Consider the following 72,089-nt stretch of genomic DNA (forward strand, 5'->3'; position numbering starts at 1 on the left):
CCCTCGTCATAAATCCAATAGCTATCTCAACATCTCATCTTTTTTGTATTTAATGAAAAACTCCCTGATTGAAGCACCAGAGCCCCTTATTATTCCTTTTTCTGAGGCAATGAGCTCAAGTGGAGGGTTCTCTACCTAACAAGAAACTTATTAAAATTCACTACATTAAGGCCATTCGTTGGTGGTCAGTCTGGCAGAGCTTTCTCCTCTCCTCTCTCTCTCTCTCTCTCTCTCTCTCTCTCTCTCTCTCTCTCTCTCTCTCTCTCTCTCTCTCTCTCTTCTAATAAAATACAGCATATTTCCTTTCACTTCATTTAGAATTCCACCTGTTCGCATGTCAAGTTGTGTATAGTTGCGTGTGCGCGCGCGCGTGTTTGTTTGAGAGCTATTACAAACTTGCAAAGTCGTTGGGCAGTATTTTAATTTATTCTGCACTTGAGAAAAAAAAAAAGTTTCACAAACCCTCACTTCATAAATAAGATTAACGACGGAGAAATTCTCATGGTATTTTAATGGAACCAATTGGAAGCTCTTAAAGCCCCTTCAAATGTCCGTTTGTTGACACTATTGTCTGGCTGGTTTCTTTATACTTGGCATCAGGAATGTTGTTGTTGTTGTTGTTGTTGTGAATTTGCTTCGTTTCTCTGTAGCGTTTCAACAGAGGTTGTTTTCTTGGAATTTATAGTCTTAGCTAGATGTATTGAATGGCAATTTACGTGTTTCATTCCCTCACCTGGGAAACTGTTCTGGTTTTTTATATCTTACAATTTATCATTCTAAAATGCTTTAGTTTTTCACGGAGTAAGGGGACGTCTATATATTTACAGTACCTACTTGATGGAAATACGGAGAAAAATCATATCCAACTCCTACAACAAAGTGCAAAGAATATTTTCGGGAATACTTGAAATAAAGAAGCCCGATCAAAGTGCCCCAAGTTACTCAAAGAGAAGTCAGCAGTTAATTAAGTGTAACAAAGCCAAGAATAAGCAATTGTTTTTATCTACTGACAATATACAATGAAATATACGGCTATAATAATGTCAAATCACAATCATTTACCAGTCATGCAAAGATGTAAAATAAACCTTCTTGACAATGAACTCGAATAACGAAATTATGTAGTTTTCACCAAGTGACTTTTCGAAAATACCAGTTATTTTGTTTCCCCTAAGGAAATTTTTATAAAGAGCTTAATCACAACTGTTCTTTGAGCAATGATAACATCAAGTCTCATGAAGACATACTGAGGCATGAAAGCTGAAAATGTTTCGTTAATAACTGTTAGAAAAAATGGAGAGCAATTCAAACGAAAACGAAATGAATCGCCTTTCTAATGTACACGCTTATGTGGACCACACGGACACATCAGATAACCCAGTTTAGGCTGACGATCCTCGGGAGGCCATCTCGTAAGTAACGGGAATTAATAGACTAATGCCGAAAGGCTAAAAAATAAACATTGGGCAAACATCTCAAAGAAACTATTTTGTTTGTTTTGGTCAACGTGTTTTTATAGAAGGCTCTCGCTGATAAGAGGCCCCATGCGAAACACCATATAACAGTACCTACTGGACTTAGAGAAAATTACGAAACAAGAAACATCCAGTAGTCAACATCTGGCCAGACATGGGCTTTCAGCGGCTAAGAACAGTCAGAGATTTCAGAGAAAATTACGAAATTACGAAACAAGAAACATCCAGTAGTCAACATCTGGCCAGACATGGGCTTTCAGCTGCTAAGAACAGTCAGAGATTTCAGAAAAATTACGAAACAAGAAACATCCAGTAGTCAACATCTGGCCAGACATGGGCTTTCAGCTGCTAAGAACAGTCAGAGATTTCAGAGAAAATTACGAAACAAGAAACATCCAGTAGTCAACATCTGGCCAGACATGGGCTTTCAGCTGCTAAGAACAGTCAGAGATTTCAGAGAAAATTACGAAACAAGAAACATCCAGTAGTCAACATCTGGCCAGACACGGGCTTTCAGCTGCTAAGAACAGTCAGATTTCAGAGAAAATTACGAAACAAGAAACATCCAGTAGTCAACATCTGGCCAGACATGGGCTTTCAGCGCCAGACACGGGCTTTCAGCTGCTAAGAACAGTCAGAGATTTCAGAGGAAGGACGTCTGAACTGATGCAAGAAGAATATAAGAAGAAAAAAACAAGAACGAATGTTTCCTGTAACATACCGAATGCCCCCCAAGGGATTACAACCCCCACCAGCCTCCGGCCATAAGTTACTCGCGGCGCGATCCCGAAGCATTAGGAAGATTATCCAATGATCTGGTTCTACAGCTACACACAACAAATTAAATAGGCGTTCAAGTGACTTAGAGAGAGAGAGAGAGAGAGAGAGAGAGAGAGAGAGAGATTTTTTATCCTTTTTACTGGTTTCATTAGTGTAGAATAGTTCACCGTAACTTAATGAATAAACTGAAGAAAATGCACATTAGTCTTGTGCGATACAAAATTCTAGTGTGGAAGAGAATGCAAACCTGCAACACACACATATATATATATATATATATATATATATACATATACATACATATATGTAATTACAGCTTATCGTTGAAACACAATCACTAGATGATTTTTACTCCTGTTCGTTCCTTCTTTTTGCCCATATCACGACTTGGGGACTTTCCCATTGATATCGAAAGTTCCTTTTCATAAATAATACAACCAATGAGACTGCACTTTACTATTTATTATCATGTCATTTTTATTAATTTTCTTTTTACAAAAGAACTGTACAAGGATGAAGCTGCTGTAAAAAAGAGACATGAACAAAAAGGAATGGCTTCATATGTAAGGTGATTAAACTGGCTACCCTGATCATTAAATATCGAGGCTCTTCGTATCCTTTAGTCTCTTCCTTTCTTACTGAAACTGTGACCACTTTGGGGAAATCAGTTGCAAGAAAGTAATGAGAAGTTGAGAAGTGGTTTTGAAACAATTAGACATTCTTTGAATGATTTGTCAGTTACAGTAGAAGGTTTGAAAGAAGATCTTGATGTGACAATAGCACTTCTTACGATCCAACATACTTTTCTTAATATTGAGAAAGAAACTGATTCCTTAAGGATAGAAGTGCAAATGCAAATAAAAGCAATTATTGCTGCAGCAGATGGTCGTGTGTATGGTGATGTATTACCTTTAGGATATCTAGAAAGTGTTCTAAGGAATTCCGCTTATCTACATGGGGCGAAAGTATTATTCACGGGAGGAGATTTGTATTTATATTATAAAGTTTTAAGGGTGAGATTGTCTGATCGGGGATTAATAGTATATATACGTTCCTGTCAGTACCATGAAACCGTTTCTTAGTTTTGTTATTAGACCTTTTCCGAGTGCTTTTGGAGACTTAATAGTGACATGGGATGGATTAGAGACCATGTTCATTTTAGGAGATCAATATCAAGGTTTGGGAGTTGATTATAAGAAGACAGGTTGTACCTTAGTTAGGGAGAAGTATGTGTGTGACAGTAATGTTTTCCAGTTGCGAGTTGTATCTGTGGGTGGTTGTGAGTTGTCGTTAGTTCACAGACAGACACCGACAGAATGTGACTTTATACAGTTTCCACTTGAATACCACATAATCTCCACCAGAACTTTTACTGCCGTATACTGCAAAGAATGTCCTGTTACGACGATGTGCCAGGGTAACAAGTCGACGTCATTCATTCTTCAAGGATCTAAGCTGTTTGATGCTTCATGCCGTGTGGTATCAACAGACTTCCTCGTAATTAGCCGTGCTGTGTTCAACAGTTCCGAGAAGATTTTCATGCGTCATATGCGTAACGATCATGATGTAGTTCCAGTGCCTACAACAGGGGTACCGATAACTGTTCCGCCGTTAGAAGAAGACGATGATCCATTGATGATCGAGTATCAGCAATATATTATGCCAGCTATTTTGATAGTCTTAGTGGCTATTCTACTGATAATTCTTATTGTGGGAGTAGTAAAGCTTATTTGTGCTTGTAAGACTACATGCAAGGGCTCTAAGAAAACGACCCCAGTGACTTTGCAAGTACTTCAAGAGAGCAGTACTTAAAACTGCAGTGCAGTAGATATTGCTAATTGAGCATAGCTCTATTTGTTATGTTTTATACATATGCTTTTATTTTAGTTCTCCATTAAGAGAGAGAGACGCTCTTATGGGGTGGCCGAGCACTATATAAGGAAATATGTCTAATTTACAATTACCATGTTATAAGGTGTGATGAAAGAAAGATCGCTTCAAGAGTGAACTGGGTCGAGCGCTCAGTCGCAAAATCATTGCATTCAGCAAATAGTTTGGTTACTTCAGCTGTTTGGCTTGATGAACACACAATATTGGCTCTGATTTGGGAGGCAGACGACCGAGCTGGTATGCGAGTGCGTAAGTTCGTGCGTTAGAAAATATGGATTGTGTCTAATTCTGCCCAAAAGTAAGTCTGATCGATTATTAGTGAAGCAAGAGCGATATCGTCCAGACGTAGCTTTGAGTGTTCCAATCTCTTAGAAACTGGCAGATAAGGTAAAGTTCAGACCACTTTTTATTCTTTTCATGAGGACACAGGTAAGATGAGCAGAGAACTTCTCACTTGTTTCAACACCTTATAGGTAGCTAGACAGAGGACCCAAGCATAAGCTGTTAATGGAATCTCCCTACCTACGCTATAAATGGCCAGAAAGTTGAGGGAAAATATTTGACTTCAGGTTATCTCCAGAGACACATAGACTTCATCATTATGATAGCAAGATTCAGTCAGCTACATTTTATAGATATGACTCAGGCATTCATGTTAGTTCCAGCTCACATGAAAAGAAACGAGGCAGGAAATACCATGCCTGAGCTAAAAAATCTCTTGCAAGGACAAGGATTGCTAGTACAGGGCAGTTCTGCAGAGCACACTGCCAGAGAGAGCCCTGTATTGCTTGATCGTACCACCATCTTATCTGTCAGAAGACTTAAGAAAATTGCCTAAACCTTGTTACATCCCACCATTAATGAAGTTGCTAATACTTTTCCCGTTCACTGGGAAACATCAGCAAAAATTTTGTTACAGTGGGACATAAGAAGGAGGCTCGACTTGGAAATGTGACTGGCTGAGCAGTTAGATGCCCAAAAAATCTGCCCTTTTGTCTAGCTTTGATCACGCTGGAAGAATCTGCTTATGATAAAATCTCATATTCATCCAAGTGGTTCCTGTTAACAGTGACTCAGGTGACTTTTTAATATACCAAGGTTTTGGAGGTTGAATAATGATGTTACTGGTTGGAATACTTCCTTAAAAAACATTTAAGATCTCATTTCATAATTCTTACCTTCATCATCATCATACTGATTTGATATCAAAATAACTGCTTGTCTTATCAATTAATTCGGCCACTATTCCTGCCACTGTGTTTTTCAGTTCTTATCATTTATCTGCATAATAATTCATGATTTTTGAGACGATTAGTTGTGATAAGAACTGCATTTTTCATCATGTACTTACTGGTGATGCATCGCTTATTCCAGGTAAGGAATAGGTGATGCCGTTTGCTTGCAACACTAGACAGGGTGCTGCTATAAACCGTGTGTCATTTTCTAGTACTACTGTACTTCGTTTGCTAGGAGAGTTTTATCTTGATTACAACTAATATGTGGAATAATTTGTCCAGTGCAGCGGTGCAATCTTCTGGTCTCCAAATATTTAAGCGAAGGGCAAATTCATATCTGGTTTCTGCTGACGTCTCCTGGATTTCAAGTACATCGTTTTTTTTTTTGTTTTTACTATTCCACCATATTTAATTGTTTAACATCCTTTCCAATAACTCTTCTCTCTCTGCACGCTGATTTCCCATAGGAGCTCTCTTGGGTTTGTAGTCTGTTGACTCTGTCCAAATGGGTTTATGATATATACAGTATACATACATACATACATATATATATTCATATAATATATATATATACATATATATATGGACGTCACTGTAGTTCTTGTCTTCCGTCGTTCGAGACCACGAGGCGACGAACTTATCATAACTAATCAATTCCCCTTCGGGTAACATATATGAAAATATATTACTTCCGAGGTAGAACGAATTGGATTTTAAAGGGCACTTGAAGCTTAATGTTTGTATATGAATCGCGGGTGTACGTGAACTATAATGAAATTTACTCTGATAAATGATATACGATGACTGACCTTTGACTACCCTTTATTCTAATAAAATAAATGTGTTAGCTGTTAATATGTTGGGTTTTAATATTATCATAAATGTGTTAGCTGTTAATATGTTGGGTTTTAATATCATTATAACACGGCATAGCAATTAAAATGACTTTAAGCGTGTCCTGCAATTTCCTATCTTATGCCATCCCCTTCTCTCGTGCAAACTTATTTAAACGCTTGCTCTTACTTTTTTATAAACAGGTATGTCATAGGAAGGAGAGAGAGAGAGAGAGAGAGAGAGAGAGAGAGAGAGAGAGAGAGAGAGAGAGAGAGAGAGAGAGTCTCTGATATATAATATGATCAGAAATTATTACTAGTAATATTTCTCTATTCTGTTGCTTTTCTCTCTCTCTCTCTCTCTCTCTCTCTCTCTCTCTCTCTCTCTCTCTCTCTCACACACACACACGCACATACAAGCACTCACAGAAGCACACATACACATACATGCATCTCCACAAACACACATACACGCACTCCCACAAACACACATACACCGACACAAACACACGCGCTCAAACAGAAATAACAACAGCCTCTTTGTGCCTAATTCAATTTCCCTGTCGCTTAACGGATCAGAATGTCATTAAGCCTAATATATCTCGAGTAATCTATTACAGCGTTTGCCAAAAATAGGATTTTTCTTCAATGCATAACGTAATTACAAGCTGTAGATGAAACCTGTTACACGTTTTTGTCAGTGCTTTGAATTGATTTGCATCCAAAGCTTTCATTGCAATTGCATAAAGGCCGTGGCTGAAATTGATAAAAAAAAATGGCACACGAGTTTTATTTATGTATTCACTGACTGATTGATTTACCTGTCGAACAATTATAGGATTTTTCTTTTATTTGATGAATTCATCAATTTTCCGAGTAATCTATTTAAGTATGGATTTATGAACATCTCCAAATCGAGGCCAAACTTCGAGGCCTAAGCGAGAGTTAGGAACATATTCTGAGTGCAAGATCTTCAGCATAGCGTTAAAGATTACAGCTCAAACCTTTTACAGTAAATGAGCCGCAGTTACTACCTAACATGTTAAAATTGATAACATAGGCCAGCGCCCTACAGTAACTGTTATCAGGGTTAAATAGAACGTTTAACTACTGTATTCATCGTTAAGGTCTGGTGCATGCATTGTAATTGGTATCTAATGAAAACCAAGACAAAAAAATATATAAATAAATAAAAAAACACGAAAACCCCTAAATCAGCCATTTCAAACTGATAACAACCCTTCAATTACTCCTCTCTAACAGGTACTGTTAATGGTCGCAAAAACCTGGTTAAGCTCTGGAACTACAATAATTTTATGTATATATATGTATGTATGTATATATATGTATATATGTTATAGCAGATATTTATACCAACAAGTATGTTAAATCCTCGTCTATCAATAAACAAGTAAAAATGCCGGCGCTATCAAGTTTTCTGTACAACCGCTACTGGGTATAATCAAGGCCACCGAAAATAAATCTGTCTTTCGGTGGTCTCGGTATAATACTGCAAGAGTCGCGGCCCATGGAACTTTAACCATGGCCCGGTGGTGGCCTATCCTATATCGTTGCCAGAAGCACGATTACGGCTAACTTTAACCTTAAATAAAATAAAAACTACTGAGGCTAGAGGACTGTAATTTGGTATGTTTGATGATTGGGGAGGTGGATGATCAACATACCAATTTGCAGCCCTCTAGCCTCAGTAGTTTTTAAGTTCTGAGGACGGAGAGAAAAGTGCCGACAAAAAAAGTGCGGGTAGAATAAAGAGCAGACAGACAGACAAAGCCGGCACAATAGTTTTCTTTTATAGAAAACAAAAAGGAAAACAACCACATTCACACGGTCCCGTGTCATAGGATGTATTTGAGTCTTACAAAAAGTCGCGTGATCTCAAATTCTTTAATATATCAAGATGACAGGAAGTATTTGTGGATTCTCACGAGGTACCAGATGGGCAAGCAAGTCTTGTCTGTGGGTTCAAAATAATTCTATTCAATTTTGTTGCTTTTTGTAAGCCAAGAAGTTTCTTACTTCGTCATGTTGGCGATTTTATGTTTATTTTTGTAGAGTACAGCATATAAAGATCACGAATACTATGCATTATTATTTGAGGTACGCACTTGAGGTTAATAGACATTAAAAAAAAAAAGCAACGCAAAAATTCAAGCATTCAGTTCACTATTACTCGTTGGTTATGTGTTGTGTAAGCGAATGGTTGTTACATATTTACATCCGCTCCCATAACCATTAAACATGTGTATTAAGATGTATAACATTACTATTACATAAAAAGTTAAGTATTTTTCTCGCTTCCCCACGATATTTATCTCTTTACACACTTAATGTAGATACAAGCACACACATCCGTTCACTCACACACACACATATATATATGTATATATATACCTGTACATATATATGTGTATATATATAGTATATATAATTATATATATATATATATATATATATATATATATATAACGCATAAGTATTTTTAGTTGAGACCGCGGTGAAAAAACAACGAGAATAATCCATGACAATCGCTGGAACTAAAGCATGTTCACATATTCTGGTTTCTCCAACACACAAAGAAGGTAAGTGACATGAATTTAAATCATAAGCTTAGCAAGCCTCACCTTTTTTTTATATAAAGAAGTAGATTTTTATGAAGCATTCCGACCAGATAACCTCCCCAGGAAGAAAGTGAACCACGGTCAATAACGTCGGGGGATTAGGGAGGTTACATGCGTTATCACGAAAGAAAGTGGCCGTGCCGCAATTGTCCTTTGTTAGGGCTCCGAGAAGAATAGGCCTATAGATCTTTCAGAGTCAGTTGACGGTTGATTATTATAGATGATAAGCATCTCTCCGTTTTCTCTCCAATAATATTAAGAAAAAAAAAAAGGAAAGCAACTTTCTAAAGTTCATAAAGTCGCCTCATCATAACAGGCTCCTCCTGCCTTGGAAGGCAGAATGAGGAAGTGCAGGAAGAAATAGGAGAAATGAAACATTTGGAATTTAAACTTCATAACATCGGGAAAGAGGGTGCACAGCATTTCCTGCCATTGTTGTTTCCTGGAATTTTGGACGATTTTTTTTTATTCAACCACATGTTTAAATTGCTTAATGCAGTATAATACATACAAGAAATTATCACTTTTTTTGTAAAACGCAGATTTAATTTTAACATTAATTTACAAGTAAATGTGATCACACAAAACAAATGCACGGAGGTAAGGTTTGAATTACGTATATTTTTCTCTCTTGAGTAAGCTGTTACTCCTCTGACTTTTAATATAGTGAAGAAAGTTGTCAGTGATGTACATGTGCATCTATGCAGTCTATCTGGCAGCCTAATTCCTTTATATATATATATATATATATATATATATATATATATGATTATTATCACTTTTGTACGTGATTCATTTATCACACATTACCACAGGTGAAAAATAAGAAACGGGGTGTAGGTCCTGACCGGTTTCGACTTTATTTCCAAGCCATTGACGAAGGACTGATCAGTCCTTCGTCAATGGCTTGGAAATAAAGTCGAAAACCGGTCAGACCCACCATTCTTATTTTTCACCTGTGGTAATGTGTGATATATATATATATATATTATATGTGTGTAGGGGATATCTTGCACTGCAGTTTATTCATCATGAAGTGGGTCCAGCTCGTGAATGCTGCTATGCATAAACAGCCAAATACGGATGAGCACACGCACGCTCGCTCCCCCCGCCTCTCTCTCTCTCTCTCTCTCTCTCTCTCTCTCTCTCTCTCTCTATCTATCTATCTCTATATATATATATATACTGTATATTTATGTGTGTGTATGTTTGTGCGTAAAAACGAAATTCTCCAGGTAGTGACGATAATGATATTAATGAGAGTGATAATGATAGCCTAATAGTATTATTTAGCGCTTACCCGCCGTTGAACAGTATACCGCAGTCAAATGTCGAACCTTACTGCAGGCGTTAGTAATTATATTAATCTTCACATTATATACAAAAAATTAGGAGGGGAATCCATCATTTAAACGCCTGCCCTAGGTGGGTAGCCCGGCTTTGTGGGTACTCCCCCACCGGACACACACACACACACTATATATACAGTAGTATATATATATATATAATATATATATATATATATATATATATATATATATATATATATATATATATATATATATATATATATATGAATAGGCACATTGTTAATGGAAGATGGCTCTAAATATCTCCAAGTCCCAGAATGAGTAGCCTTGAAATAAAATTAATATCTCTATTTGGTTACGTTAAATTATTTTTTCTTTCCATATTAAGATTAGAGTACATGATGTCCTTCATTCTGTAATGAAACGTAAGAGTTTAATTTTTCGTTACATCCTGTGATTGGCCTTTCTCTTTATGTACGCGATGTTTTAGATATCCTTCCCCACAGTATTTTTTTTTCTAAAGACCGAGAAAATAGGGAAACAGGCATTTTTAGTTTTCTTTTACAGAAAACTATTGTACCGGCTTTGTCTGTCTGTCCGCACTTTTTCTGTCCGCCCTCATATCTTAAAAACTACCAAGGCTAGAGGGCTGCAAACTGGTATGTTGATCATCCTCCCCCCAAATATCAACACTCCGAATTGTAGCCTTCTAGCCTTAGTAGCTTTTATTTGATTTAAGGTTAAAGGTGGCTGTCATCGAGCGTCTGGCAACGATATAGAACAGGCCACCGCCAGGCAGTGGTTATAGTTTCATAGGACGCGGCTCATACAGCATTATACCGAGACCACCGAAAGGTAGATCAATTTTCGGTGGCCTTGATTATACGCTACACAGAAAACTCGACTGCGCCGAAGAAACTTCGGCGCATTTTTTATTTGTTCACTATCGATTTTTCTCCATATCCCATGTCTGTTAACCTATCATCTCGTTCCTTGAGTTCCTAGACCTTCTCGAGATGTGTACTGATTTTTTTAAAGAAACAGGACAAGAATACTTGCATTAGTATGATGGAAAACAAAAAGCAGTAACTTGCAGTAAGTTACTGAAATGTCTGCCTGTGGCCATTTATTATCATTCTGGCTGAGTGATTAATGAGCCACCAATCCCCTTCCGCCCTCCACAAAAAAACTAGTTATTTAATTCCTACATCTCCATTTAATTAATTTGAATAATAAAACTATAACTATATGGAACTACGATCCAGTTTCTCTCTCTCTCTCTCTCTCTCTCTCTCTCTCTGTGCTACTTTGTCCTGTTTAAAGTCCCCGTAAGATGTATTGTTAGATTATACATACTCTACTAAACGAAATAATAATTTCATAGTACGGAAGACCGCATATATTATTTTTCTTATTTCACTTCATTTAAAAAGTATTGCAATTTTAAACATGTATCCACGAAGATGAATAAGTAATGTGTGGGTATATTCATAAAGAGAAACATGTCCTCAAGAGATGAATTAATATGACAACAGTGAACAGATGTTAGTAAGATTATTTTTATTATATTTATAAATAAAACGTTTCTTTAACTAAAAAAAAAAAAAATCCCCCCACCCTCGTATTTTTTTTCCTCGTCCTACATGTCGGCAAAAAGAAATACGGCTCACGGACAAAGTATCCGGCCCACTCCGACACGACCAAAGGGGAGGATATTATAAGAAAACTCTTAACGAGCTCCGAGCCTCATTCTCTGATCCGACCGGATGGGAGAAAAGCCTATTATCCTCGAACCAGAGGCTTAGTCTACAACAAATATTTCAACCTTTCGCGTGCCTGGTGGCTTTCTTGGTATCTCACGTGTCTCTGAACTCTTGCCCCGAGGGCCATTTAAGAATTTCGACTGCGTTTGTCTGTCGGGAAATGACAGAGCTTGTGACCGCAAGGACAGAGTGAACAGATAACGGCAATTCTAATTTAAGCAAAATACACGAACGCATATCATTTAGTAGGAACAGATAATTGCCAAGAGCAACATTAATTTAAAATTTTTAATTATGTTAACGGCCGCGATGACAGCAATTTAACGAGAGCTACAATAAAATTACTAGCATCGGCTTTATTAACATATCAACAACTGAAACATTAATATAACAAAAATGACTTTTTTGTTAACGACGTCTTGTAAAATGTAGTCCAAACAGAAAAGTTTTATTTTTTATTTTTATCCCGGAATTTGAAACTGTAAATTTACTTGCGTCTGCCACTACTTCAAAAGTGTATCCATATCCATTCAAGACAATTCATTTATATGTTTCCCTAAAATTTCTAGAGGTTAAACTTCGAAAAAATATAAAAATTTTTGAAAATCATTTTGAGTAAAACTTTCTTCTGTCGTAAGATAATCATCAAAGAAATTTTACCTCTTAAAACGACGAAGTACAATTTATGTTATTTTTCATTAATAAGTAAAAAATATTAAATGCAATGTAGCAAGTTACACGTATTTTGGGAATATTAGGGTTCTTGAGGCTTGTCATTTGGTATTCGCTCAGTGGTTCAGCACTCTACTCCCGAGAGTAAATGGTAATTACTAGGGTTGTTTTCTTGTTTCATGGCAAGAGACACATCGTGTCTGCATGAAACTCTCAATACTTATTTAGTCTTAGCTTTTCAATGAAGTAATTATCCGGAACCGTCCTGCATTTAATGTGTTAATACGTAACCGTGCCACATACTGGACAGGACTCGTGGTCACACCGATTAAAGTGGGCAGCTAATTGTTCTGAAACTGTTCCGATGAGACTTCCACGAAATGGGACGTGAAGCAACTTGTGCATATATAGACTAAAAGACCTTGAAAACAGTTTTCATCAAAGACACACACACACATATATATATATATAGCCTATTGCAGATATGTGTGTGTTTGTGTGCATATTCTTTGATGAAATCTGTTTTTAAGTGTTTTAGTAAAAATATGCACAAGTGGTGTATATATATATATATATATATATATATATATATATATATATATATATATATATATATATATATATATATATATATATGTGTGTGTGTGTGTGTGTGTGTGTGTGTGTGTGTGTGTGGACAGAGTTAATAGACTATAAACTCAAGAGGGCTCCAAAGGCAATTCAGCCTGCAGCGAAAGACAAATAATAGAAAAAGGTGATAAATAAATAAATATGATGAACTAAAAAATAAAACCAGTAAACATGAAATTCAAGAGACGTCAGCAAACAACATTAATGAATTTGCTCCACGCTTAAATATTTGGAGACCAGAAGACTCCACAACTGCACTGCATAAACTATTCCACATTTAAGCTGGAGCCAAGATAAAACTCCTGGCAAATTAAACAATGATAAACCTATTTCTAGGAAAACGGCATACATTTTGCACAGCAGCTCTCCTAGAGCTGCGAGCAAAAACTGCGATGTCAGTTAAGGAAAGGAGCAGAGGATGTTTGTCCCTGTGGTACAATGAACTCACTTTACGTGTATGCCACAAGTCAACATTAAGAGTTGGCAAATAAACTTCACTGCTGACATAACGAAATCCAAGAGCTGGAGATGCGAGTCTGCACCAGAGGACCACATTGGAAAACAGTACTCCAAAGAGGGAACAAGAAAAAGAGTTAAAACGCTTGTATATAAGAGCATCCTGAAGCATTCTAAAACATTTCTTTAAGATACGAACTTTTTGAGAACCAGACACATCACCATTATGTATATGCTTCTCAAAAGTCAGTTAGTTATTGATAGTTACACCTAAAATCTTAAAAGAGTTACTGGCATATAAAACTGTAATTCAAATGTAAATCAGGATGCTAAGGCAAATTTGTCCTGGATCGACTATCACACATTGAGTTTTAGAAAGGTTATGTTTCATGCCCTGAAGCCTATTCCACACATAATTATGTGCCAGATCTTCATTCAAGGATTCTGCAGCCACAAAACCACAAAAGGGCAGCATCATCAGCATATGTAATCAGTTTGTTCTCCAGACCTTGCCACATGTAGCTAGTATAGATAATAAATTCCAAAGGGCCAAGAACACTACCTTGAGGAACACCTGAAATGGCATGACTAAAGCTGCTATACTGCCCATCAATGCAGACCCTTTAGGTTCTACCTATTGATAATTCATTTAGAATATCAATAAAAGATCCACCAATTCCAATAATCTTTGCTTGTACATAAGTGCTTCATGATTCGCACAGTCAAAGATGCACCCTCATCAAGAGCACTCTGCAAGGCAGTAGATATTGTCAGGGTGCATTGCAAGTACCAAGGCATTTGTGAAACCCAAACTGTAATGGTGATGTAGCAGGGTATTATCTTTAACAAAACCACAAGGGCATAGAGAGCAGCTTCTCAAAAACCTTAGATTAAACAGGGGTAATTGAAATTGACCTATATTCAGAAGAGCATGAGGACAGACTTAGTCCCTTCGGCAATGTAGCAATGTTTCCCCTCCTCCAAACACATAGAAAATTTGCAAGGCCAACTAATCTTCTGAAAATAGTAATAATCTTAGGGGCAATGGAGTCAGCAGTCATTTTAAAAAAGATGGGAAAGCTCCTAATATGGTCTATGATGCCAAAACTATCAAAGTCAGAAGCAAAGTTTTGACTTCTCCAGACCTGAAGGCCAATGAGCACAACTTAGGATCTGGAAAGCATGGCTGAGGCAACAGTAAGGACTCACCATACTGTTTGCTCACAAAGACTTGAGCAAAATGCAAAGACCACTACTTATGGTCACCACTGTGGGAGAGCAAGATCTCCCGTACACCCTCCTTACAAGCTCTCTCATAGCGAACCTCTGCTTGACTTATAAGCTCATTCAAAGTAAGCCACAAAAAGTCTGATTGATTGTTCATCTACAAATGATAAGCTTCTTGTTTTTCATGATAGGAAAGCTTACATGCAGCATTAAGCCATAGGTTATCTTGAAGATGAAAATTGAGGATTTTAGTTCTTCTATCGACTATAGAGTTAAGGTGATTATTTAAGCATTCAATAACACTCGGACTTCTATAGATGTCGCGCCACCTGAGCTCAATAAGATCACGGTGAACACCATCCCAGCTGGCCTGGGATTTCAGGTACACCTTTCTTGAAAGGCTAACATCAGGAACAGCCCGATACATCTCCACATTAACCTTAATTAAATAACGTTCAGATGAGCCCACTGGTGAACCTATTCCACAAGAATCCCTGTAACATCTGTATTTGCCATATTACCGTCAACAGACAGTCTTTCATGCTCGTTATTGGAAAATCGCATAACATTGCACCTTACAACGTGGTTCCCAAACTTCAATCTCTTTAGCGTTTACAACAAAAATGGTTCCATTGCTCTCGTCTGTGCTTCGTATTTGTGTATTGGGCGAAATTTACAAGTATATGTAATTATTACAACAGCAATGACACTTTACCCTTATGGTAAGAATTTGATGAGCTTTTACAGACATACTTATATGGCCAACTCATGGAAAATTACTGGCAGAGAGAATAATTTTCATACATTTTTGTTTTTGAAGAAACAGCAAATAATCAAGACAAAAAAAAATTTATTTCTCTTCATACAAAATTTTCTGTATGGTGTAAGTGCACGAGGTGTTACTCTGTCCGTACGTATGCAAACTGATCTACTGTCACCAGAATGAAAACGCTACTCAAGATTCTGCTTTAACCTTGATACACATTCAATAAGAATGACAGCATAAAGAATGCATAAGCAGAAGCTCTGTCCAGCCGTCTGTCAACTGAATAATGAAACGCATCCCCGTCTGAAGTCCTAATAATTCAAGGGGCATCTGCTTATTTTTCCTATACATCTTTCGCTGAGACAATAATGCATTCCCTTTCGGATGATTGTGATTCCCCGCGCATGGCGTTAAAAAATTTCGGCCATGTGTTATTATCCTTCACTGACGTTCAGAACACCAGTTACTCTTTTAGGGGGAGTCTGGGGTTGACAGTGATTGACGACGCATGACATAAGGTGACCAACAGGGGATGTGACAGGCGATGAGGTTTCTGTCTTATCTTCATAGACGGTAGCTAGTACGCGCACATCTTTTAATATACGAGGTAGGGCGCAGGGCAAGATGAATAGGTCTTACGTAGCTTAAGGTACTAAAGTTTTTTTTTTAGTTTAGTAAACGGATAGGAAAGAATTAGGCCTGTTATGGCACATTATGAAATATGACCGTAGGCATATTCTAAAGAAAATTTGTGAATTATCGACCAGATTCCGTAATGCAAATTTATATATATATATATATATATATATATATATATATATATATATATATATATATATATATATATATATATATATATATATATAGAGAGAGAGAGAGAGAGATAGGTCATATATTTTCAAGTTAAAACAAAGAGATGACTTTGAAATTTATGTAAATATGAGATTGTCCAGCTAGAACAGGTAAGTCAGAATCTATAGGTGCGGCTACGAATAATCCATGTTTGATGATTGGAGGGTGGATGATCAACATACCAATTTGCAGCCCTCTAGCCTCAGTAGTTTTTTAGATCTGAGGGTGAACAGAAAAAGTGCGGACGGGCAGACAAAGCCTTCTCGATAGTTTTCTTTTACAGAAAACTAAATAAGTACAGGTCATGGTTCCAAGAACCGCAATCTATAATTCATGGGTCTATGAATGCACTTTGGCAAGTTAGCCCTGTACGTGTGGATGGTATAAACCTGTGGTTCAATAATCATGTCTTATCTTCTTTTTACCTTGAATAGTTTGGATAACTTTTCCCAAAACCTAATTCTTGATTCCTTTGATCAGTATCTGATTGCATGACAAGTTTGTTATACAGACCATCGATAAATCGTTAATTTCTTCACTTCTTTCAAGATTCATGTTACTTTTTTCCTTTATATATACCCCTACCACGCTTACAGAAAACGGTACAAAGGAGGTACCAGTGGCTTTGGCTACTAATGAACTGTCTTCAGGGAGGGAAGCACCATATTAGAGGACGCGTCGCCTAAATGACAGACGAGTTTCTTCCTTAGAGACCAGTCATAAACGAATGCTTCTTCTTCCTGTAGGACACTGGGGAAAACGCAATAAGATTTTCGCTGCTCTGCATCGTTTGGGAACCTACCTATGGCCAGAATATGGTGGTTGAGCCCCAAACACCATCCAGTAAAGGTGGTTAGCAGGAGGTACTTAACCTTTTTTTCTCTGTAAATTGTATACCACGATCTCTTTATCTAAGATTTTATTTGCATATAGAGAATTGCAAATGAACATACGAAAGCAGGGAAGCATTCAGACTTTCTACTTTCCCATCCGTATAGATTAAAAAGGAGAGAGAGAGAGAGAGAGAGAGAGAGAGAGAGAGAGAGAGAGAGAGAGAGAGAGAGAGAATAGCAGGAAGAGTTTAATAACTGGAATGTTTCCATGTAACTTTATGGTCATTCGAACAAATTTGTTCTTCTCCAGAATATATTTTATAATAAAAGCGTATACAGGTACGGCATAAGATAAACTCTCAGGAACCGTTATCACCTAGTAATATTAACACGTTAATGAGAGAATTTATATCTATATGTATATATAGTATATATATATATATATATATATATATATATATATATATATATATATATATATATATATAATATATATATATATATATATATATATATATATATTTAAATTTTCACCTCTTCTCAAAAGCAACATAAAAATTATACAATTTTTTTATGGTATGGGTTATAAAAGTGACAGTGATCGAGGAGTAAACTTATTTTGGAGGCTGAGAAGTATGTGAAGTTCCATGGATTTCCACGAAGGCAGTATTAAAAATTTTATTCAGGAATTATACACACACACACACACACACACACACACACACATATATATATATATATATATATATATATATATATATATATATATATATATATATATATATATATATATATATTTTATCTTTATATCGAAAACCATATATATTTTCATCTTACAAAACCAGTACAACGAATAGAATTTTTCATGTCACGGGTTTTTTTAAGCGATAGTGATATAAGTGTAATATTGTTTTCGATATCTTTTTTTAAAGTTTAGCGTTATTTAATAAGATCGATAATTTACTGCGGATATTTTCTCTATTTTTGGCACTTTTACCTACGCCCAACCCATGACAAAAGGCAAGGTGCCTATTCTAGTTTTAATAAAAATAAATAATAGATCAACGCCTCATAAAACAACCTTTTCGACGTTGCTTCAGTGCTATCCAACCAATATCTGCCGCCGATATTCGATTAAATTATTTTCTGCACTAATATCCCTTGCTCCGTCATGCAATTATCCCTCTCGGCTTTCAAAATCCACAAAGCAAACTTGACGAAAATGGATCAAGATTATCGTCAGAATTTTGGCCAGGACTGCTTAGGGAATATTAAACTACTACAAAAAAAAAACCACAAGAACAAAATTATTTAATTAGCCGTGGTTTAGAATGAACAGCTTTTTATTTTGAGCATGGAAAAGAAAAATGAAAATGTTTCGGTTAGTAACACCAAAACCAATTAAATATATATAAAAAAATACTCATTAGGCGTTTCAACATTTGAAAATCAAGCAGAGGAGTCAGGGTGGTAAAGGACCTGGAAATTCACCGTAAGTTTTCTCCCCTTCCAGACATACACCTCAGATATATCTTAAAAGTTAAGTGTTGATGGTGTTTTTTACATTTTATACCAGAGGGACAGTGACCTGCAAATACCACAAGATATCGCATTTACTGATGAAAAGATTGAAGAGAACACATACTTATTAAAGAGTTCATAATCTCCGCCATGTTAGGGACGTGAAAAAATTCTGAATCCGTTCTAAGATCATTCTCAAAATCTATTAGTTTTATGTAGCCCGTAGTCCATCATCTAACAGAATTACATTCATTACCCTCCATATAATCATCTTTTCATCTAACAGAATCACATTCATTACCCTCCATATAATCATCTTTTCATCTAACAGAATTACATTCATTACCCTCCATATAATCATCTTTTCATCTAACAGAATTACATTCATTACCCTCCATATAATCATCTTTTCATCTACCAGAATTACATTCATTACCCTCCATATAATCATCTTTTCATCTAACAGAATTATATTCATTACCCTCCATACAATCATCTTTTCATCTAACAGACTTACATTCATTACCCTCCATATAATCATCTTAAAATAAGCAAAAATAGAAAAACAAATGGAATGAGGTACGGCCAAACCCAAATCAAAAATATATCTTCCGAGGTTCTTACCTTGTCACTGTAAACCATGGGGAAGAAATACTGAACCAGTCTATTTCCTATGGTATGAGTATTTAACGCTTATGCATCAGACCATAATTTTCTAGCGCAAAATACAAGTGTGATAGTTTTAACCCAGAACTTTACCAGATTATATCATCACTATCTCAGCTCAACAAGAAAAATATTGTTACAATGTCTTATCACCTGACCTGATGATTTATTAAAAGGGAACCTGTAGAATTCTTTGCCGATCATAAAAGAAAATCTAAAACAAAATAAAAATTCTAAAAGGGGCCAGTTCAAACAACACAGTCAATCTGCATTTAATTAAAGCTTTCAGTAAGGTTAATCACTTCATGGCATGCAATAAGATCTGGAAAAATTGGTAAGTGGTCTAATAAAATCTTTCATTAACTAACTACTCCTTTCAAATAAAATGGTCATGTCTGTTAGACATAAGGAACAGCAATTCTAAGTTTGGTTTCAATCAATGAGGAATTACAAAATGAACTAAATAATGCAGATTATCTCTGAACAAAGACCAAGGTATACCAGGAGTTATAGAGACAAAGATGAAACAAATACTTCAGCAAGAACTCATGAGATATCACCTAGCTTCTTTGTAAGGTAAGCATAATTATGGACAGGTCCAAAGTTAAAGACTCTGAGGTCATCACCCCTGAAAATCTAACATTATAACCAGCTGATACTGACATGGTTACAGCATCCCGTCGTCAATGGGTGCTTTAGAGTGAGACATTACATAAGGAAATATCTTTACCATGGACACATAAATGAGTTGCTAATTAGATAAATCAGAGACTATTCTAATTTGGTCTATTTAGCCTGAAACCCGTTTGCGAACAGGAGTGTCATGCAATTCCATCAAGGAATTACAGAAATTCCAAAAAGTCATTATCTTTAAAGTGCATAAGTGATGACTCAATTGCAGGCATGAGTACAATAAAACATTGTATACTTATAGATCAAGGATAACACCGTTCCAAATAAAATCAGGGAGCTTTCTATTTATTTACACTGCAGTCATTGTGTTAGGATTAGATGCTTTCTACCTCAACTAAACGATAATGAGATTACTTTTACTTCTTTATTTGTGTCCACAACTTCTCTCCTTCAGGAGGAACCACGATGTCATAATATGTCTGGCCACTCCACCATTCCTAACACTGGCGACAGTTCAAACTCAATCAGACACCTCATACCCCATTGGAAAGCCAAAACCAACGCAGGAAAGAACATAGATTACAGCCTTGAGTAAAAATGGAGACGGGAGTTGACGCTGTATCACTAGCAGCAAAAATGTTAGATACCAAGCCAGAAAGAATTACTGTAGAGGAGAAGAATAAAAAGGAAAATGTTTCTTAAAAGTCCATTATGTGAGATTTCAACGTCTGAGAGATATCAAGTAGGAGCCATAATAAACTGTTCTTCTGAGCAAATATCAGTAAAATATCAAATACAATCCCAGTTGTATCTGGCTTGGCTAAAGAAATTCTGAAGATATAAACCAAAGAGAATTTCATTGGAATTGACAAAGATTGAGATGAGTAAGATTTTGAATCTTTCAATGTCATGGAAGATAAATAAAAGATGGTTGTTCAAGGTTTTTTGAGAAAACACATATTTTTTCATTCTAAGAAGAAATATGTTAAAAAGACTTATCAAGTACTTAAGGGATTATGAAAGTATATAATCAAGAAAAATCCATTATTGCCACCAAGGGAGCAAGAATTTCTAAAGATCTCATAAGCAAATCATACACAGAGAAGACCTACCATGAAATCTGTTGGTGCTTTGGTATTTGTGCTGGGAGCCGGGTCAACATATTTATCAGTTTCTGTGGGATATTTATTTACCGATACTTTTAGTTTCCGTTCATTTCATTATAATCCTGAAGAATCTCAAGAAGGTACTATTTAAAAAAAAAAAAAAAAAAAAAAAAATATATATATATATATATATATATATATATATATATATATATATATATATATATATATATATATATATATATATATTCACTCTTTCCTATTGATGTGTAAGAACACATCAATAGGAAAGAGTGAACATATTTAATTTCTTACTTCATATGCATATATTTGATAGGTCATTTACACAAACGATTAAATTGCGTTATTCATTTTTATCACGTATCACGTGGATGATTATTTAATTTCGTAACGGATCCAGTGGTGCTTTAAAAGACTCAGTGTGTCTTAATTAAAAAAAAAAAAATTATGTCACATTCATGGCTACTTCCAGTGGCTACTTCCAGCTTGGGCAACGAGAATAGTTTTCAAATGTAGTTTATATACATTTTCCACACGGGTGAAACTATATAAAATATCTTGAATTAGGGCGATGGCGATCCTGCACGAAGAGTTATTCCATCGACAGGAAACATCTTAGCCAACGCGAAAAGAAAATCATGTAATTTTTCAAGCTTTAGAGAGTCTTTCCCAGACATAAATAAAATCCAGGCTGTGGAATATTTCAGAGAGATTAATGGGATGGTTAGTCAAGCAAGCATCTAACCACAGAGAAAGAACACAGGGATTTATCATCATCTATCTCCTGGAAGCCTTAAGCAATGCACCCACCGCGGTAATTTTCCTTCAGAAAACCTAGAAGCCCAAAAACAGCGAAGTTTCTCTGGCATATTCAAACAGAGCAGTCAAGAACGTGCCTGCGAAAACTACAGGGAAATCTCTTGCAAAATCTGGTTTGATTTCAGCTGAAAGGTTATTTTGATCAAGTTTCTTCTGAAAATATATCTCTCACTTTATTTCCGTAACATTTGCTTGGCTCATCGGAAACTAAAAGTTATTTCTTAATTTTGGAGTATTTTAGTTTGGAAGATTTGGACAATTCAGAGAAAAGGAAATATCCCATCTAACGTAAACAACCATTTTAATTAGAGCTTTGACAATATTTTATGGTAATGAAGTGGAAATCGATAACTTAGTTTTAAGGAAAAACCTATATATTCAGCGACCTTTCTTTCTCTCTCTCACACTTATATATATATATATATATATATATATATATATATATATATATATATATATATATATATATATATATATATATATATATATATATATATATATATATATATATATATATATATATATATATATATATATATATATATATATATATATATATATATATATATATATATATATATATATATATATATATATATCTTGGTGGTTTTTGATAACGGATACTAAGGCACAATTTGGATATGTAAACTTACTTGTCTTTGGCATTCTTAGGTATTCTCTGTTGAAGATTTTCCAGTAGAATGTCCCGAGGTTCGCTTCAAGTAAATTTTCTTTGCCTTTCCTCTAAAATGTAACGGTAATTCAGTCAGAGAAATACGAATATAAGCTCTCTGCTGCAGTTAAACTATTCATCAGTGTTCCTTTCGATGTTTTGTGATATACCTTTTGTGAAGATGTAATGCAACGTCCTTGAGAACATGACTCTCGCTCTTATAACGTCGTATCTCCGATACTCAAAGCTATTTTCCTAAATATAGAACGCGCCTATGACTTGGCCAGTTGTTTGGGTATCTTTATCCCTCGATATCAGTTACCTGCATTATTGGTAGTTTTGATAAATGCATTCAGATTTTATCATAATAGCGTTTGTGGATGCCGGTAACATTTCTTGTTATTATGCCAACATAGCATGAACTAAACGACCAAGCCTACTTGAGAGATTCCTTTACAGTACAATTCGTCTTATGTAACTGACTTTCGAAATCCACGAAAGTTTCATGAACCAAGAAGTCTCATGCCCCTTTGTATTTAAATACTGAACATTAGTTTTTGTACAGTTATGTCTGTATCTGGATAAGAGCAAGGTCGCCTACCGTCAGCAGACAATAATTCTTCAGTCGGTGCACTTTAATCTTTGTCTTCAAATATGTCCAAATCAAATGCACGTTCTAAGATAGCAGAAACACCTTAAATGTTTACAGAGGAACCGTTTTTAAAGGGGGTGGCAGATTTACAGGTGACGTGCACCTGGTATTTCTCAAGATTTGAGCCGTAGAGAAGATAAGTTCATCCTTATTTACAGCATGATACGTAATAATGATTCTCATTCGTTTTACAAACGCGTCGACGTTAGGTAATGAATTTTTTTTAACAGTTAGATAAAACCCATAAGTCGAAAGTAATGAAATGATGAAATCATTTACATCACTACCTGGTCTCGAGGTACGCAATACACCATCTATATCATCCGGCAAGTGGCAAAACCAGGCTACGATGTTACTTCGCTTAATATATTTGTCACTAATCGCTATTTGTGCAGGTAAGAAAGTATTTTTTTTTTCATTGACAATAGCTATCAAAACTCGTTTTATCTTTAACATGCTGATAGATAGTTGTATCTTAGCTGGCAATGGTGACCCCTATTTTGATGTAAGACCCATAACTAGAATGAAAATACCCTGATATAATACATACAGCCCTGCCCCACTTAAAATTTTTTTGACTTGAACAAAATTGCCTATGTTATCAACAGACGTTACTCGGAATATTCAACCCGTTCTTTAATCGACTGAAATTCTTTTATCTATAAAGCTTGCATTATTTTATCACTACTCTTCTGTTATTTCGGGCTTGATGATCAGATTTCTTGATGTGAAATTCCGAAACTTTTCCTTCCCCGGTGTTCCTTCGGCTCAAATAACCGTATTCCTTGCCAGACCAGATATAGTATGCTCCAGTAACTGAATCAATAGACTTTCTCAAATCCAAAAAGAGTAAAAAAACTAATGTCATGAAATAGAAATGCTGTCACGTGACTGCTTCATCCTCTCTCCAATCGAATGCAGGTACACTGTTATTACTTTTGCTTTTCCATTTTCTGGTCTTTTTCTCGTTAGCTTTTATTTCTATCTTATTCGCTCAGAAGGGATAATTCGAACGAAATGCTGTCAATTGGGTCATTGCTGAGTCGGGAAGTTGGGGAAAACTCGCTGGTATGCAAGCAGTTAGCTTGCCCACGTAATTCCTTGGGTGCAGTTGCTCTCAGGTTCCAACTTCTTTGAGACTTGTATGGCCTAGTGGGCAGCGCCCCTGCCTTGCCTTTTCATTTGAAAGACCTGGGTTCGATCCTGATGTGAGTAAGAAATATATATAAATATATATATGTGTGTGTATATGTGTGTGTGTGCGTGTGTGTACGTACATGTAAATAAAGTTTCATGCCGGTTCCTCAATTAGCGACTGTGCTATTGTTCATTTTCCTCAGCTCAGTGTCCCGATCCGTATGTTCCACTAGATGAATCTCGATGCATTTTGCTGGATACTTTTGTCACTCACACTTACCGAGACGCCATTGACTACTGCAAGACTCACGGAGGAGACATTCTCATGATGGACGACTGTGAGACAGTGGGATTGGTGTATGACTTCATTTACAGTGGAGGTAGGGTGATGTTTAAGATTTTCCTGGTAAATGCTACCGTGCACACGCATACATACACACACACATGCAGTATATATATATATATATATATATATATATATATATATATATATATATATATATATATATATATATATATATATATATATATATATATATATATATATATATATATATAAATATAAGTATATATATATATATATATATATATATATATATATATATATATATATATATATATATATATATATATATACGAGGGTAAGTCAAAAGTTCCAGGAAAAATTCAATATACTCTTTATTTAAGGAAATTCAAACATCATTTTTCTACATATCTACCATCTAACTCTATACACTTTTCAAGGCGCTGTTTCCACCTTTGCAACCCTTCTTTGTAGAAATTTGGGGCCTTTCTATTAAACCATGTTGAAACTGCATGTTTAGCAGCATCCAAAGATTCAAACCGGACTCCTCTTAAGTGTTCCTTGAGTTTTGGGAACAGGAAAAAATCTGAAGGAGCAAGATCAGGACTATAAGGAGGATGTGGAAGAGTTTCCCACCTAAATTTCCGTAGGACTTCTCTTGCAACCCTTGATGAATGTGCTTGAGCGTTATCATGATGGAACAAAATTCTGCGGTGCAACTTTCCACGACGTTTTTTAGCCAATGCAGTCTTCAGTTTTTGCAAAACACCTTTGTAGTAGTTCCCGGTGATTGTTTTTTGTCCTTCAAGGAAATCAATCAAAATCACTCCTTTGGAGTCCCAAAACACTGTTGCCATAACCTTCTGGGCAGATCTCGCCACTTTGAACTTCACTGGTGCAGCTGAACCTTTTGGTAACCATTGCTTTGATTGAATTTTACTTTCTGGGTCATATTGATGGATCAAGTTTCATCTCCAGTAACAATCCGGTCAAAAAACTCTGATTCATTTGATTCAATCTTCGTTAAAACTGCAAGAGAAAGTTCAGCTCTTTGATGCAGTTGGTCTTCGCGCAACGCTTTTGGGACCCAACGTGCTGAAAGTTTACTCAAACCAAGATTTTCATTTAAAATTGAAAATGCGGAACCATGGGAGATCCCAGTTTCATTAGCTATCATATCGATAGTAATCCGACGACCTTCATCCACTAGATTCTGCACCAAAGCCACAATTCTTTCATTTTTGCAGTCGATGGTCTTCCCTCTCTTGGGTTGTCTTTGAGGTCCTCCCGACCATCCTTAAATCGCTTTATCCAATCATAAACAACTGATTTAGATGGAGAAGAATCTCCATAAACTTGTTGCAAAAGCTTCAATAATTTTTCCTGGTTTCCAATCAAGCTTGGTCAGGAACTTGATGTTAGCTCTCATCTCAAAATTTTTATTTTCCATGGGTTCAAGAAGTTACTTTTCTGAAGCAGATGTTAACACCACGGTAGCAAGAGGATGACTGAGGTAACAAGTCTATATGGATCACTACATCACAGATAATTGTTTACTAAGTATTTGGGTTGTTTTTCATTCCTGTGTAAATACATCATTCAACAATTTTTCCTGGAACTTTTTGACTTACCCTCGTATATATATATATATAAATATATATATATATATATATATATATACATATACACAGTATATATATATAAATATAAGTATATATATATATATATATATATATATATATATATATATATATATATATATATATAATTATATATAAAAAAGCATACATGTGAGCTGGTTCTTCCACTTTTTTGTAAACTAGAAGTTAAAAATTTAAAAAAAATTCCCATATAAGAAACAAAGAACACTGAATAAGCCACTATATTTCCACCAATGTACAATATAGCTTGAAGTTGTCGAAAGGACGTTGGTAGGCAGACATTCGGGTAAGAAATAGCAGAGTCTGACCTACAGCACGATATCCCTCAGCTAAATTAGTCTAATAAAGCGTCATCCTTTAATCCATCTCCTTAAAAGACCAAGAAACAAGAGCCCACTTGGAATAATCAAATCCTGACGGATTACCTTCACTGAAAGAATCATCTTTCCAAGCATATCACACTTCACAATCGAAACCATTTCAGTACAATTCGTATTTTTACCCTCATGTAAATGTTACCTTAGTAATGCCTTCTTTGTCCCAGTTAGTTATGGGACCCTGTGTACAGTATATTGATCGAAATATAGTGGATTATTCAGTTTCCTTGGCTTCTTTGGAAAACAGTTTTATTTTTCAGATTTATTCGCAAGCACAAATACGCCCACCCACACACACACACACACACACACACACACACACACACACACACACACACACACACACATATATATATATATATATATATATATATTTACGTAAATTATGAAAGCTAGAGATCCCGAAATGTCTGCTGTGAATGATCAATGAAACCAGTGTTGAGCAGAAATTTTGGCACTGTATCATGCACGCCAAAAAGAAACCATAAAAATACTCATTTAAGGATTCCGCAGTTCCTAGATTATAATGCAAAAGACCACATTCATGTAGGAAATAGCGCGTGCTAAGAATTCTTTCATATCGTTCTGAGAACACGGTGAATTCGGAAAACTTCTTTTGAAATGCTAGAAAAAGCATTTCATATTTGTCAGGATTCACGGGTGTGGGAATTTAAGTTATCTTCAAAAGACACCACCTGCATATTAAGTTACATTTACTTATAGATACAGTATATGCAGTAGGTTTAATCCTCTTGGGTCAAGTAAAAAGAAAACGGTGAAGAAAATAACAAAATAACCCCTTGCTATTTCCTTTCAGAGTATGAACCAAAGATATGCGGACAAAGAACAATAAAAAGACTGGAGAGTTATAAATCAATTTTGAATATCAAATTAAACAAAGCCATTTTCTTAAATCAACTATACTTTTTCTTCAGCGCATCAAAAAGGATCCGAAGGTAGCATCATGAAAACCGATTTTATTAGCAATACTTATTTTACCAGTACTATTATGGTTCATTGTTCTATCCAGCTCTCTTTCGTGTCTTCTCATTCAGCGGGGATGGCCGATAAACATTACTGGCTTGGTGCCAGCGACGAAGAAGAGGAGGGAACCTGGAAGTTTGTTGACAACAGGCCCGTACCCATGGGTACTCCATTTTGGGGTCCAAACCAACCCGACAATGGAGAGACGCATAACTGCGCCATTCTGCATCTCATTTATAATCAAAGGTGGTTTGACATCCCGTGCAGCAACTCCTACAACGTTATTTGTCTCAGGAAACTTTAGGCTCCTTTTTATTGTAGAACAAGATTCCATACATACATACATATATATATATATATATATATATATATATATATATATATATATATATATATATATATATATATATAATATATATATATAATATACAGTATATATATGTATAAATGAAAAGGGCTTGTTATATAAATTTTTTTAAAATTAAGATTCGGAAGAGGATATACTTATGAGACTCTCACAACTATTTTTGTTACGATCTCTTAATCAACGTCAGTGCAACAAGAAAACCAACTGAATATTATTGCGGTATTTGATATGAAATTGATTGCATTTGCATTACAATGCACCTTGCAACTTGCTCAGAGTGAATAAGTAAACACAATGGATTTTAAGATTAGTAATTTTCCTTAGAGGAATGGCTCCAATAACAAATATGACAAGAGTCACTGTAGCGTTCATTTGTGATTAATGAAACAGCAGAGCTATCGTAGTGTAAAACTGTAAATAACCGTAATTTTCCTGTCGAATTCTCTGCTAAACCGTCAAGCTTGGCAGCCAGTCACGTGAATTCCCTGTCATGAGACTTATGTCATGCGCTCGCTTTCGTCCGAATGTCTGGCCAACTACCTGTCACAAGTGTAAGGAGAAAGACAAATATAGAAGTCTCGGTTAAGGCTAACGTCCTTCAGTGAAATATGTCCCTTTTTGTTTCGGCTTGCGGGAGTAAAACCAGTGGTAGGTAGTTGACCCTGCATATGGATGGAGAGGGGATGCGTGACGTATAATTCACGTGACTGTTAGGTTGCATAGAGATTAGGTGCCGAATCTGGTAGCTCAGCTAGAATCTTTCATGTATTTCTGGAAACGATATTGATCTGCTAAAATTTCATTCCATGGAGAAGAGACCAATAAAATCTGAGATAAGCGAGTCTCAGAAATTCAAATAGATACTTGTTTGCACGGGAATTCCATACATGATCCCACGACGAAAAATTTCAAGGTTATATTTTTATCATCGAAGTTGTTCTGGAAGACTTAGTTCTACCTACTATTTAGTAAGACGAGGCACACCACAAACATCTGAACTCAGGGTTTGATTTAAGGTCACAAATCGACTCTGGAGCAGAGATCAGGGAAAGAGTTTACCCAGAAGGTGATACCGGTCTCATTCCAGAAAACATAGAGACATATTCTAAGGCTGTGTAAGAAAAGAATTTAAGTAGATCGGAACTCAGGTTATTGGCCAGGACCACAGGATTGCTTTTAATTGCTTAATCAAGATACACTTACATATTTTAAGGCACATTCATTGCAGTAAGTGAAATGAAAACCAGAAGCTCGCAGTGAAAACAGCCTTGACTATGGCAGAGACTTTGAGGCATTGCAAATATCTACAACTACGATCAGTCGACTAACAGTGATGAAACTCAATTTGTGACAAAAATTATGGTTATTAATATTAAGGTAGTTCTGGAGTCGGCTGGATTTGAACAACATTATCTGTCAAGGAGATCAAGAAGGTAGTTTCCACACTGAGTGGCTTCGCCTCTCACACTGTGAAGCAGATACAGTAATACATAACTTAAGAATACTCCAGTTATTATATTTCTGTACTTATCAGCTATGCCATTATGATTTGTACCTAGGCTATTATTTTAGATGCGATGCATTTTCAGATAAATCTCTAAAATTAAGTACTAAGTGTAAAGTGCAAGTTAGTTTAGGGTATCCCAAAGGGTACTTGTTACTTATAAGATATTGTTACTTATGAGAAGGCAAATACCTCAAAGTGTCTGATAACATGAAGTGCTGCTGCTCCTTTTCATTACAAATTCCCTTTCGTCAAATTAGTAGAATTATCCAAATACACGCTCTGGCATTAAATGATCTTTTTTGTCCCTAACGGCTTTCTAACCCCACAAACATCGTACAATGCTGGGGCTAAGAGGTCGGTACATTTTCCCCCAAATCAGGTGATATGGGGGTAGGCCTACATAAGTTCACATTCCCCCATAATGGCGTCTCCTCCAACCGCCATTAAATTTGATTTTCTAGCTAATGGGCTAAAGGGACGAATGGAATATATATGAAAATACATACACATACACACACACACACACACACACACACACACATATATATATATATATATATATATATATATATATATATATATATATATATATATATATATATATATTATTAAGAGTTTCCTTTCATATGCCATCTTACATGTAATAAGTCAAAGGAAAAAAGACTAAGCTATTAATTAATTCAATTTAGTATGATTCACTGTAAGCAAATTCGCCTCTAGAACCTCTCTCACCACTGCCTTTGGGGGGAAAACCACTTTGATCTCTTTCTTGTCCAAAGTGCTGTCGGAAATTCCTTAATTCCAGGTGAGGACTCGATCAGAGCTAATCGTCGCCCAAGGCAGTTCAGCTGGTGGGCTGAACACGTGCATTCTGCCCTTTTGAAATTGAACCACACTGCCTGCATTTCCATGTGGGCAGAGTGATCACAACGCCATCTAGGAAGAGAAAACGTAATTCTCGAAGCTATAAAGGGCCTTTGAGAGAGGCGCTCGTTCTTAGAATTGTTCGGAAGGCCACAGAGGACAGAACTCCATCCCTTGCTCCATTAAACTGCCTATTTCCAACACATGGCTGGCAGTATCGAAAGTAACTTTTTTTGTGACTTAATTCACTTGCCCTCCCTCTCGCTGGCCCCTCATAAGAAGAGAACTTAACTCCTAAGAATGGTAAAGTACCTGAATTTAAAGTTTTACGTCAGTCACATTCCCTATTTGCCTTCAACGAATTTCTTTCTTTTCATAGTGCGATATACCTACAGTGAAACCTATATTGCTTTTTATATTTTGTGCTGTTTGATTTGCAAAGCATTTACTAGAAGCATAACGTAATCGTATGATATTCGAGTCACTGGAATCGAGTTCAGTCTGGGTATCTTCTATGCAATTCCTTGATTCCTTCATTACAGTGCTAGTTTCGGTTGAGTAACCAAAAGTGTTTCAATTGCTGATTAGGGTTATTCAGCTGTGGGTCTGCGTATCATCCTGTGTGCGTAGTGGCACCCACTACTTCGTTTTCAACGCCCTTTGAAGCAGGCAACCCATTGTATTCCCTCCAGGAAATTCCCGGTCATTTGCTCTCGCCTTATTACCCCAGAATTACGATACCATTCTTCTGATGTGTTTTCTTTTGTAAATATAATGAACGAAGTTAAAACCCAGAGTTTATCTACTCACTCCCCTCTTGAAGTAGGCCTTCAGCCATATTTTGTTATTTGTAATTTTAGCTGTCCTCAAGGCCAGAGTCCAGATTTTTGTGGCAATTAAGGTAAGCTGCATATCGCCCTAGTATACCCCATTAATCTAGCAAGACCCCAGCTTTAAAATTACAACAATATATATATATATATATATATATATATATATATATATATATTATATATATATATTTATATATATATATATATATATATATATATATATATATATATATATATATATATATATATATATATATATATATATATATATATATGTGTGTGTGTGTGTGTGTGTGTGTGTGTTGTGCGTGTGTGTAAGTATATACTCGTACATATAATACGTACATAGTTAGCAATCTCTCTTCATTTTTATTTTCTTCATGAAAAATATACCGATTGCTAATAACGATAAAAGTACGAGAGCAAGGAGAAATGTCTATACAGTTACTCATTGTCCACACGTCACCAGTATAGAAGGCGTAGCGTTAGGTTAAATCGTCCGTAAGGTGCAAAAGAGTAATTCGTTTCACCTAAGTACCCGAAATGACTTATTATCACGCGCATCATTATAAAGCTACTTGCTGTACTTACGACGACCATGTCCTCCAGGCTTCTTTCATCAGAAACTTGGTCACGAAATGTGTATATACCCTAGATTGTAGTTGTTCACGAATGTTCATTTTAATCAAGTTCGCGAAATTGTTTTCTGTTCAGCATCCAGTTGTTCCTTTGTCCCGGAGTTTATTAATATTTTACTCTCTGAATATCATTTGAGTTACGGTTTTGTTCTAATAATTCTCTCTTTTTTTTTTTTACCCTGTCCTCTTTACTGTTCCTTAATCAATTGTACCTTTTCTTGCGCAAGGGTTTTTTTCTGGTTTAATTTCCCAAATTTCTATGAGTTCTGAAGCAATCCAGTTGTTCCTTTGTCCCGGAGTTTATTAATATTTTACTCTCTGAATATCATTTGAGTTACGGTTTTGTTCTAATAATTCTCTCTCTCTTTTTTTTTTACCCTGTCCTCTTTACTGTTCCTTAATCAATTGTACCTTTTCTTGCGCAAGGGTTTTTTTCTGGTTTAATTTCCCAAATTTCTATGAGTTCTGAAGCAATGATATTAAACCTGTCTTTGTGGAGTCTCCCCACCAAATAAGGCTTATCCTATATTTTATTGTTGTTTGCCGCTATAACAATATACCATTTGGTGTAGAGCTTGAACGCTGTCTAAAGCTATGTATTCCTTTATGCATATTGACTCGGTTAAGTAACGTCAACCCCCTTGAGTGATTTTATGTGACCGAAGACACGTTGTTAAACTACAAAAACTGTGGAATCTCCAAAATTGAGAAATTATGAAGCAGTAGTCTGCAAAGTTTACTGACAAGCAAAAAATTATAATGTTTGTTTGTCAAACTTCATTAAGTGGGAACCTAGTTATTTCGCAAGATTTCAAACCCTTTGTTATCTTGAGATGCGGAAAACATGAGAAATAGTAAACACAACCTCTTTAAAAGTGCTCGACCAGCTGGAGATCTCTCAGATTAATCAAAAGTATTGTAAGATAACTCTATAGGCTAAATAGACGAAAGAGGTTATCATCATAATTATAATCGTTTTAACGTTAACAGTTCGCTTCGTGGGATTAGACGTCTGAAAGAGGTTATACCCCATATTCAACAATATACACTAAAAAGGATCTAAATATTTGAACATCCGCCATGTCATATTAACGGAATGTTTCATTATCGTTTGTCTTCCAGTCCGAAGTTGTAGCGAAATTCTTCATATTCTTGTGTCTTATATAAACAAAGTAAAAAATGGGACTCCAGTCAAAAGGGGCTATTGCAAACTCTACAGTCTTTATGAAGTTATCGTTTGTCCATCCTACCGAAAATCATCACAAGGATATCACCTGAAGACGGTGAAATGACTGATTCAGTCAACACAAGTCAGGGTAGACAAATTTCATTTGTGATCAGATTGATTTTGCCTTTCACTGATGTAAGATTCTTCTGCAGTGGGCGAAATTAACCAGGTCCACAAAATAAGATCAAGTGGGCCGAGATTGTTCTAGTCTCTCTCTCTCTCTCTCTCTCTCTCTCTCTCTCTCTCTCTCTCTCTCTCTCTCTTTCCTTGTTGTTTACCAATCCGAACCAGTACAGTTATTAACATACCCAGGAATTCATGTCATCAAATCTGGATGACCAGGAGTTAACCTGCTAACGATTCTAGTGCGTTGAACATTTGAACACACGCTCTCTTAGTAGAATTCGATATCATAATCTCTCTGCATTGCATCAGTTACCTTGACTCTCTCATTATTAGTCAGAAACCCAGGTTTATATATTTGGACGAGTGGAATTTGTTACTCTTTAATTTTATAGTACATTTTGGAGAAGTTGATTCACTACTAAATTCATACCTATGGAATGTGGATACTACTAAAACTTCAATTTCACCTTTTCAGCATTTCTGCTTCGCAATTTTATGGTAGTCAGATTCGTTAACTATCACTTTTCATTTAGGATAACTTTATATTATTACGTTGACCATCCAACGAAATATACAACGCAAAAGCCATGAAAGAAAATATGACGTTGTGCTTATCACTGAATGACATGACCAAAAACTTTTGCCTCTATAAATAAATCTAAACGTTTCTGAGACAAATGGCGGAGAAAGTGCTGGTGCAACCTATATCGTACCATTTGTGCTGGAAACTAAAGTCCAGGATTGCGCAGTTGCTCGCTGTATTCAGCACGGGCCGGCCTGGAACCCAGAAAGGGGTACCCATTGGCACTGGTTGGTTGTCTACAAATTTCCAAGTTCCCTCCTCAGCTGCGTCACTGGCACCAAGCCAGTAATGATGTTCCAGCGCCCCGACTGAAGTAGGACATGGATAAAGCTCTTAGCATCAAACAAAATGACTGTCTTCAAAGTCTTGCCCACAAGAAATCACTTGATGTGTAAGTGAACAAATAAACACATTGGTTCTTTTCGAAAATTTAGTGGAACTCTGATACCAGACACGTTTATTATTATTATCATTATTAATATTATTATTCAGAAGGTAAACCCCTATTCATATAGAGGAAGCCTACAGAGAGGCCACTGACCTGAATTCAAGCCATCAAAGCATATTATGTACATCTGAAAGAAATTACAGAGGGTTATGGGAAATAATAAAGAGATCAGTTATCGGAGAAGATAAAAAATACAAACCAATAAATGACTAGAAAAATAAGAAAAAAAATATATATTATAAAAATACAAGGTGAACTGTTTTAGGGCAGTAATGCATCATACCTTCGGTGTGAATGAAATCGTACACCAAACCGAACGTCTCGCAGTCGTTGATAGTAAGGAGGGTTCCGCCATGACCCGTGCAGTAGCTAACAGCTTCATCAAATGTGTAAAGGACGAAATCATCCACTAGGATACACCTCGTTTCGTCTAATGGAACGTAAGGGTCTGGGCACTGACCTGAAGGAACAAAAAAGGAAATATTCTGTTAAACCAACTTAGGTTTTTTATTCATTCAAACTATATCATTCAAGACGGGGTAGAAACATAAATTCAAAAGAAAAGAAAGCAGAACCCAAATTATGGAAGTTAAGAGTAAAAGATTACTATTAAATTAGGAATAATTACAGTGAGTGAGGTACCTGGGTACAAAAGAGACAAATGGAAATGCGGTTATCCCTGTAAAATTCTTCATGTGGATTTACTATTTGAAACCGGTTGGCATACAGAACTATTATGCAACACATTCAACAGAAAAGAACGATGGCCCCCAAAATACAGAAGTTAAGAGAAAGTATACTATTGACCTAGAAATAAACGAAAATTTTCGTGGCTTCTACGGTAATAGTCAGTGCAGATAAACAGGTAATCCAAAGTATCTTTGTGGAATTCTAAATCTATGAAAGCTTGTTTATTTGTACTTCAAATATACATCAAATAAAGCAACATTATGGAATGTTAATCTAATGTTAAGCATATGATATGTAACATAGGACAATAAATAGGTTATCGTAAATGAAATATGTATAATTTATTAAGTAAAACAGGTGCATTTTTATTGATTTATAAGAGTTCTTCGTGCATCAAGTGAACCAGTAAAAAATTTCAGCACAGAAAAGGCAATCTATTAGCCTTGACCTAAGTGTAGTTTCTATTTTATTTTTTGTCCTTCTCCAGCCAGGAAACACCAGTGTCTATCAAGCAGATACTTAAACAAATTCATAAAGCTTAGGGATGTCAAAACAGCGTCAACAAATGTCGACGCTATTCGGCGAAAAACTCTCTCGCCGTAACCATAAGGGCAGCCTCGCCCTCAAAGATGCTTTATTGTTAATTGCATAAGCGTCCGTCAACCAGTGCACGGAACAAAGGGTGGTAACTTTACCTGCAACAATTGCGAGCGCTGACAGGAACGAGACCAAGCGGCGCAACATGGCTGACTGACTTTTATTGCCTGTCGGGGGAAACGATGCATTTCATTAGACCAGTCTTTTATTATCACTATTCCGTTATCTAAAATTATATACGTCAAAATACGACAGCGTGGACTGCATTGTGGTAATGCGCTCACAAAAATGTACGTCTCCGAGGTGCGTTAAATATTTTTTAACGTCACCCGCTCCTTACATAAGAGACAAGGGTATCGTTCCTATCAATGATCTGAAATGGACTGAGTTTAGCACATTGTTCCTTTGGCCATTTATAGGTGATGCGTAAATCTGTGTGTGCAGCGTTTATCTTGAGAACTGACAGGTGTCTACCAGCTGAAACCCTGCTCATTTTCATAGGAATGGTAGCGTTTTCGAGAAGAGGAGGAAGAGAGAGTATCGTAGCAGCAACGACGACAATAATAATAATAATAATAATAATAATAATAATAATAATAATAATAATAATAATAATAATAACATGGGAGGAGACCTTCTCCGAGGGTAGTTGCATTAAAAATTATAGCTGTTTCCACGGCATTCAATTTATACAGTCTTCTCTATTCTTCTTATTATCTTTTTTTCCTCAGCCTGTAGCTAGTATATCAGCTGGTATACCTAAGAAAACAGAAATCTTTGTATGTCCTTGGGAAACCTGATATACTAGCTACAGGCTGAGGGAAAAAAGATAACACGAAGAATAGAGAAGACTCTGTATAAATTGAATGTCGTGGAAACAGCTGTAATAATAATAATAATAATAATAATAATAATAATAATAATAATAATAATAATAATAATAATAATAATAATAATAATAATAAGGGGAAATTATAATTATAAAAAAAATCTTTATAACTATGCTGTATGCTTACAGCTCAATAAATCATCGAGACTGTCCCATGATACCACTTTACAGATAAAATTTCATGATCCCATCTAGAATTAGGAATTACAAATGAAATTTAAATAGAACGTTTTCTTTTATTCATAGAAAAATAAAGAAAAGTACTTAAAATCAAGTGTTTTGTAGAGGGCCATTCTCCATTTAATAAACTATTAGCAAAAATTACTTTCCCCGATGATTTACGAAGAAAACGGATGCTTACCGCATGGAATAAAATAGTATCAGCAAGGTCTTCTATGAAATTGCAAATCATGTGGCTACGTGACTAAAATTTCATTCCAATGATAAGAAGATATATATATATATATATATATATATATATATATATATATATATATATATATATATATATATATATATATATATATATATATATATATATATATATATATGTGTGTGTGTGTGTGTGTGTGTATTATATAATATATAATGTGTGTGTGACTTTTATTATAATTAACAAATATTAACCCACAAATATCGTTTAATATCCAGTTCACTATACGTCGGGAGTAAGTTATACCCCAAGCGAATCATAATTGATGACGACTTCACCACCGGCAGGATTCGAACCGCTGCCTGGTTTAGAAACAACGATAGTCAGTGACTTTGACCACTAAGCCTATCCTAGCGGTGACGAAGCAGTGATCAGTTATTATTCGCCTTTGGTGTAAGTTACTCCTCAGACACAGTGAAATGGATATGAATCGGTATCTAGCTTGGTATTCGTTGAATACATACATACATACATACATACATACATACATACACACATACATACATACATATACATACATACATATATATATATATATATATATATATATATATATATATATATATATTATAATTTCTATATGTAGGTATGTATGTATGTACGTATGTATGTATATGTATCAAATTTAACAGGAATGTGTTGAAAATCAACACATTTTGAATACACATTTTGGTCTCTGGGAATAATTTCCATGTAAAAAAAAATATACCACTTGTTTTGTGCAATTTGAAATTCAGAGCACAGCACTAGTATCTCTATTCATAATGCACAGAAAAATCTTATGATTCAAACCTTGATGTAGGCAAAATGTATTTGTTGTCCCTATCGTTACGGAAATAAGCAATATTATTCCAGTTTTGCGATAACTAAAAAGTGATGAAATTTGACTGCAAAACTTTGAGGATGTAAGAAATCAGTGCAACGCCTTTCGAACAAATAACAAGATTTTAGATTAATAATGCACGTAAAATGACATTCTCTAATAAATAAGTTACATGCTATATATAAAGTACACCAAAGTAAAAAATTCTTAATTACCAGAATAAAACCAAACTTTGACCAGAAGCAGAGTTTGCATATTTTTGAAAGATTTAGTTTATACCCATGTGTTAACCCATTTTGATTAATTAAATTCTTTTGCATCAATTTGATCTTCCGCCTTTTGTTCAAACTTTCATTCATCTAGCAGACATGCAGAACCCACCAATTAGCTTGATTATCGAAATTTACATACCTACCCACGTGTTCCTAGATGTGGTCTATTCTCTGGGAGTCAAACTCCCTGAACTCGCTAAACACGAATCCTTCCGGTGACGAAGTACTTTTCATTTATAATTTCCCTTGGGTGTAAGTTATTTCAGAGCCAAAGTGAACTGGATATTAAACGGTATTTGTGGCTTATTATTTGTGAACATGGACACCCGTGCAGAAGATACAAAAATTATATACATATATTGGCTGCTTGTCTGCAGCAACTTAAATACAATGAAGAACAGGTAACATGTTAAGTGCATTATTTGTAAATATGAATCACAGAAATCATATTATTAGCTGGACAGAATCTAAGGATATTATGTTTTATAGAGATCTGCACAGTACCTGAACCCTAATGAGGTGTGAAAATACATGAAAGTGCTCTGCTAGAATAATTTTCTTTTACTTTTTTCTAACTATAAATAAATAAATAAATAAATAAATATATATATATATATATATATATATATATATATATATATATATATATATATATATATATATAGAAATCATCAACACACAATCACGTGTGGAACAGAAATAAATTTCTGACTCACGTCGGGATCGAACCCAGGTCTCTCAGGTGGAAAGCAAGGGCGTTACCCACTGGGCCATACAAGTCTAAAGAAGTTGGAACCTGAGCAACTGCACCACTGGAATACCTGGGCAAGCTAACTGCTTGCATACCAGCGATTTTTCCCCAACTTCCCGACTCAGCAATGACCCAATAGACACCATTTCATTCGAATTATCCCTTCTGAGTGAATAAGATAGAAATCATCAACACACAATCACGTGTGGAACAGAAATAAATTTCTGACTCACGTCGGGATGATTTCTATCTTATTCACTCAGAAGGGATAATTCGAATGAAATGGTGTCTATTGGGTCATTGCTGAGTCGGGAAGTTGGGGAAAACTCGCTGGTATGCAAGCAGTTAGCTTGCCCAGGTAATTCCTTGGGTGCAGTTGCTCTCAGGTTCCAACTTCTTTTAGACTTGTATGGCCCAGTGGGTAACGCCCTTGCTTTCCACCTGAGAGACCTGGGGTCGATCCCGACGTGAGTCAGAAATTTATATATATATATATATATATATATATATATATATATATATATACACAAACACACACACACACACACACATATATATATATATATATATATATATATATATATATATATATATATATATATATATAGCCCATACAGTATATATATATATTTTATAATAACACGAGTTAGACAGAATAGTAAAAATTTGTAATCTGTTTATATATATATATATATATATATATATATATATATATATATATATATATATATATATATATATATATATATATATATATATGTATTGTGTATATATATATATATATATATATATATATATATATATATATATATATATATATATATATATATAAAATATATATATATATATTCAACTGTGTAGGCAGCTCAGTAACATCGCCAACTACTTCCTTATTTTATACCCCATTCAAGACAGATAGAGTACAGTGAAACAAGACACCGTCATTCCTGTAACTAGGAATACACATCGGTGCTTGACGGACGATTCCGCGGACTGGCTTTGATATCAATATTGTTATAAAATAGTTTTTTGTAGTAATTTTTTTATTTGATCTCCTCATCGTGCCTAGTTACTTTTTTAAAAACTTTTGCTTTGATCTCAAAAGTCTTGCTTCAGTAATGAGTTTTCCTTTTAATTGTTCTATGAATGGCGTATGTCACCTAAAAATGATTTCATTAGCTAAACTGCTGACACGTACGATCCTTACCATTTATGAGCTGTTCACAAAGTAATTGATCAAGTCTAAAGATATTAAAAATGTATCAACGTCATCATTACTAGTAGTACAGTACAACGCTTATGTCTTGATTTGCAACTGTGAAAAAAGATACATTCAATCTTTGCCAGTTTAAATGAAATCAGTCGGAACGATACTCATTCTTAAGCTGACCAAGAATTGATGACACATAAAAGAGACACTAGGATTAAAACAACTGTAATAATTTTACTGGTAAGATGTAGTTTCTTTGCTCTCAGGAAACGAAGGATGAGGCAGGAAAACGCTTGAAGGACAAAATAGTGCTCTGTATATCCTAGAAAACAACCAATCCCGTTTGGCCGAACTTGATAGTTACTGATCGTGATTACCTCTTTGTTTCGCAAGAGTGGATTCGGTCTAGTGCTAGCGGTAATTAATGTTAGACCCAATTAAGGCAAAAGGCAATTGCGAGAACGTGCGGTAAAAGACGAGTTGGTCCAAATGAACAGTTTAATGGCTCTCTTGCTAAGAACTGACAGTACTTTGTTGCTCAGTGTGTTTCTGATCAACAAAGGTCTCTCTCAATTACCTAAATATCGCTGAATTGAACGGACGTCCCAAGAAAATACCCAAAGTTGCTTTCGTGCCCGTTTCACTCCGAGATACATTTTCGATATTTTTTCGTTGTATCACAAAACGTCTTCATCGCTGCATGGTATCAAAAGGATCTTTATAAAAGGGAATAAGTTATTTGAATTTAAGTCTTTCAAATCCCTAAAAATCACCGGTCGCTAAGATAACACAAATTCGAGAGTTGAATCATTTCTAAGCCGTACATATACCGATTTCCTTGGCAACACATTCGAAGCTCTTGCAATTCAAGTTTAAGGTATCTCATTTTGGCTATGTCCCCTTTCCTCTCTTTAACGGAATGAAATCGTTCACCGTTACGTAAAAGGAGAGTTTTTTTTTTACTTCCTATTTCAGATCTTAATACTTTTAGCCTACAGCACATAAAAAAAGGCATTCCAGAAGTATTTTGCAATGCAGAAATCAATATATCCTTGTAGCAACCTCGTTATCTGCAGATCTGGTCAAGTGCGAAAAGTTTTATTACGGCGTTGGTAGAAAGGCATCAAAGTCAACAAATCTCAGACAACATATGTTATATTTGGTTTTCAATATTTCATATTAACATAATGTTATAGCGGCAACCTAATTACACCGCTGTGTGTGTGCTCAAATGTTTGACATCGTGGAACAGATGGTATATAAGTATCTATTTAATTACGACTGCGATATCAAAAGCAGGTGCTTTCTGTAACTTCTTTATCAAAGGTAACACAAAAACTGAGTTTGCACGATTATACAGTGATTAGATGTCATGGTTTTAATATAAAATCAAGAAAACTGATGTTTCTTAACTCACAGTGTGTCTAAAAACATCCCAAGGTAATTAAAATACTACTCACTTAAAATCTTGTTTTACTTGTGAATTAAATTCTTCATACTTTTATAACTCCAAGAATCTGATTTTATTTCTGTGCAAAAAAGAAAAAATAATTGTCCAAAACCTTTCCGAAATCAGAAGGACAATCATTCTCCTTTCCTGGCTTGCTGCCAAAGATGAGGAAGAAAGAGAGAGAGGAGCTGGAAGTTTGTCAACAACCAACCTATGCCAATGGGTACACTATGCTCGAGGACATCCCGTTCCGACGACGGAAAGACATTTGTTTGAATCATTCTCAAGTGGTGAATTTTTCTTCTCGAGGATCAGCGTAGATTTGGAAGTGTTATTCCGAACAACGGCCGTTATTATTCCTTGACTAGTAAAATGTTTTGGAGGAAGTAACTTCTATTTCTGTCTCAACTGGAATGTATTTTTCATACGAAAAGGTGCTCAGGAAAAACAAATCTTTGATAGGGGCTATAGCTTAATATTTAAAAATGCATACATATACATACATGCATGACATTCATACTTATAAAAAGACAGACCAATATGTGTGTGTGTGTGTGTGTGTGTGTGTGTGTGTGTGTGTGTGTGTGTGTGTGTGTGTGTGTGTGTGAGATATCAATTCTAAAAAGAAGCACCACCCCTCAACCGCCTCTACCCTTTAATCTTAAATAAAGACCGCCTTTTTATATATATATATATATATATATATATATATATATATATATATATATATATATATATATATATATATATATATATATATATATATATATATATGAAGGCGATCTCTATCTAAATTAAAGGTTCAGGCGGTTGAGGGTGGTGCTTCTTTTTAAAGATGATATATTTCATCTTTTGTGATTGTTAGTACACAATAGTTTTTACCTCAGCTGTGCCACTGCCTAGGTTGCCGTTGGCGACGATTATAGCTAATTTTTTCGTCCTCTTTGCATGTTATAGACGTCTAATATTCTCCTTTTATGAAATAAAGTTAATGTCGTTGTTCTCTGTTCTGTCGTTTTGTTGTAACTGTGTCAAATTCTTCTCGTGGCCTTCCAAAATAAGATGGTGAAGTCGTTATCATTTTATTCGGTGGCATTGAGTGTCCCTTACGTTACCTCGATATCACCAACTGTGCCTACATTCATCGAGCTCTCTCTGACAGCATCAGCTGGCCAGCTACCCACAGGGCCCTCGATTGAACAGTTCAATAGCTTGTCAAAAACGGCTTCTTCAACACTGTGCACGATAATCAACAAGAGACACTGGGAACTTCCTTAAATCAGACAAAAATACCTGTTGCATAAAAAATGTAAGAAACAATTTTTAAAGAGGTCGTTGATAGCGACATCCTCCTCCTTAGCTGAGCTATACACGTAAAAACGCTGTGTGCTTCTGATCAAATAGGACGAGAGATCTCAGCCCAAAAACCAGCACGGCCTCTTGACTGGCAGAACTCCACATGACCGCTCTAGTGTACGAGCACACCTACTAGAGGGAAGGCAGAAATCCACACATGTATTAGAGACGGCAGGGACACGCTAGTCGATATCTGTGCCAAATGAAAAAGCAGTCCCTTACAAAATCATCGAGCGAATTCGACTCCGGACCCGAATTTCAGAATTCTGCATGAAAGAGGGAGTCAATCATTAACTTTCAGTGTGCAGATTTTTCACACTCCTAACGCTACGCCATTTTGGGACACCCACAACACACCTGAGGCTCTCACCTGACACTGAGATCCATTTCCGTACATCTAATTGGTCATCGCATGTTAAAACCCTAGTTCTAGTTAATTCGTATCCGCCTGAATATTGCCTTCTTAACCTCTTATCCATTATTCTGCCAAGGATAAGATGCGATTCCAGAGGAGATCAGAAAGGAAGAAGAAATTGATTGAAACTTAGAATAGAAAGAAATATACACACAGACATGTATGTACTATATATATATATATATATATATATATATATATATATATATATATATATATATATATATATATATATATATATATATATATATATATATATATATATATATGCGTGTGTGTGTACATTTATATATATATGTATTTATGATATATATATATATATATATATATATATATATATATATATATATATATATATATATATATATATATATATATATATATATCATAAATACATATCCTTATATAAATGCACACACACACGATGGGCATCCTAGGCATATTGCCCCAAGTAGTTCCAATACTTTGGGATAAGCATAAAAGGCACAGGAGAGCTTAGTGAACGTTGCAAACATGTCGGTATGAAGAAATGCCATAAGAATGTCCTGGGGTGTATGCGACCCAAAATATGAGTCCTGTGGAATGTTGCTAAGAAATTAAAGATTTCGAATTTCTCTGTTGCATGATGTATGCAGCACTTTACCTTGTGATTATACAAAATAGAGACAGAGAGTAAGATAGAGTCTTATTGCTTTTTAATGTGTTATAGAGATGAAAAGAATGAAAGTTAATCTTTTGCTAATTATTAAAATTATTATTATTCAGAAAATGAAACCTATTCATATGGAAAAGTTAAGTATACCTTAGTTTAACCAGACCACTGAGCTGATTAACAGCTCTCCTAGGGCTGGCCCGAAGGATTAGATTTATTTTACGTAGCTAAGAACCAACTGGTTAACCAGCAACGGGACCTACAGCTTACTGTGGAATCCGAACCACATTATAACGAGAAATGAATTTCTATCATCAGAAATAACTTCCTCTAATTCTTCATTGGCCGGTCGGAGAATCGAACGCGGGGCCAGCTGAGTGCTAGCCGAGAACGATACCATCCCGTCTAATGAAGAACTTATTCATATGGAAGAAGCCCACATGGGCCAGTGGCTTGAAACTCAAGTTTCCAAAGAATATGGTGTTCATTATGAGGAAGAAGTAAGAGGAGGTAAAGGGAAATACAAAAAGAAGAGATACCACTTATTAAAAAAGAAAAATAAATTAATAAATTCCTAAATAGATAAAAATGCATTAAAAGGCAAGGAGAATAGTATTAGGGTAGTAATGCATTGCATCCTCGCTTGTACTTCTGAAGTTCAAATTGAAACTAAAGTGAACTGACATGCATGAGTTTTTGTTTATGCCTGAAAATAATTTTTCTTTTCTGGGAAAACAGCCTACCAATCAGTCCCATTCGATCTTCAGAATATGGCTAGAGGTCAAAGTGATGGTAAAAGGTTCCAAAAGTTTGAAAGGCTAACCTTTTATTCCACTTTCTGTTCCATACTCACGAGAATATAACGACACCAAATTCCCCATTCTTTCAGCCCGCTCATCCATCTGAATACACTCCAGTTCATTATTTCACAACTGATTGTTTATATCTGCTAATGTTTTATGAACGGAATTTCTTCGAAGTCCGGTACGAACATGCACATACACACCCACATGTACACACAAACACACACATAAACATATATATATATATATATATATATATATATATATATATATATACAGTATATATATATATATATATATATACACTCGTATAAAGAGCAGTAAGCATTTTTCCTCCGAGGGGCGTGTCTACACGGGCTATCTCCATATCCGACCAGGATTCATACAGACTAAACAACGGGTACAACCAAATTCACTTAAGTCATACAGGGCACAATGGACTTTACAGAACCTGCTAATTTATTCCCGCAGACGAACAATAGTCGAAATTTGGGAGAGTGGTAGAGGGCGGACTACCGAGTATTAAGTACTGTTGGATGCAGACATGGTCACGTACGAGCTCACGAACATGAACAACGGTAAACATGTGCCTAGTAGTCACAGTAAAAGACTGAGTGATTCATTACGTTAAAGAAATCTCCCTCTCTCTCACATGCATTTCAGCTTGATCTCATATCAGTGAAGGGTTCTCTTTTATTAAAAGAGTTCAATATCAATTAAATACATTTGATGTCCGATCATATCAAACATTTTTGAAATAAGAATTCATTACCTGGATTTGCCATGCTATACAAGCGTTGACAATGTGAAAAGGGTTCAGGCATTCCAGTTTAATACATAGAACCATGCAGAATAACACGTTTCTAGCAATATCTGACGATATAACAAAAGTGGTTTTGTACATATTGCCTTAGTGTTTCAAAGACCTACAGGATTGGCAGTCATTCCGTCTCCTGTTGGGTACGACTTGGACCAATCCATTTTTTATTTTCTAACTCTTTTCACTCGTATTTGCTAAGTTTTCCTTTTTATATTTGTCTTGGTTTTGGTATTCTCTATCTATTTGCCTTTGGAATTCTTAGTAACAGTTATTTCCTTTTACGTTTGTTATCGTTGGTATTTTCTAAGAATCAATTCCTTCGTTCTTCTGACTTTGAAGCTTCATCATATGTTGTTTATTCAGGGGTTTTAACTTCGGAGCGCCAGGGATTTAACGCTCTATAAAACTAATATGTTTTTTGCATAGAAATATTCTTTTGGTTGGTTCTTTTCTTTGTTTGTTGTGTAATAGTCATGTCTTCTATATTTGGGTTTTGAATTCTCTGATGATTGTAGCTATTAATAATCTTTTATTTGTGGCTTTTATATTCTCCTTTAATGATTTGTTTACTCTTAACCTTAGACTGTGAGGACTCGTCATTCATATAAAATTTTTGTTTAAAAGGGACATATTACCTCCTCTTTATTTCAACTACTCCGACCTTAACTGCAAGAAAATAGTTTAGGGAAATCGGGTAGATCTCTTGGAATTTCAGGTTTTTGAAGAATGAAAAAAAAAAAAAGTTTAAATCAAAATGAGTTACCTTCAGTGCTCAAGAAAATTTCCTCTAAATGTCAAGGAACAATTGGAGAGCTGTATTAAATGCAGAATGCTAATTCGAGAGTACAAAATTCGTCAATAAATTTTCGATGGCATAAAAAGAAATCATAAATGTCTTATATCGGTTAAGGAAAATGGACACGCCAAAAGAATGAAGCACTGACTTTTTCGTTGTTGTTAGAAGGTCCGACTTTTATTGTAACCCAAACTTCTGTCAAAAGCGACTATTTCATGATGTAAAAGTTTTAACTTCGAAACTGAGAGCATAATTTTAACTTTGATGAATGGGAATTCAGATCTTCATTACAATATTCGTTCGGCATTTATTCATGTTAATCGTTATTTATGCTGAAGATCTGATGAGTGATATAGAAAAATAAATTAAATGAATAATTGACCTGCAGACAGTAAGGAATGTAATTAGAATACAGATAAAAGTTCGGACATTTGAAAGAGATTTTTCTTTCACCACGACATGTATAGAACAGCGTGAATATCTTCATTTCTCATTTGAGACCCAGATTTCATCCTGAGTTCAGTTCACTGTAGTGAAGAGCGTCTGTATTTCGCAAATTTTCTGTTCTGGATATCGCTCTTGAGAGTTTGAGTGTCGTTCACTGCCATCTGTTCAAGAAATTCTTAGGTCGCTGTGTCCCAGAGAGCACCTCAAGAACAAAGCTGTGCATTCAAGATCCAGAGCAACTGCAATCATTCCTGTTTACCAATATCCAGATAATATTTCCGTTATCCTGACTTTCTAAATTTCTGTAATTTTTCTCCGTTGTAAAAGTAAGATGCGACTCCATGAACTTACTGATTTCTATATAAATTTTAGTGGGTATGTGACCGCTTTTTTTTTTATTCTGTTTACGTAAATTTAACGCTACAGCTATCACGTTGTCACCTCTCTTCGTCCTTTTGTACTCAATTACGCTTTAGAGTCAGACACTAAACATTGTATTGAAAACCGCTTCTTGAATCAGGAAATAGAGGACATTTCAAAAGATATAAGCAAAGATAGAAAGCATAGGATCTTTGCGGATTTTGTAAGTATATTGTTTTATTAAATATAAACATGATGTTATTTAACCAATATGAGCTAAAAACTGTATTATTTTGTCATTATTAGAATGGTTCATTTCTACCAGTGAAACGTTTGAACTGAGCCCAAATACGAACACTTGATAAGGAAGGAATTTGTATACTTTTTGATGGCTAAGTGTAATGTTCTTAGCCAGCATTTCAACTCCCTATTACAAGAATTTCTGTTCCTAACTTAATGTTTTTAGAATGGAATACATATCTACAGAATTAGAAGAAGCATTAATAAAACGCAAATAAGCCAAATTCACTTCGCAGTGAGGCTTTTGCTTCAACTTTTACATCCATTACAAGAGAAAAAAGTTACAAGAGTCAATCAAATGAGTCTGATGTTTTCCCAATTTCAATTTTACTCTTTTACCTTTTTATCCTTATGCAAGACGAAGGCATACAACTCAGTGTGGAGTTGTGGGTCAAAATGTCATTATTATATGGCAGGCGCTTTTAAATCTGGAAGCTTTTCTTAAGTTTGAAAAAAACAGTCAGCCTCCTAGGTAAATGAGATTGGACGGCTGATTTGAAATCTGAAGGGAAAGAACGGGATTTAAGTTTAGAACAGTTATTGCTATGGTCTCTAACAGCATCTGATTGACTTAGAAATTTCATTATGTACTTCAGTGACATCAGAAGAAATAATAGTACCTAAAGCTTGGTTAAAATCTCGTTTATCTCATACATATACTGAAAACAATTTCAATCATGACTGTATTGATGCTCATATAGAAGAACATGACTTTATTTGATACTGTTCAAAGGGACTGTGATTTTTTTTATTTTATTTTATACGTGGTAAAATTATCTTATCTAACTAAAATCAATATAAATGCATTGATAACACTTTCATGAACACTCACATAAACTGAAGGAGATAAGCATCTGTTTAGTCACATTAAAGATAAACTCAAGCACGACATATTTCTGCAAATTACATGAAGGAAAAATAACGAACCGAGCGCTTTCACTGTCACATCAGAGCGAATAAACATCGGTGATAAAAGTAAATGTTTCATTACTGGCTGTAAAAGCAGACCAGCTGAAACTCTGTTGACTACTTTTTGGCGATCATAAGTACATTACGGACTTTAGAGGGTTTCTATACACTGGATGGCACTGATTACTGATAAAATATGAAATATATATATAACTAAGTAAAGAAGTTTAATTGAAGATAAGTTGTCAGCATTAGTCTTACGGAAGAAATTTAGTGAATAAACCACTGCAGAAATGTGCGTGCAGCAAAAAATAGCATTAAATAAAATCAGAATTTATAAACAATTCGTAAAGAGCTGAACTGCAGTACGATGTTACCTTCGGATTACCGAGGCCCGACGAAATACTTGAAGAATTATACGATTTGGACCTAAAACACGATCTTAAATTTAATGTTAAAATTAGACATCGACTTGATGAATTAAAATTAAACATCCTTAGGAGCGATGATTCAGCAGAACGTGTTTTCCTCCCTGAAAGATATCAAATACTTGTTTTCATGTAAATAGAATAAACATGCTCATTTTATGATTAAATGCAGTACAGTTTCACCTGGAGGAAAAGAATTGATGCACAAGTTACCTTTTACGCAAAAAAAAAAAAAAAAAAAAACTCTTCTTTTAGACTTGATATGATTCATAGAATATTAGAAACAGTTTATCTGCGATATCATTTCACATAATTTTCAACGTAAATTCCGTAATATGTAAGTCCTATAAACCAGCGTGAAGTCTGTATTCTTTTTTTTTATTAATGAAAAATAATTATTACAATTGTGACAATAATAATCAACAACTTCAGTTATTCCAAGAAAGATTTCGCATATTCTATAGAAAAAGGCAAATCTAATGTGAATTCCGTACTCTGATTAAGAGGGCTCGGTTAATAGGTGGTGGAAAAATATACTGAGTAATACATTACAAGAAGGCCGAGCATTATACTGTAAGGGAGTTAGAATAATTTTCAATATTCATCTGTAAAGACAACTGAATTAGTCTTGATTCATTTACTTATTACATTAAACTTGTGCCACAATAAGAGCGGAAGTACAATAAGTCTGTAATGCTGACTGATACTGTTCATTAATTATAGCGCTTACTCATTAATTTTGGATGTTATTCATTAGGTTATCAGTTCGCTTTGTATTTTACTATTAGTATCGCATTCCATAACATAAAATTTCATGAAATACCAAGATAATACTAAACTTGCAATATTAAAACTGTTTATTATTAGCGCAGCATTTGTTACTTTGATAATATTAAACTTGCAATATTAAAACTGTTTATCATTGGCGCATCATTTGTTACTTTCTTAAAGTGGCTGAGCTCAAACATTTCTTAAAATGACCTGGAATTATATGTGGGCCATTAAATTGTCCAAGGGCTACTTAACATTTAGAACTTTAATGCAAATCGAAAATTGCACATTCATGTTAAAAGAAAAGATTCCATATTAAAGGGGTCCAAGAGAAACCTAAAAGGGAGCGCAGAGATGGCAATAGTAAAACTAACAACAAACTCAGGAGTTGAGTATTAAATACAAATATTAACACGGCCGGCTAGTTAATAAATGTAACATATCTGAATAAAATTCTTGATGAAAATACATCAATAAGAATTGTATATAACTATTGGATTTATCAACACAACATGTGTGCTTTTTCTGCTATTTTATTGTGCATAAACATTTCTGAATCTTGTTAGTGTTTCAGTTTTCGTCTTAAAAATACAATCACACAACTATCAGCAAATCTACCAGATGTATGTCAGCCTTCATAAATTAATCTAGTTTTTAAAATGTCAGACGTAGATCCTCAAATCTTCTAAAGCATTCAGCCAACGTCAGACGTAATTTCATTTAATTTTCTCTCTGATAAAATGTATATTTTATTAACACATTACAATTCCTCCCAAGTAAGAAACCCATTCATGAATGCCCATGCAAGCACAGATGAATATATGCAAATATACATTTTTAGAATATCGTTGGTGTTCAGTGACTTTTCATTTGAAAAGATCAAATTAAAATAATTTTGAAATGAATATAAACATTCTAAATATAAAGAACGATGTAAATCTGCGTCAGGCATACTGAATCAACCAAGGTATTAAAAGACACCAAACATTATTAATGTAATTACAAGAAAAGTTATCAAACCGCGAAATGAATTCATATTTCAAAGAGAATCTGCTCCACAAAACCATATAAAAAAGAAAATAAAACGGATTTCTGGTGTCAAAAGGTTACCGACACCGAGAGTTGCGGTCATAAAAGCCCGACTTATTTTAATATACTGAAAGCCTTATCAACATGAAATAAAGGAGTGTCTGTTCATGAACATGCCAGCAACCTCTCAGTAAGCATTCTCATTTTCAAGCGATCTTATAAGATTTCAGTTTGCATTAAATGAAAATAAGGTTTGCTTGTTATTTTGAGGATTTATACATTAATAAAGTATGATTTTTGTTTTTCTTCTCTCGTTATCAGGTGTCTACATCAGTAAATATAAACTATCAACGTACAGATAGGACAGATATAATTAAACACCATGTCCATTCCATTTCAGCGTTTGAAGAATATCTAACTAAAACTATTACCATTCAAGTTTTTCCTGAGGTTTAATGAACTAATGAAAAGGGTGGCTGAAATTGTTGTTAACAGTGGTGATAATTTTGTTAGATATTTCGAGAGAGAGCCAAAATATCTCATTACAGGTCTCAAAGGATTATTTTCTTCATGTGGTTTAACAAACAGAGTTTATCTAAGTAACAAGGTCTTTGGTATTTTTCCCTACGAAACGAAAAATCACCCGGCATTGCGACCAATCCCGACACCGGATTAGTAAGTTTTGATATATGCTCTTTATTTATGAAAAATTTCCTATTGAAATCATATTATAATTTCTGAAAAGTGAGTTACCCTAACTGGATTTATAGCTAACAGTTAAATTTTGAAACTGCTATAAACAAATTCTATAAACAAACGTTTGGTACGGCAATGTGTAACCTTTTATCACCAGGTCTTTCGAATATGATTGTTTTTAATTTGTATTTAGAAAATTTTCCAAATGCTTGTACCATAGGGAGATAACATTTTGGCTAAAATCCTAGATGTTAATTACCTCTTGCATAATTATAAAATGAATAACATGAATAAGACCAAGTCAATCAAATTCATGCCAGATATAGTAAAAATTATCTTTTCTTGTCCTTTTCAAATACTGTTACTAGATTTGCATCTTCCCAGAGCGTTCGTTATTTACAGAAACACCCGAATAATTCACCTTGTGCTAATTATTTTCCAGGAAATGATTTCAATATGAAAATTGCTGTATTATCCTTAATAATCACGTAAACATTACGTTTTGCTACTGAATTATTGGATAACGATTTACATAAAATTAGGAAAATAGGTAGGAACTTCTGCTATCCAGCTCATAGACTGGATGCTTACTACTATAAAGCCGTGAGGACTTTTTAAAATAAGACGAAGGAAGGGAAAATTACCTAAAAACAGCTTTTTATGTCCTTATTTCCCTGGCTGTAAGTCCATAACATAAATGTTAAAATTATTCCACATAAAGACAATCCTTCCAAAGAGCAACATAGTACAAACAAGTTTATAAGAACCTGCCCTCAGGGGAATAGCAATATCGTTTATTTATCCTAGACGAGTAACGAATGAAATGTCGAGACCAATCAACATAAATATTAATTAGAACAGGTCAAATAATAATGTTCTTTCTGTACACCTAAGTGAAGAATCACAAAGAATTGATTGTTTCCACAATAATGTAATAACTAAGTGTAATAGTATATCTTCTTACGATCAACATGAATACAGCTAACAAATGATATCAGTATTAATCTGTCTGCATACCCTTGACCACATTCTGAACATGATATTCAGAGGACATGAAAATAAGAAAATCAACACTTATTATTAATGGTCTGAGACACACGTTTGGCTAATCCATGACTGCTGTTCCTCATCTGAAGATGATCTTTAAATGTAATGACCACTGTATGCAAAAGGAAGTGAAAAAATCACGAGTCTTGATTATCTTTACCATCTGAATTGGCAGTTATACCGATATTCCTTAAACTTAGTTTTTTGTGAAGACGAGCTTTATTTTTTTCTGTTGTAGGCTACGTAGTTTGCTAGAGAATGCATAGGGGTAAAAGTGAAAGATTTGGCACTACATTGTTTCACTTTCATTGTGGGCATATATTCTGTTTATATTCTATCGACATTTTCAATACCTGTGATAAAAGTTATAAACACACACGCACATATATATATATATATATATATATATATATATATATATATATATATATATATATATATATATATATATAATATTATTATATGAATTCAAGATACACTCGTCTAATTTTATTCACAATCATTTCAAGATACTGCTGTCTACATGCATACATACTAGCACAATTGTTTCATACATATATATATATATATATATATATATATATATATATATATATATATTGTGTAATATATATATATATATATATATATATATATATATATATATATATATATATATATATATATATATATATATATATATATATATATATATATATATATATATTTACACAAATACATAAATGTGCTTGTATGTATGTATATATGCTTGTGTTTATGAAATGAGTTTGTAACCGCAAAAGAGACAGCAGTGTCTTGAATTCACGTAAATAACATTATTCATTATTATTTATGTCCCTTTTGACAAGAGGCAATTTCTTTAAGCAATCCTATTCGAGAACTATAGTTAACTACTCAATGATAGTGGCCCAAGTGTGTTTGGAGTAAAAAGCAGCACAAGGGAATCTCCAAAAATTCCAGTCTTCATTCAACAAAAAATCATTCTAAAATCTTTGAATTATATTAATCGCCTTCGAAGGCAGACTCTGTCTAGCATATCCTTCTGCAAGACTTGATAAGCCTTCAACGATGGCTCATAAAAGGCGCAGTTAAAAAACGGCTTCTAAAAAAGGAAAAAATTCTGCTAAGCAGAAGATAACGAAGCAGAGTCCTTTGTCACTGAAATGGCGTCTTTCGATGAAAACTATACTGTAAATGTAAGGTATAATATTCAGAGCCTTGTACGATCCAGTTTCTCTCTTAATATCCTTATTTCTAGTGTTATAATGTTTGTTATTAGTAGACAATGTAAATATAGTGCTTTTACCATTATTATTCATAATAAATTTCCTGCTGATTATTAAGCTTATCTCATGTACAATACAAAATCTCTATACATTTAGCTCTTGTATATACATAAAAAATGAATAAGTGAATCAGCGTTTTAGTGAATGAAGTTGGCCTTGGTAGAAAGCCATCTATATACATTAGCGCCTGCGAGTTATTTTTTTTTTTTTTAGATTTGCTTCTCATTTGATCAATAAAAGCAACTCACACTTATGCGTAGAAATGTGCGCATAAACCACGAAAACATTTATAATGGATTTGATGACAGCAGAACTGAAGAGCAACGTAGATGGGTGAAGGATAGAGTACCTTAAAATGTTGAGCTCCTAGGTTAAAAAAAATATATTTTTTATGTAATCAACTTTATGCTTATTGTTATCAAATTCTGTTACCAAGTGAAAGATCTACTAATAATATTTTATTCTTACATGACGAATTTGAAAACGACTGCATAATATTTCATTCTTACATGACGAATTTGAGGACGAATACCAAGGCGGGCTGCAAGGGAAATATTTTCCTACCAAATGTTGCCTAATGGGCTGGAACGTTACGGCTTGCAGGACCTGTATTGCTTTAATGACATCATTTATTTGATGTCTTGAAATAAATTGTAGTCATCCCCTCCACAGGTAATTTATTAAGAGAGTCATCATCGTAATGATTTTTGCTAACGTGTATTTGGATAAGAAACTAACACATAGGAATCTTGTTTTGTGTCTTTTAAGGGGGTATCATAAAGAAATAGAGCTATATACGAGTAAACATATAATATATACATTAGTAGGCAAAACGATATATCCATGAAGGAAATTCGAATTTAATAACAAAGGAAATTACATAAATTCTACTTAAAGGTCCCAAGAGTCATACAATAGATACACACACACGCACACAAACACACACACACACACACACACACACACACACACACACACACATATATATATATATATATATATATATATATATATATATATATATATATATATATATATATAACTGAATCACTGAAAAAAATATGAAACGTGATGAATATATAAATAAAGATAAAATCCACGAAGGAAACGGAAACACTGGAGTGCTGCGAGGCCTTTCGACGATAGTCCTTTACTTAGCAGACTCTAGTGTTTCCGTTTCTTCGTGGATTTTATCTTTTATATATATATATATATATATATATATATATATATATATATATATATATATATATATATATATATATATATATATATATATATATGCGCCTGTCAGATGACACGGTTATTCAGGTTCCTTGATTCTCTTTAGACCACTGAATGACGTAATTCCACGTAAACAGAGTCTGCTTTACACAATTTGCAAAGGGAATGACTAACATCACACGAAAGCATTCTACCAATAGATATGTAACGACAACTCAGAAAAGCACAGGGATAAACATTGACTCTAATGAAAAGATTTAATGATTGAACTTAGTTTGAATAACTCATCATTGCGAAAAGGTGAATAATGTCTCTATTATTAAAACAATAGCAATACTAACAAATTCATCACCATTAAAGTTAAATAAGTAAAAAAAAAAAAAAGCTAACGCTTTCTTATTTCAAAAGGAGACTAATGATTGATATATTACTATGGAGATATTAATCTTGTAAGTGTTACAGGTAAGACAACAAGACTGATAAGGCTGTTTGTTCTTTTGAAGTCGTTTTTGACTGCTATTAAAGTATCTGAAAACTGCAACCTAATAAAAAAAAACAAAAACTGTATAAGAACTCTATCGTATTGTTCAGTGCAGTAAACGAAAAGCAGTTTTCATGTCGGAAATCTATGTAAAATACTGTGTTGCAAAGACACCTCTCTATCTGTCTCTCTCCCTCTCTCTCTCTTCTTCTCCATGCACACACACACACACACACATATATATATATATATCACACACACACACACACACACACATATATATATATATGTGTGTGTGTGTATATATATAAATATGTATATATATATATATATATATATATATATATTATATATATATATATATATATATATATATATATATATATATATAGAACATACTTACTAAACAAGAAAGAAAAAAACATTAATGAATGTTAGGAGCTACCGAGGAGCATATGTTAATAGTGATCATCATCTTGGCATAGACTTAGGAGCCACAGAAGAGCATATGTTAACAGTGATCACCATCTTGGCATAGACTCACTAAAGTTACAGTGAAAAGCACCAAAAGAAAAAAAATCTATATATAATACCTAGGCTTGTCAAAATAAATCTATATATAATACCTAGGCTTGTCAAAATAAAGCTCCTTGAACATCAATATTAAGAGTATCTTGTAATTGAATGTTGAAATAGATCGTATCTAGGAAGGATTAGACAATTCAAGAGGATGTCAGGGAATGCATATCGATCTGCTGGATAAGAACTGGGGTATGGGGGTAATAAAAAGGAAATCTTGGATATCTGGTGAAACGTGGAATACAATAAAGAACTTACGAAAGCTAAAGGTAAATGCGATGCATTTAGGCAGATGGAAACAAATATTTTCCCTTGATGAAAGGGGTGCGTGGTGACCAATGATGTGTAAAATAGACAGAAGTTGTAATGGGTTTATATAGTGTTTGCAAAAAACCGACCAATATTGCTGTCAATGTTCATTTTTATTCTGGCCAAATGGAAAAGTACAGAAATAAGTTTCCACATTTTCACATTCACGGCTTCAAGAGCAGTACGTTTATGTAGCCGTTAGTACGTTGATGAAGAAACATATATAATTTTGAATAAAGACAAGAAATTAAAATATTCTGAATGTGTATTGTACAATGCGTCAGGAGCGGCAAAAAAGGCTTTTATGATAACGACAGAGAAACTGACAACGAAAATACCCCAGCTCGTTACTGACGTATATCAGTAATTTCAAAGATATCTCCGATCCCCTACAGAACTTAGGAGTTAATTAGCTATCATATAGTTCTGTTCTAAACACCATTCGCACACGCTCATATTTCCGTTATGTCTTGCAATAATGGTAAAGGTGTTGGGGGCTGTAAACCACATTTCCATTTATTTGGTAGCGTTCACACCACGAGGAGCATCAGGAATGATTGCATTTAAATTTCCGGTTTCCCACATTTAAGAAAAAAAATGTGGTTGATGTTGACCTCAGAAGAGAAATATAAACAATTTAATGGGCATTTACTCCCTCCAAGGGTTCAACAACCTTTTGCTGCTCGATCATCTGCCGTGGGGTGAAGTGCAGTATTTAATCAAAGCTTTCACTTCCCAGAGAACACTGTTAAATTGTAATGCTTGCACAAAATTTTGCGACCAGCCATAATGAACTCACTATCAGGTGCTTATTTTACTGCTTAGGCAAAAAGTATATCTTAGTTTAACCAGACCACTGAGCTGGTTAACAGCTCTCCTAGGGCTGGCCCGAAGGATTAGACTTATTTTTACGTGGCTAAGAACCTACTGGTTACCTAGCAACGGGACCTACAGCTTATTGTGGAATCCGAACCACATTATGACGAGAAATGAATTTCTATCACCAGAAATAAATTCCTCTAATTCTTCTTTGGCGGCTCGGAGAGTCGAACGCTGGGCCAACAGCGTGCCAGTCGAAAGCTCTACCACTCCTCCAAAGAAGCACTATACTGCTTAGGCAAACAAAGTATATGTACAGTACTATATATCTTTAACTAACAGCAATGTAAAATCCCTTTTTGATCTATGGCCTGTCTCGTACAGTTCACAAGGTATGGTTAAGCTAAAACACCACTGAGCCTTCGGATGGATACCAGAAAGTATAAAAACAAATAGGGAAATTATGAAAAGAAAATATTCCTATAAAAATTTTTACCGTGGAATGCAAGTAATAGCTATGTTTATAACTCTATCCTTTCCTAATCTTTCAAGATTTCCAAGTCTTCCTTACTAAAGAATTTCGTTCTGTCCTCAGTTCTCTGTTTGTTTATTTTTATGTCACAGTTTCGATGGCAGTTATAAATCTTTTGAAATGTCTGTTGAGAAACTTCAAGGTAAAACACAAAAAGAAAAGTGAGACTAAGAAAATGTTTTATAATCAAATGAGACAGTGAGGATAATAAGCAAACAAAGACCTGAGGACAGAACGAAATCCTTTAGTAAAAATAAACTTGCAAATCTTGACAGGCTTGGAAAGCAAAAACACTTGATCATATCAAAGCCTGATAATGGGGCAGGAACAGTTATAATGAATTCATTTTACGTTTCAAAAAAAATTATTACAAAAGCTAGAATTCCCTCATTCAGAATTCCAATTAAAAAGCAAGTGGATGGGGTGACTGACGCTCGAAACATTTCAGATATGAAATGGCTGTACCAAGCAGACAGAACTTTTTGCATATCAAAATTCTTTGGTCACTAAACCGAGACTGCATGAGCTTATTGTGGAGTTTCTGAATTGTATTTGGACGTAAGGGAATTAAGAAACGTCACCTTCGGAGGAATTTACCTTTTCAGAAAAGTATGACGAAATTGTTATCGAGAAATTTTGTTTATAAGATCCTTATTACGTTTTGTTTCCTAATACCTAGCCTTTAGTCCCCTTGATGAATGTCAGCTTTTTTATTTTTCTCCATTCAAAATCTTGTGCGTTCCCTAATGAGGATTTAACTTTGAAAATTTAATATACATCTTTTTTTCCATATACCTATCGCGATCGAAGAAAGAGAAATTTAAATTTTAGACAGAAAACTTAGGCAACGGATCTGCATTATTCTTTCACCGTATTGCACAAAAGTAGTAGCGTTGTATGTTGCAAAATGCTTTAAAGATCTTTATTACTTAATAATCATATTCTTTTTAACTGTACTTCCATATGGAAAAGTATAGTATGTAAAACACACACAATAAATTTATAGTGTATTCCTCCTTTTTAACTTTCCTGTTGAAGCAGTGTCTTCAAGGTCTAAGAATAGTAGGATTAACAATTTCCCCATAACTCGACAGACTCACTGAATATAACAAAATAAACACGCTTTAAATTATATTGATCAGTTTCGACACTGTGGTGCTTTTCTTATAGTACATAATATGTTTATACACATTTCATGGTAATTGTACTTGATAAGGTTGTTTAGTATGTATACTGACAACTTTCATCTTTTTGATAAAAGATACGTAAGTCCAGACGTGGCCAAAAAGCTTAAACTGAGTCATAATCAGATCATTTCAGAGAAAAGTACATAAAAATCAAGTCAATTAAATGTGAAAATATTAACTTTGTGGACACGTAGATTGTACATGCAAAATAAGACATGAAAACCCATTTAGAGTTACTTTCATTATAAAAAACCAAGTTTATCATGCGCACGCAAGATCTTACACGTGAAAAGCTATGCAAAATATGCAAGTATAATTCATGCTCTCTTATTTCTTAAGGATATATTTCATAAACGACTTATTATAATTCTGCTTTGGGGATAATGATCCTTTATCTTCTGTCCCATTTTTCTCATTCGTATTGGGCTCATATATTAGGCCCCTACACACGATCAATTTTTTCGTCAATTAATTGATATCAATTTATTGACGACAATGAAATTGAGGAAATCACTGTGCCTACACACGGTCAATGATTTTACTTCAATTTTCAGTTTGATTCATAACTTCGAGATGAAAGCATCTATGGCTCTAGGAATAGTGCTTGCTCTGAACACTCCAAAGCGAAAGAAGAGGAGTAAGTGGGCGAAGAAATGGTATCTCTGTCGAAGGGAACTAGGACATACACGATTGCTGAAGGAATTAAGGGACGACGAGCCAGAGGATTACAGGAATTTCCTCAGAATGGACGCCGAATCTTACGATGAACTTCTAAATTTAGTGATGCCAATGATAGTCAAACAAAATACTACCATGCGAGAAGCCATTTCTCCAAATGCGCGTCTCAGTATCACATTGCGATTTTTAGCCACTGGAAATTCTTTTAAAGATATAAAATTCCTCACCAGAACTTCTCCACAAGCTATCAGTCTGATTGTTTTTATTGAAGACCCATCAATAAATATCAAAGGATCTTTGATCTCTCAATGAATTGATTCAATGAAATTGTTTCAATTAAATTGATATCAATGTCCCCTACACACGGTCAATTTCTCCATCAATTCATTGACGTCAATAAATTGATATCAATTAATTGACGAAAAAATTGATCGTGTGTACGGGCCTTAGTCACAAATGACGATCTGTCAGACTAGGATCCACACACTGGCATTTCTGCTCATTGAACAGCTTCTATGTACAGTGTAGATCAATTACGACTTTCTTCGTAAGGAGCGTTTATATTTAGAAACATTACTGAAGTTGCTTCAAATAAGTCAGACAGTAGACATCAGAAATAAGGCTCACTATCTCAGAATCTGGGATATGCCATTGACACCAGAAGTTTTGTTCGGTACTGATTACATTGCGCTGTTTAAAGCCATTCTCCGTTAGCTCTGATGCTCTTTATTAAAGATTTTTAACGCTTTCTTGTGCTTTGTTTCTTTGATGAAGATCCTTCTTGAATTTTCCTAAAAACCACATTTCTCGGTATCCTTTTGGCATGAGACGCATAACCCTCCCGTTTCTATTCTACGCGAGTCCCAGGTGATGCCCTAACAAGATGCGCAATGAACTGCCAACAAAATTTTGCACATTGCTCTACCTAACTTAGAAACAATGGGGTGGATGGGCAAAAGGAATTCTTTGTTAAGCAGTGCTCCAGAGTGTCGAATGTTCATGCACTCTTCCACGAATAAAGCTTATATTACCAGAAGGTAAATTAACTAAATTATGAAGGTAATGTCTTAGTAATAAGCTTCTCCATTTCTCTTATCACGATCTCATCTATATACTGTAATGAAATCCATAATTTCCCTTATGGTATCATTTCTAACTCTGTCTTACCATCCGACTCCTAATATTGTCTGGTGGCACATGTAGAGTAAACCACATCTTAAAGCTTTACTCACAAAATGACAAAATCCTTCGCTAATAATTCCACTGTCATACTATGACAGATCATACTAGACTTGAGTATAATTTGACCTCCGTATGCATTTTCAGTCTATCTGATTTCTAGACTCCTTTCGGCTATCCATTGTTAATTCTCCTGTTTAAGTTTTGAACTAGACTCCGAATCAAGATAAATTTTACAGGATACCACAGTTTCTAAATATCTAAAAATTCAACCTCATTAACTCTTTTCCCACATAGTGTTATTTCATCTTTTCATGCATATTACTCCTCTTATAATGTAATCTCTGCAAAGATTAATTTAGCAGAAAATAAATAACACCCACTATACTAACCAAACTTTTTTTTTGGGGGGGGGGGGTGCAGAATTTGGTATGACGAAACCTAACATACTAAGTGGGAATTTGAAGTCACATCAAAGGTACCATCAAAAGTTGACCTGACTGAAAGTGGTTACTATAGTCATTAAGCTTGCGTCTGTTGTGAAAAAAAAAGTTAATATCAAGATCCAGAAAAGAACCTGGTCAATATGCTAATTCTAAACAGGCTGGGAAGAGAAACGGATAAAATACTTTAAGATGAAGAAGAATAGATATGAGTTGCACGGATCAAATATTAATGTCAATAAATATTTTGCTGCAGCAATGATAGTGTTTTTAATAAGATGATGCAATCACTAGCGTCTAAAGACTAGTTTTGAGGAAGGTCTTGCGCCACTATGAGATTCCCACGAAATATGTAAAGATAATTAAATTTAACCGAGAATGAAGTAGAGGAAAAGGTAATATTGATAATACTTTGCCGAACTAATTTACAGTAAATAGTGAGGTGGCTATGAATGAAGGTCTTTTCGCATTTGCTGTTTGCCCACCTCATGGATTTCATAATGAAAGAAATGGGTGGGGATGGAAGGGAAGATATAGACTTAAATAATGATATAGAACTTGTTAGCTTTAGAATATGCAGATGATGGTGTTTTAATCAGGAAAACATCACAATCTTTACAAAGCTTGCATAATTAAATGCATCGTATATCGACAGAGGTTAGAGAGAAGATTCTGTACCACATTTTTTTTTCTTGTCAAAGGAACAAAGAAATAAGTAAGCAAATAAATTAGAAACCGTGTACACTCTTCCAGGTAGTGTTATTGATGTCCATTCTCACAATGTTAGGAAAGGCGAATAATTTCTTTCAAGACGTATAACCGAAGCCTTTGTTTTTCTGATTGATACTGCAGGTTTTATTTGCGCATATTTTTGTCGATTATCATTACTGATTTATGAATTTGCCATTCTTTCTGTTTTCTGATTTTTTAGCTGACAGTTTTAAAGACCATTCAGATTGATTCAATATAAATATTTATAGCCGAGTTGCCAAAATAATAATAATAATAATAATAATAATAATAATAATAATAATAATAATAATAATAATAATAATAACCTAATTGGAGGTTACGACTCTGTGTAAATCACTGGGTTTATTTGTTGTTATTATTTGTTATTTTTCAGTAACTTTGCAGACTTCCAAAGAATTCTGCAAATCTCATGAGAAATTTCGTTGGTTGCAGACCAATGCAATATTCCCCAGCACGAAGAAGTATTGAGACAGTTTCTTACTGTTATTCAATTTTCTTATTCACAAAAGTTTTCGTTCTCCGTAGAGCTTTATATTCGAACATGGAGATGCTTTCCTCTTTTTGAAAACTTCTTAGGCAGAGTTTCGTAAAATTTCCATGTTGTTTGTTTTCTATTTTTTCAACGGAAAAAGATTGCAAATGCAGTATTATGTTACATTTATGTAAACGTATCTCTCTCTCTCTCTCTCTCTTATATATATATGCATATATATATATATGTGTGTGTATATTTTATATATATATATATATATATATATATATATATATATATATATATATATATATATATATATATATATATATATATATATAATGAATATTGCCACTAGATCGCAGTAGGGGAGAGAGGGAAACCCAAAGACCATGGAATGATAGGAGAGTTTTGACAAATAAGTGTCTCAACTTTTTTCAGGGGGGGAGTTTTATGTGTCCCAAGAGAACATGCGCGGGGGTAGAGAGCTGTTCCCTGTCTTAATCTCAAAATTCACTCTATACCACCCGGTGAGTTTTCGACCTTTTTCACTGGCCAATCCTCTTTTCCTACTTTCAGGTACAGGCCTCATCCGTAGCCTGAAGCGATGCCTCCAACAACTGAGACCTCAAAACACAGGGGTCACAGCCATCCAAACTACGGGCTGCTCTAGGAGGAAGAGCCCATGCTGGCACAAGGCCAGCTAAATCTGAAACAACAACAGCCATCCAAAGTTCAGTTCAACTCAGACCAGTCCAGGAGCCGCTACTCATGGGTGACCTTTCCCCGTACAACCCCATAGCCGGGGTGACTTAGGAACTCACACTTTCTTACGCTGGACAGAAGTGCCAATACTCGAACGTTTCAAATTATTTGGATCACATCCACATAAGACAGTGTGTGAAAACAAAACCAGGAAGCAACAAAGGAGTGTTATTGAAGCCGTTACCAATCGATCCATGCTTGTGTTCCTGATTGCCTGAAGATTTCCGCCCTACCGGAGCTAATTGATTAGCTGGCCTCCTTTCCCCATTCTTAGGCACATTTTCTCCCAGTCACATTAAACATTCTGAAGATTTGTCACATATTCAAAGAAGCACATATGCCACTTCACAACCTAAATCATTTAAGATTAGATGTAGATTCCCTTTTCACAATAATATCAGTACAGGACTCTCTACAGTTTTTGAGAGAAATATTAGCCCCCTATTCAGATCATTTCCCTCTAGCCTTAGATAAAATAATAATAAAGCTGAATTATGTGTATCAAATAACGTCTTTTCATTCGGGAAGTCATTCTATGAACAAAAATTCGGGTGCAGCATGGGCAGCCCTTTAAGTCCTGTTTTAGCCAATCTATATATGGAATATTTTGAAACTATAATAATAAATGCAAAAAACCTAAAGACATGTTATGGATGATATATGTTGATGATATCCTAACATTTTGGGATAATAATAGGTGGGGAAATTTCAACGAATTTCTTTCAAAATTAAACGCATTAGTGCCCAGCATCAAATTTAAAGTTGAATGGGAAACAGTCAATAAAATTCCTTTTCTTGATGTTGTAATAATGAGACACGACAGAATACAAGTTTACCGTATACAGAAAACCAACATTTTCGCTTTCCCACTTTCACTATTTTAGTTATCATGACGTTTCTGTCAAGATTGGCGTAGCCAGCAATTTATTCTTAAGAGCCTTAATGATTTGCTCCCCAGATTTCCTGGAAAAGGAAACTGAACTAATCCTTAAGCAGCTGTTATCTTTAAAGTACCCTGACCATATAGTTGAGAGAGTGATCCATAAAGCTAACATAATCTTCTACCATCTCCTACACAACAGGAATAGAGAGATGCCCAACAATAAAATAAAAATCCCACACCTGGACAGGATTAAGACGTTGATACAGGCACTACAAACTCTAACCCTTTTGTTTTTACTTGCCCAGATACCTTAGCCAAATCCCTGATTAACGTCCAACAAAAGCCAGTCCCCAAAGACACAGGAGTATACAAAATCCCTTGCCTCGACTGTGACCAATCCTATATCGGTTTCACTGGTAAATCACTCCCCCAGAGATTAATACAACATAATTGTTCAGTAAGGTATGGCCAGCAGAGCTCAGCTATTTTTAACCACAAAATAACCATAATCACAGAACAAACTGGAATTTTTCATACATAATTTATAGCAGAAATTGTCGTTTCAAAAGCCACATTAAACAAAGTAATACAACGAATCTCTCAAAACGAGCTTGGGGCTCAGATATTGTAGATAAATGAAATTAGGATGAAATGGTAAGCAGAGAATATTTTTAAGTTTTTTGTTAACACTGCTTGGATTGTAATATCTCTTTTTTGCTTTGTTTTTACAAAGTTCCAAAAAATATGGAGGGTAACGTAATGAATCTCCTATTTTATCAAAAATTATTGATAAAATAGGAGCTTCATTATGTTACCCTCCATATTTTTTGGAACTTTGTAAAAATGAAGCAAAAAAGACTTATTAGAATCCAACCAGTGTTAACAAAGAACTTAAGAATATTTTCTGTTTACCATTTCATCATAATTTCATTCGTGCAGTGCCCATTTTAAAAACTATTGATATTAGCTTAGTTTTTTAAATATAATATAAAAAATGTAATAAGATTTATATTGGTCAAACATCAAAAGGACTAAAAGTGAGATGTTCCCAACACAAATATGCCATTTCAAGAGCCTTAACAAATAATGGCATTGAGGATCACTGGCTTAAGACAGGACATGCAATTAATTGGGATAAGTCATCGATAATCTACAAGGTCAAAGACCATCGGAGAAGGAATCTGCTGGAGACGGTGTTTATTGAAGCTATGTGCACCAGGATTGTAAATCTCCACCCTGGATTATCCCTTGATTCTTTGCCCTGGTCTTTTTTGCTGTAAGAATATGTTGCCCAGATTAAGAAAGTGTAGCCCCGGCCCCCTTCTGTTTTTGTATATAAAGCTCTGTCAACTTCCTTTGTATTCAGTGTGAACTTGAAAATGTAGAATAAACTATGAAAGTACTTGTTAAAAGTCCCTGTTTTCACTCACCTTCTTACGTAGACTTTGTGATGGATATGTGTACACACACACACACACACACACACACACACACACACACACACACACACACATATATATATATATATATATATATATATATATATATATATATACATACATACATAAATATATATGTGTATATATAACGTACATAAAAATGCAATTACATTACGTGGCATTATTGGCAGAGGATATCTTCTTTATTTATATTTTTACTTGTTAATATATTCTTTTTTTTCCTCTGGCAGGCTCTCATGGATTAAGAAAGAAATATTCGTGATTTCCCCCATTTAATATTTAACTACATTCGACAGCTATTTCTTCCCCGGGCGGCGTTAAATTCGAGACTACATTTGTCGGGGAAAGTTTTCTACCTGTAAACGCAGTCTTGGAGATAACGCCCCTTGCTAAAGAAACAGCTGTCGACTGTAGTTATTACATATTAAATATCAAAAACATGAACATATGTGTGTGCGTGTGTGTGTGTGTGTGTGTGAGGGTTGCAAAGGCAGGGTAAAACATTTCAATATGCAAGCTTTCACTGTATATAGCTCATCATCGGGCTGAGATTATTGGCAAAGCATAAAATCGTTGAAAATACGATAAAATAAATTGTATTATAAAAATAAAGTGTGGTAGCAGACAAAAAGAGACAGGAACTGAAAATACAAAGGGAACGTATGAATAAATAAAATCATGATATATATATATATATATCATATATATATATATATATATATATATATATATATATATATATATATATATATATATATATATATTGTATATATATATATATATATATATATATATATATATATTATATATATATATACTGTATATACAGTATATTCTTGAGTGACAGCTAGAATCTTAATCTCCTAATTCACTGTGACAAAGCAGTGACAAAAACCTTCTCAAGAAAGAGCTTCCTCCGTGGTAATTAGCACCAGGCCACCATGAGGAGACAGGTCGAAACAACACATGTCAGCTGAAGAAACTGTATAAAATCACTGGTAGCATCATTCCCTTGCCTCTCCTTAGCTCCTTATTATTTTCTTTTACTGCTTTTTATAAGAGAGAGAGAGAGAGAGAGAGAGAGAGGAGGTGAACGTTGTATCTCTTTGCATTCTCAGCTGTTTTACGGAAAGAGACAGAAGTGTGTCGAGGGAATACACGACTGAAATAGATCGAGACAGGGGAATCGCTTAAGAGAACTTTGTAGCAATCTGGCCCATCTTCTGTCAGGTAAATGCTGCCCGTCACTCATTTTGCTCCTCCATCCACGCACACATTTCTTTTCTCTCTTTCTCTCTCTCTCTCTCCCTCCCCCTACAAATTCCTTAGCAGACTATACCGGAGTCTTATTTTACTGAATTTTTTCCTCTTTTCCCTTTTTCATTCCTTGCTTACTAATGGTACAAGAGGCATTTCTACTAACGACTTAGTTGCAAGAATAACGCCATATTAGCTTTAGTTAATTAAAGCAAGGATCGGGGATGAAAGGGCTACGGAGAAACTTTGGTACATACGCAAATGTGTGTATACTTTATACACACATATATGTATATGTATACATACACACACACATATATATACATATATATATATATATATATATATATATATATATATATATATATATATATATATATATATATATATATATATATTAACTCTGAATGACAACTGATAAACGCTCTCTATCTCTCTCTCTCTCTCTGTCACCTCCTGTCCTTCCCAATCTCTCCCTCCCACTCCTCTCTCTCTCTCTCTCTCTCTCTCTCTCTCTCTCTCTCTCTCTCATTTCACCACCTTCCCAACCCCCTTCCTATTGGGCTGAACTTGGACTTAAAGGGCATCGGGAGTGTCACTATTCATTTCAGCAACCTCAAAAACTATGGATTAAACACTAATATCTGTCATTTTTGACATTGTATTTTTAACCCCTACTCACCACCAGCCCCCAGTTTCTATCAGGCCTGAACATGGTCTTAAAGGGCATTGGGAATGTCACTACTCATATCAGCAATGTGGAAAACTATGGATTAGATGCTAATATCTGTCATTTTCGGTTATTTTTACATGTCACCCCTTCCCACTCCTTCTCACCCCTCCTTCCTATCAGGGCTAAACTTGGACTTAAAGGGCATCGGGAATGTCACTACTTATCTCAGCGACCTCTAAAACTATGGATTAGAAACCAATATCTGTTGTTTTCAGTTATTTTTACATGTCACCCCTTTCCCACCCCCCCTTCCTATAGGGGCTGAACTTGGACTTAAAGGGCATCGGGAGTGTTACTATTCATCTCAGCAACCTTGAAAACTATGGATTAGACAGCAATATCTGTCGTTTTCAGTTATTTTTACATGTTACCCCCTTCCCACACTCCCCCTCCTTTGGTGCCAGTGGTGCCTTCCCCGCACAGTATTCTTTTCCAGATAGCAAGTCATACGTATACACAGTTTGGTTGAAATTGCTCAGTGTGTTACAGAGTTATTCTGAATACATACACACACATACATCCATTTATATATATATTTATATACATATATATATATATATATATATATATATATATTTATGTATATGTATATATATATATATATATATATATATATATATATATATATATATATATATATAAAATTTGTCTGTATAAATATGCGCGAAAGAGTGGGAAATAGAGATTTCTTTCAACCGCGTTCAGATTTTTCCAGTTATTTAATTTTCAAATGCAAAATCACCCTTTTAGCCTAAAAAGAAACAGAATATTGGAAGTTGAGCAGAGAAGACGGTCTTTTATCATTACAAATAAATCATGTCATTTTGTGCAGCTGACATTTTCATCGATTTTGAAAACAGCCAGATGGCTAATACTGATTTAACAAACCGCCAAACTCGGCATTCTATCACGCATGATTGCACGTTGCTCAGATTCAGGGATGCATGATAATAATGCAGAGTTCAAGAGGTAAATCCTGAATCAAAATGCATGTTCAGAAGAACGCGAAATCTTTATGGAACTATTGTTATCACCACAAAATTGAATGAAGTTTGGAATAATATATCGTTTGCTAAATTTGCCCTGTTGAGTACTGGACTTTTCTGTCACGTTACATGACTTGACACCTTGGTGACAGATCTACCTTAGAATGTCCAACGAGCAGTTCGTTTTTTTTTTTTTTGTATAATGAAACGCAGCTTCTGGTATCACTACAGTTACAATTTTTTTCGTTTTCTCATGTCACTTGATATTTGTATCCATCAACATATCAAAAATCACTTTTTTTTCTCTATGCATTCAGTTAAAATTCCTTCAGTGTCAGGATATCGGTATTCAATGAAATTGCATCTTTATTGGTTACCAATAATGATCAGATCAAAGATACATAACATTACCTTTTTATCCAAAATAATCTTGGTAATTTTGTTCTTCATTCTCCTACTACATATTTTAGGTTTTCTATTTTCAGAATTTGATTGATGAAAATATAAAAAAATTGCAAAGTTCACTATCGGGAAAACTGGGCTATGATATATAACAAAAAAAAGCCAAAGAAAGCACTGGTTTATCTTGCAGCGCCACACAAGATTTAAATCCATTTCCAGATTTAATCAACGCTTCCTTCGACCATGAAACCTTCAGCTTCCATAAAACTTCATTAAAATCTACCAGTTACGTTTTAAAAACATTTGTGGATTTGCATACGAATACCTTTTTCGATTCAGATTCATCTGAAATTCTAATTTACTCTTCCTTGATCTTGTTAACAACCCTTTCGCAAATTTTCATTGATAACCATTCATAAAATTTTGAAATATGTAAAAAGACAGGCAGGCAAGTAGACACGTATATGAAAAACCAATCAACAAACATTGGTGACTCTCTTGCCTGCTTTTGGGCAATAATTTCATGGCTGAAATGTATAGGTAAACTTACATGTTTGTTGCCTAGAAAATTTCATTTTGTTTATCCGGCCTAATACAATGCTTGTTTTACTATACAATATTTTCATGTACTGCAAGAAGGAAATATTTGAAATTCCGATTTTCTATAAATAATGAAAAAGATCAAATATAAAAACAAATGCAACATTTGTCCAGAGTAAGTCAAAGTTTAACAAAAGACACGTTCCTCTTATCGGTAATAATTTCTGATTTCCTTAGATAAATTTTAGCACTGTAAAAATCTGGAAAGTATTCGACATGTTGCAAAAACGTCCTAACTTTCTGGTCACAATATTGTTAATTAGCAGTTTTGCAGAAGTTTTATTCAGAGACCAAACTTCGGTATCCCGACAGTTTCACTGCAAACGAAAACTTTTTTTTTTATTTTTTTACAAAATACATCTCTCGTACTGTTGTTACTTCCAAGAATGTGAACATCCATGGCATGAATTAAAATGAAAGCAACTAGTGTCCGTTCGGTCAATTTTTAAATTACTGAAGATTCATTTTTCAATCTTTCAAGCAAACATATTTTGAGTACCAGGATCCTTGTTTTCTAGATTTATTCTTTCACCCGTGAGTAAAATCATACTATCGGTAATTCTGGATTCTGCATGACACTAAATAAAAGAAAATAAGCTTGATGATAGCAAAACAGCTTAGCCCTGCAACATCTTCCCTTAGAATATCACTACAATGACGACGAGAGGTTTGCCCTCTTCAGATCTGATTTGCCAGTAGACCCTTTTAAATCATCAAAAAGATGCACGTCACATTATAAGATATTGGATACTGAAGAGAATCATAAAAATACAGTATCACGAAGACATTGAAAAGCTTGATGTTGTTGAGAAGACAAAAGTTTTTGCATAAACGATTAAATACTAGAAAATACAAATAGATATGCAAACATCAGTTGGAATAAATCAAGATATGCCAGTTTTCACACGGAATTATCTCTCTCTCTCTCTCATACACACAATGTTAACCCAACCAAGCTTCCCTTTACATTTACGGTAAATTCGAAACATCAGATACAGCTTGCCTCATTTGACAAAAACAGTTCCTATTAATTTGTTATATCATTCTTTGTAGAATGAATGAATATTCCGAAATGATTAGCTTTGATAATTAATCAATTTTAGCCGCAAGTTATTAGGTCACATGTGAGTCTTAACAAGAATGAAAATCGCATCAAATAAAAAAAAAAGAGAGATTATCACTCGGTGTATACAGCAGTGGTCTCACAATCATAGCACGAGGAAAATTAGTGAATTAATAAGAAATTTTCGAATTTTCAGTGTTCGCAAGAATAATATAAATCATTTAAACATTTTGTATTAACACTCGCATTCAACTCCCTTACACTCAAATGCTCAATTTATCATTGTCCCCATTTATCACTTCCTATTTTACAAAATTTATCCATTATGCTCCATTCGCAATGATTGAGTCCTGGTCCAACAACTTTGTTATCTTCTCTCCAACTTCGCTCATTACTCACATCAAAAGTCAACCAGTCATGGAGACGCAACACACCATTATTTGAGTTCCTACTTTACATAAAACCAGTCATTCTCAAGTCTACAGTACAGTATATCTCTTAATTTATATTTTGCTTTCAGCAGAGAAGCTGCAAAAGAGATCTCACCCAATTATTGGGGGATTTTCTTTTCATCATTTTAATTACATTCTTCATATCCTCAATAGACATTTTTCGATATATATTATTCAATTCATGCTAACTACACAACCTTGTTGGATGCATTGTAAGCTGGTCTGAAACATCAGAAAGTCAGAAAGGAAGGTGTTCCAATACATACTAGTAACCTTATTTCTATATTTCACACAGAATAACTTTACGATACTCATTACCTTCACACCGTATTTTATTTTTTTTCCAGACAGAACCCTTTCTATTTGTGTGTGTGTGTTTTTTCTGAGACCTGATTCCTTACAACTGATTTTCTGCTTATTTAATTCCTTTCAGACCACGTCATTTTCTCACTAAAGTACTTGCTGAGATATACTCATGCATTTTCAGTATATGCCTCCTTTGCACTCAATTTATCCTTGATTTTATTACTCAACCTCCTGCATGTCATTGCATGAGTAATTTCTTTTATCCTACAACTGTAATTCACTATACCTCTTAGCTCCTTATCTTACCACCTAGGACTTGAATTCCTTCTTCCTATACGTACCTATGCCAAAAACAACGCCAAGTTGACTCTGTACCCATCGAATTTTGAAAACCCTTATAAATTCTTTCTACCTTCGTCTCTAACTCAAGTCCAACTTCACTAATAAGCCTTTCGCACTATTTTTTCAGTATTAAATCTAAACGGCTTTATTCCATTTGTATCTACCTTTCTTTTCCCAATAAAATTGCATTCTGTTTTCACTTTTATTTCGTTGCGCAATTATCAACTGTGCCTCTAGGTTATCCTCAGCTTGCTTACTATTCAAGTCATCCTGCTTGATGTTCCAACATCTTGGTACTAATATTACTTGATGAATATTTACTCACTACTTCTCATTCTATGTATTCATATGAATATTCTCAAAAGGGTTAAGTTCCCTCTCGGAGCACATTTCGATGAACGTCCTCGATTGTTGTTCACTCCTGGCATATCAAACCTGGCAACGA

General features: G+C 34.7%; 2 protein-coding genes across 2 annotated transcripts; one reads left to right on the top strand and one right to left on the bottom strand.

Moving 5' to 3' along the window:
• The first annotated feature begins 23,639 nt into the window (after positions 1-23,639).
• LOC136843125 (tetranectin-like) lies at positions 23,640-28,254 on the top strand. The gene is made up of 3 exons (XM_067111159.1): positions 23,640-23,847; positions 24,793-24,969; positions 27,987-28,254. Exons 1-3 carry the CDS (start codon positions 23,715-23,717, stop codon positions 28,217-28,219), a joined length of 543 nt encoding a protein of 180 aa, XP_066967260.1. The 5' UTR covers positions 23,640-23,714; the 3' UTR covers positions 28,220-28,254.
• Positions 28,255-33,842: 5,588 nt separating this feature from the next.
• On the bottom strand, positions 33,843-36,099 carry LOC136843126 (C-type lectin domain family 17, member A-like). Its single transcript, XM_067111160.1, has 4 exons — positions 36,081-36,099; positions 35,895-35,963; positions 34,793-34,969; positions 33,843-34,369 (listed from the first exon to the last, which is right to left on the bottom strand). Exons 2-4 carry the CDS (start codon positions 35,941-35,943, stop codon positions 34,137-34,139), a joined length of 459 nt encoding a protein of 152 aa, XP_066967261.1. The 5' UTR covers positions 35,944-35,963; positions 36,081-36,099; the 3' UTR covers positions 33,843-34,136.
• Positions 36,100-72,089: the final 35,990 nt, after the last annotated feature.

The sequence above is a fragment of the Macrobrachium rosenbergii genome, chromosome 11 (genome assembly GCF_040412425.1).
Source record: "Macrobrachium rosenbergii isolate ZJJX-2024 chromosome 11, ASM4041242v1, whole genome shotgun sequence".
Classification (NCBI taxonomy): Eukaryota; Metazoa; Arthropoda; class Malacostraca; order Decapoda; family Palaemonidae; genus Macrobrachium; species Macrobrachium rosenbergii.

What these genes read in the sequence shown, in the direction of transcription:
- LOC136843125 (XM_067111159.1), top strand. Translation starts at nt 23,715, where the DNA reads ATGATGAAATCATTTACATCACTACCTGGTCTCGAGGTACGCAATACA. An exon ending in ACTAATCGCTATTTGTGCAG is followed by an intron (nt 23,848 to 24,792) that starts GTAAGAAAGTAT and finishes CATTTTCCTCAG; the next exon opens with CTCAGTGTCCCGATCCGTAT. An exon ending in TGACTTCATTTACAGTGGAG is followed by an intron (nt 24,970 to 27,986) that starts GTAGGGTGATGT and finishes CTTCTCATTCAG; the next exon opens with CGGGGATGGCCGATAAACAT.
- LOC136843126 (XM_067111160.1), bottom strand. Translation starts at nt 35,943, where the DNA reads ATGTTGCGCCGCTTGGTCTCGTTCCTGTCAGCGCTCGCAATTGTTGCA. An exon ending in AGCGCTCGCAATTGTTGCAG is followed by an intron (nt 34,970 to 35,894) that starts GTAAAGTTACCA and finishes TTGTTCCTTCAG; the next exon opens with GTCAGTGCCCAGACCCTTAC. An exon ending in CGATTTCATTCACACCGAAG is followed by an intron (nt 34,370 to 34,792) that starts GTATGATGCATT and finishes GTCCTACTTCAG; the next exon opens with TCGGGGCGCTGGAACATCAT.